Here is a 72,089-nt window from a genome sequence, read left to right as displayed (position 1 = left end):
GTTAAGTGTAAGACCATTGAGGATAATACCTGATGGGCTAATCTTGCACCTGCCCACAGTCCCTGGGTTTTTATAAGATGGCTTGGCCCGGGGACCACTTAATGTAAGTGTTGGGCCCATAGGGTCCATATGATGGACTCAAGGGCTTCATTGAGTTTTTCAGTGAATTCAGCTGGGCCTTGTATTAAAGGCTGGGCTGAACCCATGTGGCTGGTGTGTAGATCAATGCTTGGGTCCCACGCCATACAAAGAAGCCCAACTAGGCAGCAGATTGGAAAGTAATTAGACACTGAACACTAAATGGGCCAGAAGCCCATTTCGAGGTGGGCTGATATGATCACCCATCCTTGGGGCGAATCTGAGATTAATGTTAGTAAAAGGATTGGGCCTTTAGCCTTATCCACTCTTGGAGACCAAATTCAAATTAGATTTGAATCTGGTAACCTCCTGATAAGATCAGGAGTAAGCTAACTTTATCTGCAGATAGGATTAAGATTATCCCCTATCCAAATACTGATTTGGATTGGGATAACTCCTAATTAGGAGGTTTCTTAATCAAGAAGAAAGGAGGAGAAACCCTAACAAAAGAAAGAGAGAATTACAACAGATTTTGAATCAAGAAAAATCGCAAGAAAGGTTCCTGTGAATTGAGATCAGATCTCATACTCCAGAAAAAAAAGGAAAAAAGGGAGTTCATCCTTTTGGCTTTACAGTTCTCCTCCTCTTTGAACTGGACCAGACTTCTAGTCTTGCCCTGGACCTTGGAGATTGATGGGCAAAACTGGAGAGTTACACCCGACCCCTAGACTCGATTATGATACTGCACTAGGTGTCGGATCGGGCTGTCTTTGATGTACCAATCAGTGAGATCCTTAGCGGGGGTCAAAACCTGGGTATGTTGGGACAATCCCAGAATTCATCTGAGTGGGTGATCATAGTGATAGGATCAGCCCCTTTGTCGGACAAAGGTAATGATCGGGGATGCACTCTCACTGTTGGAAACCAAGACTGCCGGCAACCGATTTCAACCATTGAGATTTGTTTTGCAAAGTATATTTTATATGAGATATAAAAGTATATATATTATGGTTTCTAAAATGTTTGCAAAAGGTTTTAATTCTCGGGATCCATATAAGTGGAGAGTGCAATACTGTTCCTTACAGCCGAGGGAGAGGTCCTCTCTTGTCGGGCAGTGTATGATCATTAAGGGCTGAGAGGTTAAGTGTAAGATCATTGAGGATAATACCTGATGGGCTAATCTTGCATCTGCCCACAGTCCCTGGGTGTTACAAGGTGGCTTAGCCCAGGGACCACTTAGGGTAAGTGTTGGGCCCATAGAGCCCATTTGATGGGTTTCAGGGGGTGCGCTGTCTTAACAGTGTATTCGACCAGGCCTTGTAACGAAGGCTGGGCCGAACCCATGTGGCTGATGTGTAGATCAATGCTTGGGTCCCACGCCATACAAGGAAGCCCAACTGGGCAGCAGTTAGGAAGGTTAAGTGAGCACATAAGTTTGATGGGCCTGAAGCTCATTTCGAACTGGGCTATTAATTTATTTAATTAAAGGGGCGAATTCTGAGATGGATTAGCAGATAGGATAGGGTCTTAATCCTATCCACTCAGAGAGTCCAGATCTGAATGTGATTCAGATCTAGAAACCTCCTAATGGGATTAGGATAAAGCTAATCTAATCTGCAGATAAGATAAGGGTTTAACCTTATCACTAGAGGAGAAGGCTGATCCAAATATGATTTGGATAAGCACCTCCTAATGGGATTAGGAGCTGATCTTTTCAAGGTAACAAAAAAGAATGAGGGGGCGGCAGCCTTTAGAGAGACCAAGAAACACATCAGATCCTCTTTAGTGCTGAAATCAAGAAGAGAGAATTCTGCACCCTGCGAATACTCTCTTGCCGCCTCCCTGCCCTTGCCGCCCTGTTTGCCAGTTCGATCTCCAGCTGTGGGAGAAGTCAAGATTGGATCTTGACATCAGTTCTTTGAGAAAGGATTGAAAAGGAAGTTGTGCTCACGTTCCATCCTGTTGTTTCTTGCGAAGGACAGAGTTCTTGGGGAAGAACACTGCTGATTCTGCTCCATCCTGCACTGCGCCATCTTTAGTGGGAGCAGTCTTTGGATCCTTCCTTGGGCGTGAACACCTTCGTTGGGAGATATTACTTCTCCGTATCAGGTATTATTCTCTCCCATTCCTTTTGGTTCAGATCTGGTTCAGTTTAAGGTTCAAGATTGATCCTTGAAAATATGATTTTCTAAATAGGGAATGTGATTCCCAGTTGAAGGGAGAGAAAATTTTTTGAAATTAGCCCCTTATTCCGCAATCTTTGGGCGTCCATGGGATGGATCTCTCAACCCTTCAACAATCCATGTGAGATAGTACCTTTCAGGTAGCGAAGGATTTGCTTGACAGGTGTCCAGTGAACAATGGTGGGAGCTTTGAGAAATTGGCAGACTTTGTTTACGGAAAAACAAATGTCTGGCTGAGTTAATATCACATATTGGAGCGCACCAACAATGCTCTTGTAGAATGATGGATCAGAGAGAGGATCACCCTGTGAGGAGTGTAGTCTTGTGCTAGTAGCCATTGGGGTAGGAGTCGATTTGGCTTCATGCATTTGAGTGCGAACCAGCATATCTACAATATACTTGTGTTGTGACAAATGAAGGCCAGACGAAGAGCGAGTCAGTTCAACGCTTAAGAAGTAATGTACTGGCCCAAGATCGTACAAGGCAAACTGGGATGCTAAATCGGCTATAAGAGAGGAAATAGAAGCGGAGCTAGAGCCCATAATCAAAATCTCATCGACGTAAACAAGGAGGAGTAGATATTCATCCTTAGTGCATTGAAGAAAAAGAGAGGAATCAGCTCGTAATTCAATAAACCCCAAGACGAGAAGTTAATCACGTAGTCTAGTGGACCATGCCCATAGGGCTTGCTTAAGTCCATATAAACTTTGATTTAGCCAACAAACAAAGGAAGGATAATGGGGATCAAAGAACCCAATGGGTTGTTCCATATACACTTCATCAGTCAAGATATTCTGTAGAAAGGTGTTACTAGCATCCAATTGATGAACACCTCAGTGAGAAGAGAGTGCAAGAGAGAGCACGGTGGGGATAGCGATAGGCTACACAACGGGACTGAATGTTTCATCATAGTCCACTCATGCCTCTTGACTGTATTCCTTAGCAATAAGACACGCTTTGAAACATTCAATAGTGCCATCTAACCACCTCTTGATTTTATAGACCCAACGGTTGCCAATAATGTTCTTGTTAGGAGGGGGAGGAACCAACAACCAAGTGTTATTGGATAGTAAAGCTTTATACTTGTCTGACATTGCTAGGACCCATCGAGGGTCTTTTTGGGCTTGAGAATAATAGTTTGGTTCTGTCTTAGTGAGTGTGCTAGTATGTAATGCATAGCGTGGATTTGATTTAAGAACCCCACGCTTGGACCGAGTCTCCATAGGATGAGTGGAGAGCATAGTAGGAGAATTCCTAAGAGAGGGAGTAGCAACTATAGTAGGAGGTGGTTTAGGCGGATGAACGAGAGGTGCAATCTTAGAGGAGGGTGGAGCTGCAACCAGCGGCAAAGGAATGCTGATAAAGGTGGGCCAAAGTGGTGTGGGCCCAAGAATTAAGGGCACAATGAGTGGAGATGATGTGTTCCTTAGTAGAAGCAGTAGCAAACGGAAAGTGCCCTTCATTGAAGATAACATTATGAGAGATATATAATCGGCCTGTTGGTAAGTGAAGGCATTTATAGCCTTTATGATGAAGACTATAGCTCATAAAAACACATTCAGCATAACGATATTCCAACTTAGAATACGTGTACGGTCTTAGGTATGGATAACATGAGCAGCCAAAGACCTTGAATAAAGTTTAATCAGGAGGTGTGCTAGATAATTTTAACCAAAGAGAAGCCATAGAAAGAGTTGGAGTAGGTAGTCTATTTATGAGGAAGACAACAACTTCAAAGGCATCATACCACCTGCTTTGAGGGATAGAAACTGTAGCCATGAGAGTTAATCCTGTTTCTACTATGATACAGTGTCAACATTCAATAGCACCATTTTGTTGGTGCGTATGTGGACATGAACGTCGGTGGAAGATCCCCATAGAATGAAAAAGCATCAATAAGAGGCTTATATTTTGTGCCTTCATCAGTTTGAATAACTTTGATTTTGCAATCTAATAAATTTTCAATTTGATTTTTGAAAGATAGAAATAAGGATGGTGCCTGAGATTTAGCAGTCATAGGAAAAATTCAAATAAATTTACTAAAGGCATCCACAAAAGATAAATAATATTTGAATCCTTAACTGAAGTGGTAGGGGCAGGACCCAAAGCACAAGAAACTATTAATCCCAATGGATTTGTAACAATTGAATTATTGGAAAAGAAAGGAAGAGAATGTGCTTTCCCTCTAGGACATGCCGTACAAAAGAAAAAGGATTTATTAAAAATAGGTAAACCATATTTATAAATAATATGAGAAGTAATTTTATGATTATGATGACCCAATCGCAAATGCCAAATATCATTGGAGGTACATTCTCCAATCAAGGCAGTAAGACTATTGGAAACAGATTGCACCTTGCATAAATCATCTTTAATTGGTCATTTGAAGAGATTCTTCCCCGTCATCCAATCCTTTACAAGAAAACGAGAGGCATCACACTACAGGAAAGTGATGATTTAATGGCATTTTTCTTAGTGGCATTTATATAAGCGCTACTATATGTTATTTTTAATGGCATTTTTAATAAATGCCATTATATCCATATCAAAAATGCCATTATATACAATTTTAAGTTCCAATTAGTAAAATGCCGTTAAAAATATATTAAAATTACCGCTAAAAATATGGTTTTTAAGTGGCATTTATTTTGATTTTTGTGTATTTTTTTTTTGGTAAACATTTGGGGAGGGTGTTGGAAACATGAATTTTAAGAGATAGATGGAAACCCCTATCTGAAGATCCTATATGTCTTTCTAGTCCAATCCTAGAAAAATGCCACCAATCGAAAGGCGTAGCAGAGGAGGACTTCTCTTCCCATCATCTTTGCGTCGTACCTTGTCGTAGATACCCCCTGCCATTAATCTTCAGTTCAAAGGCCAAACTGAAATGCCATTGCCATTGTCAGAAAGAAATCATCCGAGTTGATATCAGTTCAACATTCTAAAGCTCTAAGAGGTAAGCCCTTTACCACATCCTTTCTGTTTTGATTGAAGTTATGTTTATTACTTGAATAGGCAGCTTGTTAGTTGTGTTAATTTTGGTTTTAAATTTTAGTACACAATTTTTTAAATGAAGAACCCTTTTTTTTTCTTTGTTTTACTTTTATTGGTAATGAGCGATTAATTTCTTCATATCTTGAGTATTTAGATTAGGTTTATTTATTTTTTGGTAAAGGATTTTTTCGATTGATTGATTTTTTTTATTTTATTTTATTTTATTTAAGGAATGACCACCTCCTACTAACTAAAGGGCAACCACACCCAATGCTTTGTTTGGGATCCACTGTTTGTGATAACATTGAGTTTGTTTTCTTGTAAGATAAGATAAAATTGAATTTTATTTTCTATTTATTTTCTTTTTTCTTTTTCATAAAAAAATCTAAGAGATTGAGAATATTGGTTGTTCGATTGAAATCCAACAATGGTTGTATTTTATTGTTCCAAATAGATCCTTGATATTCATTTATCCAGCTGTGGATTTTGGGCACCAGTAGCAACTAGCTCTTTAAACTTGTATGTCAAAGATTCAACTTGTTAGTCATATAAAGTTTGCATTGTTGAATTTAGATGAAAAAAAAACACTGGCCATAGACAGAGGGTCATTTAGCTAAATGAATATAAATTGAAACAGGCTTATACTATCCACTAAAGTAGTGATTTCAACCCTAAAGAGCAGGGAGTTCTTCATTTCAACTTCAATTTGTGCTGTCTCACCTCAAGTTTTATCACATTTTGTTGTTGTTTTCTTCTGGTTTGATATTTTCGTTGCATCACTGTTCCATCATAAACTTTTACCTAGTTTGGTTTTGTTTGGAGCATGTTACACTTTATTTGATTCATTTATAGGAAAAGCGCAAAAGGAAAGTGCAAAGTTAAAGCAAATCCTAAAATCTATTTTTTTCTTGGACGTTGAGTAGTTGCTATAGGCATTGGGGAGTTATTGCATATGGTATTATTAGTGGAAACTAAAGGGTATGCTTTTATGTTCTACAAATAATTTTAACCTTTTTAAAGGGCAAAATGATCTCAACTTAGCTAAGGTTGAACCAATGAACTATTACTTTAGGTAATACTAAGGTAACATTATTTTGATGTATGTGGGTTTCATATAGAAACCCTAGAGTAGGTTTGAGGGTGGTTTCAATATAACTCAAGTCTTGGTTATTGTATGTTCTACAAACTTTAGAAAGAGCCAAATGTTTCTTGAGGGATTTAATGTCATTGAAGGAGCATATTTATGAAGCTCTACTTATCAGAACCTGCCCCATTGCCATCCCTACTTATCATTCTATCTAGAAAATGTAGGAAGTGTCCTTTTCTTGGGAAGAAGAGCACACTTTTGTCAACCATCAATTTTAATCCTTGAATTAGAGCCAACATTTCAGCCCTTAAAAGAGTAACCATATGTAAATGGGGAAGTGAAAGCAAATATATGTGAATCATACTAAAGTGCTTCAAGTATACTCAACAATTCAAGCATGTGAAAGTTTCAATTTGTTTATTTTTCTCTGAGTTGCATTACCTCTGAAGTAGTTATGGTGATGTTAAACATCTTTCATTCCTAACCATGGGAGATTGGGTCCTCTGCTTCTGTAAGGGCCCCCTTGAGGCAAGCTGATGCAGGGAGAGTAGGGGAAGAGATAAATTAGAGAATGAAGATGATCAGAACAAGGAACAAGTTGTAAGTTCTGTAACAAGCCTTTCAAATTGATAATATGGATTGTAAATAAACCAAAAGTCCCTTTACAGATCTGCGTTTTTCTTTATATAAACTAAAGAAACTTGCATCCCAAGCAGCAAACTAACAACAAAGGACAACAAAACATTAAGCTATCTAAATAACAAAAAGGCCCTCATGGAAAACAAAAATAACAAAAGACCCCTTGGTTACAATTTCCGTGAACAATAACAGTAACCCATGAGCAGTGTTGCTACAGCTTATTACCTTAAGTTTTAATAAAATCTCGAATTATTTATCAAAAAAACGTTTAGTTTTTGAGATCACCTTGATTCATTGAGGCAACAGAACCCACCATGATTGATAAATTCGATTGTCCAAGGAATAGATTAATTTCCTTTTTTCTATCTTTTTTTAATCTGCAGTGGCCCCTAAATGGACCAGCTTCAAAAGAGACTTATCTCCCATGGGGCTAAGTACTGAGTAGAGAGCTCTCACCTACAGTCAACAGGTTGGAATTATTTTTGGCCTAATGGTATTGCCAGGTAACATTTTACTATTGCCAATTGACAATTCCACAAAGTACTTTGTACTTTGTGAAACATTATGGATGTTATGGATGCTATCGAACAATTGGGGATGCTCTTGGTTCAAGTGTTGCTTGGCTAACTTCATTGGTAAGTTTTTTTTTTTTTTTTTCATTGAAGTTTAGTTTTTTTACTTTTTTTAAACCTTTGATTTACTGATTTTTATTTTCTTTTTATAGGTTTTAGACATGTGATCTTTGGACAAATATGTACTAGGAAAAGTTTTTGGTTCAACAACAAAGCAAGTCTACTTTCTCTCATTTTATCACTTATTGGAGCTACTCCTTGGTTCCTTTGTTTGACTTCATTTCTGAGTCTATTACGATGCCATACACATTTTTGCCATAGTTTCTAGATGGAACCTTTACATGGTGTAGAGAACACTGATGTGGGCCCCACTGTGTTTGTAGGACAGTATGTGTAATTATTTGTTTCAGTCATGGTAGTGTTAGTTGGTGGTCAGTTTGTTATTTCAGTTATTATTTATTTCAGTTTTTTATTTGCTTTATTTGTCATGTAAGTACTAAGGGCAGCTCTGTCCTTTTCCTTATGTATTGAACATAACCTATAAATACTAAGAGAGTGGTGGTGGCAGATCATTCTGAATCTGTCCCTTTTTTCAACCTTTGTTTCTCCAGTTCTTCTCCTCTCTTTTCTTCTTTTCTCTTTCTTTTCTTCTACTTTTCCTAATCTGAAATCTATTAGGGTTCAAGGCTGATTGTAGTCTTGAACGTCTACTTGGTATCAGAGCCTATCTATCTAGGGTTTCTCATGTGAGTCTAGTCCAACCGACCACATGATAACTATCTAGGGCTAGAAGTTTATGAAGAAGTATACATTTGCTGATTCTTGGAGGTTACCAGAAGATGTTCGCAGCTGTTGAAGACTTGCAACGGCTTGCAGAGTGTTGGTAATCAGGAAGAATCAGAGAAGGCTAGGGTTCAGGCAAACTTGGAAGGTAGCGAACAACATTCTCTGGGTAAGTCTTATTTATTTTCTAGAGATTGCTATCAGTCAAGATATGTTGGACCTATCTAGAAGAAGTAGGTGAACTATTTTAGGGTTTTCTCCCAGAGGTGATCAGTTTTAGGGTTTCACATTGACCATACGACAAAACCTAACTATACGGACTGCTTGGAAAGTGTGGCTGAGCACTTATTTCAAACCTACGATTGAAACCCTAATTCTGTTCCAGCATCTCAGATTGCTCTCTAAGTTGGTTTCAGACCTATTTTTGGTTTCGAGCTCTTTTAGGGGGTGAAAACTTGTACAAACTGCTTGGTACTGTGATTGCTGATTGGTTTCAGATCAGACCTGCATTGATTCCATACTGATTTCTGATTGTGACCGATTGTCCAAGTGCTGTTTTCTGTTGTAGTGACCCTAACAGTTCGTACCTACTGATTCTTGACCAAAGATGGAGTTTAAAAATCAGAGAGAATGTAGTTTTGGAAACAACAATTATGGTAGTATATCTGAAACTGAGTTTTAGATTACAACTATGAGATTTGACGGGTCAAACTACTTAGAATGGGCTCAATCAGCCTTAATGGCTATTGGGGGAAGGGGAAAACTGGGCTACCTCTTGGGAGATGTGAAAGAACCTTCCAAGGAGGACCCAATGTATACCAAGTGGGTTCAAGAGAACTATTTGGTTATGGCATAGTTGTGTAATTCTATGCAGCCACATATCAACCGAAATTACTTGTGGGCCAAGACAGTTAAGGAGATATGGGATGTTATGAAAGAAACCTATTCCTAACCCCTTAATATTGCAAGAGCCTATGAACTGAAGTGTGAAGTGAATAGTCTTAAACAAAGAGAGAAATCAATTTCTATCTACTTCTCTACTTTGAAATCCCTGTGGCATGAGATTGATCACATAGAGACTCTTGAGTGGGAGAGTCCCAGAGATGCACAGACTCATAGAAAGTAAGTCGAGAAAAATAATGTGTTTGAATTTCTGGCTGGCCTGAATTCAGAATATGACATTGTGCGGCAATAGACACTGACCAGAGATAGTGTGACCCTTTCTCAAGCATACTCTCTAGTGCATAGTGAAGAGACCAGGCGGAAAGTCATGATGCAACATCTGCCTCTTTCCCCAGCCCTAACAGCTATTAAACCTAAGTCAGGGGGTGATCCAAAAAGGGACAAGAAGGAAGATAAATGAGACATGTTATGTGAACATTGCAAGAAACCCAAGCACACAAAAGATACTTGTTGGAAGCTGCATCCTCATTTGGTCCCAGCAAAACTGAGAAATAAGAAGGGTAATGCTCATGTGGCTATGAATATTGATTCAGCATCCTCGTCAGGCACAAAAGGCACGCCCCTAGAGACCTTAGCTGCAGTTTGGGATGCCCTAATACAGTTGAAAAAGGAAGTTGGGAGTTCAAATCAGCCATCTCAGTCACCAATGGCCCCTACCACATCTGCCTTTGCACATTCAGGTATTCGAGCCTCAGTTTACCATGCTTTAGCTCCAGGTAATACTGAACACTGTTGGGTAATAGATTCAGGTGCATCTGACCATATGACTAGCTTGCTATCATTGTTCACTACTTATCACTTGTCCTCCGGTAGAGATAGAGTATCCACTGCTGATGGCTCTCTTATTCCCATTTCTGGCAAGGGTGACATAAAGTTATCGGATACTATCTCTTTATCTTCAGTCTTGCATGTTTTTAAGCTTGATACTAACCTGCTTTCAGTCAGTAGTATTACCAAACATATGAACTGTTCAATAACCTTTTTCCTTGACCGATGTGTTTTTCAAGACTTGGAGATGAGGAAGGTGATTGGGACTGGCCGTGAGACGAATGGAATCTATCTGTTCGGAGAGAGTTCTCGTTGGGATGAGCCAGTGGATAAGAAGTCCTTTGTTTCTCAGCTTGTGAGTTCGGTTATGCTTTGGCATAACCGATTAGGTCATTTATCTTTTTGGTCCTTGAAGAGTCTGTTTCCTGCTTTATTTGAGTCTGTTGAGTTGTCAAAGTTGAGATGTGAGAGTTGTGAGCTTGCCAAACATTGTAGAACATCTTATTCTTTGAGTAATAAAATGAGTAATTATTCTTTTGATATTGTGCATACTGATGTTTGGGGCCATATCACATCCCTTCTATGGGTGGGTACAGATATTTTCTGTTGTTTGTTGATGACCATACCCGTTTTTCTTGGGTCTACCTTATGCGTTTTTGAGATGAGGTTCCTACTCTAACCCAAAACTTTCATTAGATGATTCTAACCCAGTTTGGGGCCAAGATCAAAGTTCTTAGATCTGATAATGCAAATGAATACTTTGCTAAGCCATTGACCTCTTACCTCCATCATGGAGTTATTCACCAGAGCATTTGCCCTCATACAACATAGTAGAATGGAGTTGCCGAAAGGAAGAATAGGTACATCTTGGAGGTGGCTGGAAGCATTATGTTTATGAAAGAATGGTAGGATCCATCGTATGGACGCCATAAAGATTGCGGAATGGGTGGGCGAATTTCAAAAATTTTCTTACCTTCTTCCAACTGGGAATCATATTCCCTAATTTAAGAATACAGTATTCAAGGATCCTACTTGAACCATAATCGAACAAGATCTAAACCAAAGATAAGGGAGGAATTATACCTGATCCAGAGAAGCAGTATCTTCCAAAGTTGGTGTTCACGCCCAAAGAGGACACCAAGATCCGCTCCTGTTGAAGATGACACAGCTGTATGTGGAACGGAACCAGCAGAGTGCGTCCTACACATTGAATCCTTCACAAGAATCCTCTGGAAACTCTGAGCACCAAATCTTTTCAGTTCTTTCTACAAAACTGATATCAAGAACTGGTTTTTTGATTTCTTTCCTTCAAAGATCGAATCTTGTCAGAAAAATGGTGGCGGCTGGAGAAGAACTTTTGAGATGAAGATGGCTGAAATTGCTTCTCTTCTCTCTGGAGTGTGTATGAGATACAATGTCAATTCGCAAGATGATTTCTTGCACACAAACCCTATGTTCAAATTCTGTTCTTGTTTTCTTAGGGTCTCCCATCTTTTCTTCTTGATTAAGAAACCTCTTAAGGAGGAGTTATCCCAATCCAAATCAGTATTTGGATAGGGGATGATCTTAATCCTATCTGAAGATTAAGTTAGCTCACTCCTGATCTTATCGGGAGGTTACCAGATTCAAATCTGATTTGAATTTGGTCTCCCAGAGTGGATAAGGTTAAATGTCCAATCCTTTTGCTAACTTTAATCTCAAATCCGCCCCATAAATTGGTGATTATATCAGCCCAGTTCGAAATGGGCTTTAGGCCCATTAAGTGTTCAGTGCTTAAATAGTTTCCAACCTGCTGCCTAGTTGGGCTTCTTTGTATAGCGTGGGACCCAAGCACTGATCTACACACCAGCAACATGGGTTCGGCCCAGCCTTCATTACAAGGCCTAGCCGAATTCACTGAGAAGCTCAGTGAACCCCTGAGCCCATCACATGGACCCTATGGGCCCAACACTTACATTAAGTGGTCCCTGGGCCAAGCCATCTTATAAAAACCCAGGGACTGTGGGCAGGTGCAAGATTAGCCCATCAGGTATTATACTAAATGGCCTTACACTTAACCTCTCAGCCCATAATGATCAAGCACTGCCCGACAACAGATGACCTCTCCCTCAGCTGCAAAGAACAGTGTTGCACTCTCCACTCACATGGATCCCGAGAATTAAAACCATTTGCAAACATTTCAAAACCGTACAAATATATATATATATATATATATAAATTTTGCAAAACAAAATTCCAACGATTGAAATCAACTGCCGGCAGTTTGGTTTCCATCAAAGAGAGTGCATTCCTAATCATTACCTTTGTCCGACAAAGGGGCTGATCCTGTCACTATGATCACCCACTCAGATGAATTCTCAGACTGCCCCAACATGCCCAGGTTTTGACCCCCGCTAAGGATCTCACTGATTGGCATATCAAAGACAACCCGATCCGGCACCTAGTGAAGTGTCATAATCGAGTCTAAGGGTCAGGTGTAACTTTCCAGTTTTGCCCATCTATCTCCAAGGTCCAGGGCAATACTGTAAATCTGGTCCGGTTCAAGGATTCGAGTAATCCCATACTACATTTGCCTTGGGTCTTACCTTGGTGGCCGAGACAGGCCATCCCAACACTTAGCAGCACACCAGTATCAGCCTTGGCAGAATAAATCTCCCTAGACTTATCCAATGGCTGAGAACATTTAAAACTAACACGAGTCTCAATAAGTGTCCAATTTTAGGGTCTTACACAGAATTATACCAAACAACATGAATCAAACATGCACTTTATTTATTTATGCTAAATATCAAAAGTACATCAAATCAGATTGAAGCTAAGGGCATACAAAACTGTCCAACAGTTTATTTCCAATGTATCTATTCGCTTCTGGGGTGATGCCATCTTCACGGCAGTATATCTCATTAATCGGATTCCTTCCCAGGTTCTTGATATGAAAACCCCTTTTTCCCTTCTATACCAGACGAGGAGTTGTTTACCGTTCCCTTTAAAACCTTTGGTTGTACTTGTTTCGTTCAGTTTCTCGGGCCCCATCATTCCAAGTTTGACCGTAAGGCCTCCAAATGCATTTTCCTCGGCTATGCACAAAGTCAAAAGGGTTATTGCTGCTATGATCTTGTTTCGAGGAAAAGTTTGTCTCCATGGATGTCACTTTCTTTGAGGAGACACCCTTTTATTCTAGGGTTTCTCCTCAGGGGGAGAGTAGTGAGAGTGGGGATTTGTGCCTTTTTCTTCAAGGGGAGCGCAGTAGGAGTGGGGCTGTTCCTTTACCTATTCCATTGGGTGATGAAGGCTGTAATGGTGAGGGTGGTTAGAGGGATCAGGAGTTGAGAGTCTATCACAGGCGATGTAGGCAGGTTGATCCCAATCATCGGTAGTCCAGGCCAGCTCCAGTTCCTTCTATGGCTCCAAATCTAGGTATTACAATCCCAGAGCCCACTGAGACACCTTCTGTTAGACAGTTTTGTATGCCTTTAGCTTCAATCAAAATGATGTACTTTATGAGTTTATTGTAAATGAATAAAAGTGCATATTTGATTCATGTTCCCTTGGTATGTTTCTGTGTAATACCCTTAAACTGGACACTTAATGAGACTCGTGATAGTTTAGAATGTTCACAGCCAGTGGGCGGTCTGGGGAGATTTATCCTGATAAGGCTGTCACTATGGTGCCACCAAGTCGGTTGGGGTGGCCTGTCTCACCTGCTAGGGTGAGACCCTAGGCACGTACAGTGTAAGATAAATTGAATCTTTGAACTAAACCAGATTTCTAGTATTGCCTTGGACCTTGGAGATTAATGGGCAAAACTAGAATGTTACACCCGACCCCTAGACTCGATTATGATACTGCACTAGGTGTCTGATTGGGTTGTCTTTGATGTACCAATTAGTGAGATCCTTAGTGGGGGTCAAAACCTGGGTATGTTGGGACAGTCTAAGAATTCATCTGAGTGGGTAATCATAGTGACAGGATCAGCCCCTTTGTCAGACAAAGGTAATGATCGGGGATGCACTCTCACTGATGGAAACCAAGACTATCGGTAGCCGATTTCAACCGTTGAGATTTACTTTGCAAAGTATATTTTATATGAGATATAAAAGTATATATATTATGATTTCTAAAATTTTTGCAAGAATGTTTTAATTCTCGGGATCCATATAAGTAGAGAGTGCAACACTGTTCCTTGCAGCTGTATGATCATTATGGGCTAAGAGGCTATGTGTAAGACCATTGAGGGTAATACTTGATGGGATAATCTTGCATCTGCCCACAGTCCCTGGGTGTATTTACTGTGAAGCATAATGCTGATGGCTCCATTGAAAGGTACAAAGCCCGACTAGTTGCAAAGGGGTTCACCCAGACTTATGGTATAGACTACTTGGAGACCTTTGCCCCAATAGCCAAGATGACCACCATCCGAGTTTTGTTATCCCTTGCAGCAAGTCATTCTTGGCCCCTGTTCCAGATGGGTGTTAAAAATGCTTTTCTGAACGGAGACTTACAGGAAGAGGTCTACATGCGGTTTGCCTCCTGGATTCTATGATACAGAGACAGGTAAGACGGTTTGCCGACTGAACAAGGAATTGTATGATTTGAAGCAATCACCTAGAGCCTGGTTTGATAGATTCAGACTAGCCCTTGGAAAAATCGGTTATGTACTGGCCCAGTCAGATCATACACTGTTCATTAAGAGGGTGGACTCCTCTCTGACCCTGCTTGCTATGTATGTGGATGATATTGTAGTGACATGAAATAATAGTAGGGAGATTGAGTCCCTTAAACAGCTCCTTCATCAAGAGTTTGAGGTGAAAGATCTTGGTACACTACAGTACTTTTTGGGTATTGAGTTTGTTAGATCTAAACAAGGGATCTTTATCTCTCAGAAAAAATATGTTCTAGATCTGTTGGCGGAAACTGGAAAGTTAGGTGTTAAGCCTGCTGATACACCCATTGAACAGAATCACAAGATTAGTACAGAGGGCGGGGAGCCTTTTGAAGACAAAGTTATGTTTCAACGGTTGGTTGGAAAGCTCCTATTATCTTTGCCTCACTTGGCCAGCATAAGAACCAGTACATGCATTCCCCTAGAACTACTCATCTTCTTGTGGCAGGGAGAATATTAGCATACTTGAAGAGATGCCCGGGTAGAGGTATACTGTTCAAGAACAATAATCATATGAAGGTGGAGGTCTATACAGATGTCGATTGGGCTAGGAGTGCTGATGACAGGAGGTTTACCTCTGGATATTGTACCCTTGTGGGAGGTATCCTTGTCTCTTGGAGGAGTAAGAAGCAGAATGTTGTTTCCCGCTCTAGTGCTGAAGCTTAGTACAGGTCAATGGCTAACGGAGTGGCTGAAATTTTGAAGAGTTGGGTATTGATTATGAGAAGCCCTTGATGTTGTATTGTGATAATCAGGCAGCTATTAATATAGCCCACAATCCGGTGCAGCATGACAAAACTAAACACATTGAAGTTGATCGACATTTTGTGCGAGAGAGAGTCTCATCACAAGAAGTGTCTCCAGTATATCACATCCAACATGCAGCTCGCAGATATCCTTGGCAAGGCAATACCAAGGAAGAAGTTAGAGGCAGACCTATCCAAGTTGGGAATGATAAATATCTATTCCCAACTTGAGGGGCAGGGTAGAGAACACTGATGTGGGCCCTACATCTGTGGTCATAGGACAGTATGTGTAATTATTTGTTTCAGTCATGGTAGTGTCAGTTGGTGGTCAGTTTGTCATTTCAGTTTTTTATTTGCTTTATTTGTCATGTAAGTACTAAGGGCAGATCTGTCCTTTTCCCTATATACTGAACATAACCTATAAATACTAAGAGAGTGGCGGCGGCAGATCATTCTGAATCTGTCCCTTCTTTCAACCTTTGTTTCTCCAGTTCTTCTCCTCTCTTTTCTTCCTTTCTCTTTCTTTTCTTCTACTGTTCCTAATCTGAAATCTATTAGGGTTCAAGGCTGATCACCTACTGACACTACCATGACTAAAACAAATAATTACACATACTGTCCTACGAACACAGTGGGGACCACAGCTGTGGGGCCCACATCAGTGTTCTCTACACATGGTTCTGCCAAAAGGCTTAGTCTTTTATCTATTTCACCTGTATGATAATTGAATTCGCATTAGGTAATGGCCTCTTTCATAAATTTCTGATCACAAGAATAAAATCATCTCTTCTGCCATCTACAACAAGAAACAATCTCTTGGCCTTTTTGCCCAAGCATATGTTCTACAAGATCAGTCTCCTCTTATTAATATCACTCTATTGTCGTGGAAGAAGTAAAGAATGGGTCCGTTTGGTTCGCGATTGGAATTGGAATCAGAATGGGAATCCCTTGAAATTGGAATCGGAATGGTCTATTCCCCCTATCTGTTTGGTTCAGACAGAAATCGGAATTGAATTCCGATTGATGTTGTTTGGTTCGTTAAGAAGCTGGTATCGGAACCAGCCTGATTAGAATTCTTCAAAGCTTTTACTGAATAGAAATTTGGCAATTACTAAAACTGCACCAGGTTCCTGATTAGTATCCTAGAAACCCCTAAGAATAGAAAGAAAATAGAAAATCATCAAATAGTAATTAACTTAATCACTTTACCTAACACTTGCCTAAACAAATAGGGAATTATTAATTGTAGACCTAAAAAATAGAAAACTTACCATTGGTTTGAAAACATAAAAAAATATAAATTATGGATTTAGAAACTGTTGTCAGCTTCCAAATCTGGATGCTGCCATTGGTTCATCCTGCTCCTCACATATGTTTTAGTAGCTTTGGGATGCTCAAATCTCTCCAGAAATTTATTCTGTATACTCTATTGCTATAGAAGACTGAACCACGTTACTGAATCATCCAAATGGAAAAAGAAGAAAAGAAAAGGAGAACTGTAGCATCAATATATATATATATATATATATATATATATATATATATATCCAGCATATTTATTTTATTTATTTATTTATTATTTTTTTTTGGGGGGCGGGGGGGGGAGGGCTCTTTGGAGTCAGTATAACTGTATAAGGAATGTTCAATGGGTTATGATTGAATGTTTCTTCCACTCAAAATATTTCTCTAGCATGTGGACTTAAGATTATGGGTCATAGCTTCTTCTGTGTTTCACTTTATATTTTACTTTGCGACCTGTTCCTGAGTTGTTCTCATATATGGTTATTTTGTATGCAGGCCCTTTAAAGCTATGTAACTATCTTATACAATGCTTAGTTCCTTACACATATTGTTGTCCATGACCTCCTAGTTCATCCCAATCAACGTCCCCATACTTGATAATTAATTAACCAACCATTAAATCAATTATCAATTTGGTTCATGACTAGTCTACAATTCTCTTTCTCTCTCTCTTTCTGAATAGGGCAGGATTGTGTTTTCAGAACAAAGAGGCTTAAAATCCTATTCATCACATAGCTTTCCAAGGCTTGTAATCTTTTCATCTTAAAACAATGAAGGAGGTATTTAGTTATTTACTATGGAGATGGAAGAAGGAAACTTGACAGTGGTTACTGCAAAGAGGTGTTCATGAACTTAGAGCTTTTCAGAATGGTTCTAGAAATAGTTTTAGCTTTAGTCACATCTATCTTGAATATGCCCAACCCAGGCAAGACTGGGTTGTAACTAATTGAACCTAATTATTTGAATAAAATATATCCACATCTTTATTTTTTAGTAAAATACAACAAAGCAAACTAGCAGCCTAGCAGCCGGTCCTGGGCCTTACCAATCTAAACAAGATTTCCCAACCTTGAACCAAGGCCAAAAGTTCAGCTTTAGAAGAATTTCCCTATCCCACAGGGCCTGAAAAGCTTAGTATGATACTGCCCTCATGGGCCAAATGACAATCTACCTCCATAACTAGCATTTGCATGCAAGTTAGTCTAGGAAGTTTGCAAGGCAGAAAAGCAGCTTACTTATATGGCCCACAATTTAATGTTTGTAATATAAACAGGAAAGAAAATATTAAAGTAAACTTAGATGAGAATAAAGCCATGTGTGTTAATCATGGGCCAAACCTGTTTATATTCATAGCCAGTAACACAGGTTTGTCTTAAAATGTCAATAATCTACAATATCATGCATGCAGTCATCTCACAGAAGATACCATAGTTATGTATGTACAGGAAAAACAATCATCTGATGACCCGAAATTTTAAACATTCTGAGAAATGCAATTACCGGTCCAGAGAATATCCATGTCCAAGTTGTTAGTTTATACCCTTCCCCAAGAGAAAAGTTTTTCTCTCTGTAACAAGTTTGTGCCTTCTTTCACAAGAGATCTGCACTACCTTTTTTTTTCTAGAAAGTCCAAAAGAAGTAAATCTCTATTGGTCCCATTGGTGTTGATTCAGTAGCAGCCCCATTACTACTTTATTAGTAGTAAATACCTCTGTTATAGCAAATGCATGGTTGGAAGTTACTATACTGGGGTCTTATAGATGTAGATTGGATATGGATCTAACCTTTGGGTCCTATATAAATCAAATGCTTATATCAACTCTCATAGCTGGTTTATATAATGGGTTGCAAATTCTAGTGGAGTAGTTCTTTTCTGAAAAGTTTATTTTGAGAAGTATATGTATTTATTTATATTTAAAGCAGTAATGAATTCTCATCTCCCGGCTTTACTTCTACTGTTATTACTGCATGGGCGTTGCTTTTACTAGTGTGTGTTTCCATATAACACAAGACATCAAGGGATAGCTTCAACAAAATTCTGATTTTACTAGTGTGGGATGCTATTAATATCCATTGGAAATTCAACAAAAAAAAAGAGTTAAAACCTAGGACAATAATCAGCATTCCAATCAAGTAAGCATATGGCACCATATCCATTTATCAGTATCCCAAACTGAGATGATTTAATCACAGAAATCAAGAAAGCTAACCATCTAGAAATCTGCTGCTTTTCCTAGGGAACTCCATCCAAACCCATGCTAATAAAAACTAGTAATGCTTCAGTAGAATAAAAAAAACATGGAAAAAAACTAAAAACAAACCCAAAGCAAACTTCAGCGGGTTGTACCCAAAATTGTTGGTCAAATGACATCAAAACAGAATTGTTTTACATGTGTACCCAAATAAGACATAAAATAAAAAACAAACATCGTTATTTAACAAAATATCATCTTTATTAGATATAGGAAAGAACCATAACAGTTTGAATGGTTCTTGAACAAACTAGCTAATACTACATTAGTACCTATGGTAAGGTATCCTAGGCCTAGGTCCACACCTTCTGCCTACAACTTCAAATATATTATGTTACTCATATATAATATTTTATAAATGTTATGGGTTAGGCCAGGTCTAGTATTGGGCTCAGGTGCAGCCCACAAATTTTTCAGGCCTGATGCAAGCCTAAAAATTATCACCCAAGTTAAAATGAAGCCCTTCTGGGTATTGGTTCACAGTCTTGAGAGTTCAACTGTCAGGTCACTTTCAGTCTTCAAAACAGTAATATGGGCTCAGTAACCATCCATCTTGAAGGATTGAGGCATGGTGGGCTTTTGGCATGTTGGTCAAGCACATAAGAAATGGTATCAGAGCCTACCAAGTTCGAACCATAGTAAGGGCTACCTGGGAGAAGGGTTACCTAGAGCGGAGTGAAAGCTTTCACATAAAGGGCTACCTACTGCTAGACTGAGAGCTGCCCAGGCAATGCAAAGTTGCTAACTACAAAGCATCTTGTTTACACTAAAGTTTTCTGTTAAATGTAAATGGGTTTTTGAAAAGAAAATGGGTAGAGCAGAAATAGAATTTAGAAAGAATAAGCATCATGTTTGCACTAAAGTTTTCTATTGGATGTGAATGAGTTTTTGAAAAGAAAATGGGTAGAGCAGAAACAGAATTTATTAGAAAGAGTAAGTGCAGGTGCGTTGAACAAGAAAGTATGGAAGCTAAGAGAGAAATTAAAGAGGTTCTTTTGGGGGGATAGTTGGAACTTGGAAGAAAAGAAAGAGCTATCTAGCTAGCTAAACCAGATTGGAACAGTGTTTTTTTTTTCCAATTCGTAGCTGTTTGTAGTGCTTCTGAATATAATATATCTAAGAGAGAAATTAAAGAGGTTCTTTTGGGGGGATAGTTGGAACTTGGAAGAAATGAAAGAGCTATCTAGCTAGCTAAACCAGATTGGAACAGTGTTTTCTTTTTCCAATTCGTAGCTGTTTGTAGTGCTTCTGAATATAATATATCTAAGAGAGAAATTAAAGAGGTTCTTTTGGGGGGATAGTTGGAACTTGGAAGAAAAGAAATTAAAGAGAGAAATTAAACCAGATTGGAACAGTGTTTTTTTTTTTCCAATTCGTAGCTGTTTGTAGTGCTTCTGAATATAATATATTTCTGAATTTTATATATTTTCTAGGCTCTTGTGTAAAATTTAAAGTTTCATTTAGTTTGTACCGGATTAGGTTCAGTCCAGTCCATTTGCATTTCAATTGGATCGGATTGGATCTAGTTTGTATGGGGTTTGGACCGGATTTGGTTCTGTTTTTAAATGGATCAATGGTGGACTGGATCAGATTGGACCAAATCCAGTCCAATTGACACCCCTACTCTCTAAAGCAAGTGAGAACTGTTAAAGAAACAACCATAAACTTGTATGCTGTTCTAGAAAAAACAAATAGTGAAAGCACACAAAATAGTCCATTTGTAACAAAGATATAATATCTGTTATGTAAGATCTCTCTATTTATCTATCTCAGCCATCTATTATTAGATCCAAAGACATAATATTATATCTAGTTTTTATTAACAAGATGTATTTGTTTTTTCAGGAAATAATTGTTAACATGGAGGGTGTTTAAGATGTATACTTTGGATTTTGATGAAGACTTCAGGACATCATCGAGCGAAATGATTTTTTCGTTATATTTTTTGGACTCTATTATGGATCTATGACCTGAAAGTAACAATTGTATATATAAACATTTTATGATAAATTTGTTTTATATGAAGATGGTTTATTTGGCTAAATTTCATAATTATTTGATTTTTTAATTAAATATATAATATGCATTTTATTTAAAGGGCATGACGAAATTAATATTTATTGATATAGGTCCATTTACCATTATATAATAAGCAACATCTTTTTTGTTGCTTCATTTTTATTATTTTTTAGCATGGATGTATGAATATGTTTAGACATCTTTTTCTTGCAAAATTGGCTTACAGACGAGATTTTAGTGATCCGAGGCACATGTAAAATGTTATGTAAATCAAAAGATATAGAGGAAGTACGATAGTAGAAGAGTCAATGTGAGAGATGGGTAAATGCATACCATTACCAACAGTAATTTCTTTAGAACCATTATGTGGATTGTGCAAGGATAAGTTATTGAGATCTGCAGTGAGGTGATTCGTAGCCCTAGAATCTGGGTACCAGGCTGGGTTATGAGAAGAACCAGTAGAAGAGGCAGGAGAGCAACGTTGGCATTCTTTTGGGGGAACTTCTTGGCACCTAGAAGCTCTAGATATTTCTTGCAAGTGGAAGCAGTGTGTCCTCTTGTCCACAAATCTGACAAACAACAGAATTATCCTTACCATTGGGTCGTTTAGAATCATTGTTAGGATGTTTCTTACTATCAGAGGAAGGAGGCAATTGATTTGAGTAAGAACGTTGTTGTGAGTATGTAGAGGTATCCCTCTTTTTACTTGCAATATTAGAAGGAAAATCAATAGAGATAGCATGTTGAGCTAATAGCTTTTCAAATGTAGGAAGCAGACTTTGCACATATGGCATGGTCAAATCATCCAATCGAGCAGTGACTATGAGGATATTGATCATGTCCATCTTCCTCCCATCTAGAGTTTGGTAAGGGTCAATTAATCTGGAGATTGAATCCCAAAGGTAAATCCACCTACAAGGAGGCTTGCATCATGTCCAATGGGATGGGGGAGTAGAAATATGGTGATCATGAGGATATTGATCACATATTCAGAAAATGTACAAGTGACCTAAACTATTGTAATCTCTCCTTTCTTGACTGGTGGAGAAGCCTTCAAGAAGATAGAAATGAAAAAGCTTTTAAAAGTAAAGATTCTCCTCCCCCTATTATTATTGATAGAGCTCTAAGGGTATTTAAAATAATCCTCCATTCATGTAAAAATTTTTAGTAACTTAAATTCCTTAAAATCTTGGAAACATATTTTCTGAAAGCTCCCTTCAATTGGTACCATCAAAATTAATTTTGATGCTTCCGAAAAGGAGGACTGGGGCTATACCATTGCCTACATTGCCAAGGGTCATCTTGGCAGTGTTTGATGAAGTATGGGCGGCTTGGGAAGCCTACAGTATTGCTCAATTTTAGATCAGTCCCAATCTGTATTGAAGGGGACTCTCTCCTTGTTTTCTCATGCCTAAAGATAGAAGAAGGTTCGCGTTCCTTGGAAGCTGAAGACCATCATCACCGAATGCTCAAAGATTGCAGAAAGTTTAGAGTGTGACATCTCCTACTTTCACTTTTTTAGGGAAGAAAACCAAGCAACATATTGGTCTTTTGTTTATTTGTTTTTGTAATGCTTGGGGCAGAGCTACCTTTCAAACTTTAGGCGTACTTTAAGTAATCGTTATGTACTTAGGGGTAGTTTAAGTAATTAAGTCATTCCGTTATTCTATATTAAAGTGCAAAACCTTATATTTTGTATGTATTTGCACTGCACATATTTTATATATATATATATATATATATATATATATATATATATTACAGCAGTGCAAATTTATTTGCATTGCAACCAAACACAACTTAATAATACAAAATAGAAAAATAATATAAACACTACAAATCAAACTAGTCCTTAATGATACAATATATATATATATATATATATATATATATATAACAATGTAAATGATTTGACTGTAAATTCTGACCTATTTTTGTTTCAAATTTTAGTTTACTTTCTTTGATTGCAATACAAATGAAGTAAATTAAGACATGGAGCAAAATAAAATAAAACCCAAAAGAAAATTAAATTAGAATTTGCATTTTTTCATTTGCACTCCCATGCATTTGTATTGGTGCAAATAAATTTAAACTACAACCAAACACACCCTTAAGGACTAGTTTGTTTTGCAGTGATGCAAAAATATGCTACCATAACTGTAAATGATTTGAGTGCAAATTTCAGATGTTGCGTTATTTTATTTGATTGCAGCCTGAAGCAGAATAAGTAAAACCTAAAATAAAATAAAATTGAACCAGAATTTGCATTCTTCTCATTGGCACTCTTAGTGCAAAATTGCAATGCAACCAAACAAAGCCTAACTTGATTTTACATCCCAAATTCGTAACATTCCTATCCACTATCCACTCTGATAAGTTCTGGTCACCGTGATTTCCTCTCTCTCTCTCTCATATGTGACATCGTCTCTGTTGATTTTCAACAATGGCATTTGTTTAATTTGGATCCTCAGTTAGAAACCCTTTTTTTTCTTCTCTGTCCATGGCTGCGGTGCTTGAATCGATTCCTGCTCCACACTCCTCACACCCTCGAACGGCGGTCTCAAGACGAGGCAGACCGTTTGTTTGGACACATACCGGAACATCTCCAGTGCGGTTCTTGTCAGCTACCAGCCCGAACACTGCGAGCCGACGCCGTGGAATCTTCTGCGAAGCTGAAAATGTTCCTTCAAGAGGTTACATATTTAATCTCTCTTTTTCCCTGTCTCGTTTTTCTGACCTCCGTGTTTCCATTACAGTTCTATTGATGATTTGCATGTTCTCTTATATAATTCTCCTCTCGACTACACATAAGTTTTGTAACCGGACACTGCCTTTGTTCGGGCAGGCATTCTAAGGCCTATCACAATAACCAGTAGCTTATTTCGTTGCCATCTTAGACGAAATGGCTCCATAATTCCATTGTGATCTTTTCCGTTGCATCTGATAGAAAAATTTTTCCGTTCAAGTTGCAGTAAAAGGGTTGAAAATGTACCCTCCAAATCTGTAGCAATATAATATGAACCAAAAAAAATGCAGCAATATAATTGATCCTTTTTCTTTCTCTGTTCCTTTTTGTGGGTGGGATATTAACTAGTACACTGGAGTTATCAAAAGTTCAAAATAGAAACTAGAGGGTGTTCTTAAAGGCGGCTACCCTTTTCCAACGAGGTTTCCATTACCAAGCACCGACTTTCATAGGATTTCTGGACTAATTGTACATACTGTGGTAGGGTCTACTATCGGTCAATTACATTCCTATATTCATGGATAATACACAATTTAAGTTGTATATTCGAGGTTGTTATTGCCACTAGCTACTGAGCTTGCTTAGTGCAATTACAGAATAGCATACAATATGTGGGTGCCAATCTTAGTTCAACAATTACAAAATTCAGCAAATAGCCTTGAGTTAGGCAACAACAAAGTCCCATTTAATGAAAATTCTGTCATTTTCTCTAACTATTTTTGTATGTTATCTCCCTGTCTCTGTTTCTTTCTATGGTTGGCTTGTGTTGAATGAAGGCAACTTGAACGCACTTCTTATGCTGCAAGCATTCGCGTCAGATACAGATTCTAATCTTATAAATGAAAGATATTGATGAAAAATGTGCCAGAAATGTGAATTGATAAAAAAAAAAAGAAAAAAAAAAAAACAGATAGGTGTAGTGTCACTTTGTTGTCAGATTTCCTGGGATTTTCATATTCAACAATATGTTTCCATTTTTAAGTTGCACAGGTAAAACTCAATAGGAAGATCACTTGAAAAGATGAAGCCCTACCAAATAGATAAATAAATAAAAGAAAAGATAAAGGATATCATAGTCCATAGGTGCTTACATTATGAACTTAATGCCCAAGCACTTATTTGCCTTGCCTTTCAAGTCAATGAGCCACTTGTCCACTGAGCATGGACAAAAATCACAAGAACTTGATGGTCCTACATATGGTAAATGGATTTTTCTGGTTGCTTTTCCATTATGGTTCATCTAAAATCCAGAAAGTCAAATTCAAGTACTTTCCCGCTGCTGTGAATCTCTAAAGCATCCAGTCTAAGAGATTGCCTACCTGTTGCAGAGTCAGAACTCAGGATTGATGGGAACTTGGGAATGTTCATTATGTATCACATAAGATGTGGGCAGTATCATTGTACAAATATTTAGGGGGCCATTACTTGGTGTAATAGTACAATCTCAGACTGATAAGTATGAGAACATGAGTTTGAGTCTACAAGCAGCTATTTTTATGCCAAAATAAAAAGAAAAAAAAAAAAAAAAAAGAAGGCAAGGTTTGTTTGCAGTCTACCCTCCCAAGACCCTGGATGGCTGGGACCAACATTGGGTAATGGACTAATGACCTTTTTACCATTGCAAAAATATTTCTTAGTTGTCAGTCCAATGATCCAATCATATCCATGTTGCTCCACAGATGTTCTTGTATTACTTTTTCCTATTTTCTCTCCAGCACGGTTGCACCATTTTTCAAGATGCACTTGTCAGTTATTGAACTACATCTTTTTCTTGTATTTTCTCTTGCATTGTTTTCCATTATGCATTTAGCACATTGTATTTGATCATTAGATTACCTTTCTTTAGTCTATTTGATGTGGTTTCTAAATAATGCCCCTCCTGATACAACCAGACTAAAGCTTTTGCAGTTCCAAGGAGGAATGTGATGACTTTGATGCTTTCAAGTTTTATCTTCTCACAAGTTGGCTTTCATGACAGTTCACTGGCTCAACCTTCTATTGGCTTTAGGGAATATATAGATACTTTTGATGGTTATACGTTTAAGTATCCTCAGAACTGGATTCAAGTCCGAGGTGCTGGAGCAGACATATTTTTCAGGGACCCTTTTGTTCTGGATGAGAATATTTCGGTGGAAGTTTCCTCTCCTTCATCTTCCAAGTACAAAAGCGTTGAGGATTTGGGTCCTCCTCAAAAAGCAGGAGAGAAAGTACTTAAACAGTATTTGACAGAGTTTATGTCTACTAGACTTGGCGTACGGCGTGAATCAAACATTCTTTCTACATCATCAAGAGTTGCAGATGATGGAAAGATCTATTATCAAGTTGAGGTTAGGATGGATTAAAAAAAAATACGAAAAAAATGCTTAGGCTCAGTTTGGGAAGAGTGTAAATACAAGTATTTTCAGTGCAAAACCTTGTATACAGTATTTCTAAACCTTGTATTTGCACTGTTCATTTGCACCAAAGCTCAGTTTGGGAAGAGTGCTGCAAGACCTTGTATACAGTATTTCTAAACCTTGTATTTGCACTCATCCTAAACTGAGCCTTGATTGCATACCTTATAGAAATAGTACTACTAAGAACTAAACATTAGGTTGTCCTATCATGATAGCTCTTGCACTGTGAGGTCCCAAGTGATCTTGGACAATACTGTCGAGTCTTGTAATTGAATGATTTGGCTTCATCACATTCTTTCTATCAGATGACAGATGGAAAGAATGAATACATGCATCTTTTTTTTTTTGGGAAATTGGCAGAAGCATAAATCTTCATCATGCAATTCATATCAAATCCAGGATATTTGATTAAAAGTTGCACCTTTGACATTGTATGCAGATAAATATAAAGTCATATGCAAACAACAATGAATTAGCTGTTATGCCACAGGAACGAATAGTACGTTTGGAATGGAACAGGCGTTACCTTTCAGTTCTTGGAGTTGAAAACAACCGACTGTATGAACTGAGACTGCAAACACCTGAAAATGTTTTCTTGGAGGAGGAAAACGATCTGCGCCAGGTCATGGATTCCTTCAGAGTAGTTAAGGTGGCAGCTTGACCATTTAATTGCCATGAGACATCCCTACGCTCTGGTATTTGAGTTCTCTCTGTTCCCCCCCATTCTTTGGTTAGTGTGATTAGGAATTAGACATGTATTATCACTGGTACTTAAATATTCCATTCACTGCATTTAGACATTTTCATCTTTTCATTTCACTTTCTAAGTACTTTATAATAAAAAATAGGCAATTATATGCATAATTCTTATATAGGAAGAAAATAGAAAGGAGTTGTAGTAATTAGTAAACAGTGAGTCTATGCAATTTTTTGTATCCTTTGCCTTACAAACATGGTAGGACGCATGAAAAGCCATAATAAAATACAAAGTTGGATGTGCTTTCTGCGTTGGTCCACGTTTTTTGTATAACAAAGAAAACAAACAAGTGCAGAATTATTTGAAAGAAAAGAGAGTGGCCTCAGTTATGCTCATGTAATCTTTGTTGCTCAGCAGGGGAGTTTTTGTTGCTGCTCAGCCCGGGTCTTGTGAAAACCAACAGCCCAACTGAAGCAGAGAGGGAAGCTGTTTTACAGGGTTTAGTGGTTTACTGCTGGCTAATTCTCTTGCTTTGGATCAGTTGATCGTTGAATCTAATTGCCAAGAGTTGGCGAATTGTCTCTCTGACTCAAATTACAATCCACCTTTGGATTTTTTATTCTCTGTTTGGGAAGTTGTGAAACGTGCTGTTCTTTTGGATGTGTCTTTTATATGTGCAAACCGCTGTTGTAATAGGGCTGCACCTGTGGTTGCTCAGATGAGCTTCTTCTGTTAAAAGAGATTGGTTGGTTGGGTTCTCCTCCTGTTTGGCTGGGTGTCTCATAATCGAGATTGGGAATCTTTTTTGTATCCTGGTTCTAGGTATGCTTTAGCTCAGTTTGTTATAGTTTGTATTGTTTGGGCCTTGAGCCTTTCTTTTCCTTTGAATGAAATCTTCTTTAAAAATAAGATATTTTCGTGTTAGAAACTTCTAATGGAGGAAGACCGATGCTGCTAAGGACCTAAGGTGGGTAACTGGGTATATGATGTGTGTGTGTGTGTGAGAGAGAGAAAGAGAGAGAGAGAGAGGATCCACCGATCCGGGGATATATGATAAGAGTGGGAAGGTCATTTGATCGGAGAAATTTTGGCTGATGACCGTAATACTAGTCCTGTGCCCCCAAATTTGTAGAGTTTTCCAAATGGATCCGATTCGAATATGAATCCATCCTATTCTTTTAAGTCAGATCCGGGCATTTATAAATTATAATAGCTATTAGTTGGATCTGATCATAATTAAAAATATGATCCGTTTATTTAATCAGATTGAATTTGAATATCGTTTGATTCGATCTTGATCAGATCCCATTCTGTATACATATATTAAATACTATTTTTTTTGGTATATAATTATATATAAAATACGAGCTTTTCGTTAAATTTCGTTACAACTGGATGTTAATTATAGATTTATTATGTATGTCAATTCTATACAAGTTTGGGTTCAACTATGATACCTGAAGAATTTCACACCAATCAATCGGTATCGGGAAAGCGATAAACAATCGAGGGGCTTGAATGGTCAAAGCTCTTCCAAGTTTACTAATATTATAATTTATTTAAATATCTAGATAATATAGACGAATTGAATTTGAATCTATGTTTTATATCAAATCGAATTTGGATTTTATATTTTATTGGATGGGATTCAGATATCCATATCTAAACTCAATTTGATCCAATTTATGAAAGATCTTCCACCATCATACCTTTCCGACATCATAGATTTTTTCTACATGTTTATCCATATTAATAATTGATTTAAATATCTAGATAATATAAATGAATTAAATTTGAATCTATGCTTTGTGGGATATCAAATCGAATTTGGATTTTATATTTTATTGGATTGGAGTCAGATATCCCTATCTGAATTCAATTTGATCCAATTTATCAACAAAAAAAAAAAAGAAAAATCAATTTGATCCATTTCTAGCCCCAAACTAAAGAAACTATATTGAAAAGATTAGCAGATAGAGTTTTAGGAACATTTTAGGGTTTAATTGAGACTGCTAAATAGATGCTGAAACCTGGAAGCAAAATGCTGGAAACATTCAAAACTTGAAAATAGTTCAAAATAGAGGAAAAATAGTTATTGCAATGCCTATGTTTCATCATTCAAGAATCAAAATCATAGTTGCAAAAATGCAATGGTACTTCTCTTTTTATAAGTTGGAATCATTTGAACAAGCCACTATCAGCCCTTAATTTTAACAGTTATGAAATGTCATAGGTACTCTATACTTTGGGGGTAGTGACGGCCTGAATTTTAAGGACAACACATTATTACCCTGTACTTTTTGACACATAGTTCAATCAAATCTATAGGAAAGGAAGAGTAGTTTTGGAATTTTAAAATGTTTAGTACAAGATAACTGATGGAATGTTAATGGTTAGACTTAGAATGTATAATTTGAAAATTTCAAGATGCTGCATTGTCACATTTGAACGTTCAAGCCTTGACACTATCCCCAAGGTACAGGATACCTATCTAGAATTTAACTTGAAGGACCTGTCGACCAGGTTTACAGTTTTTTTTTTTTTTTTTTTTTAAGTTTTGGGCCCCATGGTAAAGTTATTTTTCCTGGATATCACTTATCCATGTAAGTGATACTCATCTTCCTGGTGGATTGGGTAAACTTTTCCACTAGGTGAAAGTTTATAAAACTTAATGGGACAAGTTTGTTCATTTTAACATTAACTTTTTATGAATAAAAAAAGTCATTATATATAACTTATCAGGGAATTAAAAGAACATGGATAAATAAACTTACCGATAAGTACTTTCTAAGAAACATTTACTTGGATAAATACATTTACCCGAATGACATTCTAAAAAAACGAGCAAAGCCTAAAAGAGGTATTATAAACTTTCCCACAACTTTTGTGTTTTTCTCCTATTTTCTATCAATCCATGCATAGCCTTAGCCTTAGTGACCTGTTGCACGTTAACTAGAACTAGAGGTATTATAAACGAGTTCGACTATGGATTTTATGAGTAAAGGCACGATATCTTAAAAACTTATAAGTGGTAATCAGTTAATGGAACTGTTGATAATAACAGAAAAGAAATGTGAAGGGCCCATTTGGGACCTCGTAAGATGGCCCATTATGGCTAAAGAGGGGTAACCGACATCTATAAATAGCCCATGAAACAATGAGAAAGGGCATCGAGCTCTCTCTCTCTCTCTCTCTCTCTCAGACTCCTGTGGTTAGCAAGCTCTCATCAATTCTGGTATCAGAGCTTGAGGTTTCGTCCAGAGAAGTGGTTGTCCATGCCGCAGACAAGGTCAGTGTCAGTAGAAGAGAGAATGGATAGAATTGAGGTCGATCTACACAAGTTCTCCGGCGACCTGCGAGAGATCAAGGAAGCGACCTCAGCAGTGATGTCACAATGCGAGAAGCTGAATGCATCGCCGAACAGCAAAGAAAACGGTCCCGAGAGCTCCAGCCAAGACAGTTCTCACCGGTTCGGCGGAAATAATCACCACCAGGTCAGAGTAGATTTCCGGCTTTCAGTGGAGAAGATCCTCTTTCTTGGATCTACAGAGAAGAGCGATGCTTTGATATCCAGGAGATCGCGAGCCATCAGAGAGTAGCGAGCGCTCCAGTGTACTTAGAAGGAGAGGCGATCGGTTCCAGTGGTACAAACGATCGCATCCTCAGATGATGTGGAAAGAGTTTTGGGAAGCCCTCTGTATCTGTTTTGGACCTTCCTCTTTCGAAAACTTTGACGAAGCTTTGTCGAAGCTGCGATAAGAAGGCACGGTACGGGAATACTAGGTTGCATTTGAGCGACTGGCAATGGATGTTTCATTGGCGGTCTCCAAGACGAAATACGAGTAGAGGTGAAGGCCATGCAACCTAGCACCATGTCCGCGGCTGTTGGACTGGCTAGACTCCACGAGGACAGGATAAATAGCTTGAGGAAAACAAACCGAGGCGCAGGACCGATCTTGAAGACTCCACTCAATCGTCCTCAAGGTTAGACCGCCAAGGAAACGACAGTACCAACTCAAACAATTCCTCTGAAGAAGCTCTCATGGTCAGAAATGTAGGCTCGTAGGGATCGAGGCCTCTGCTACAATTGCGACGAGAAATTCTCCTTCGACATAAGTGTAAGCGACATCAGGTGTTCCCCTTACAAATCGACCCTGAGGGAGACCTCGAAGATGACTGGGCCGACGGGAGAGCCGGCCATTTCATTACAATCTCTGACGGGGACACATTCAGCCCAGACCATGCGGGTGATGGGCCGGCTTATGGGCCGACGGGATGCAGTATTAATCGACAGTAGTGGGACTCTGAATTTCATTACCGCTGTGCTGACTAAGCAGTTGGGGTTAGCAATCGAACCGACCGTCCCGTTCTCCGTCCATGTAGCTGATGGTAACTGAATACGGTGTGATGGAATATGCGAAGGGCTCAGGTTACAGATGCAAGGGTGTGAATTCTGAGTGGATTTGTACCCGCTGGAATTCTGTGGGGCTGGGATTCAATGGTTAAAAGAGCTGAGGCCAGTAACATGTGATTGGGCCCATTTCACGATGGATTTCCAGAGCCAAGGCAAACGGTGTCACAAGGTTGGAAACCAGAGCCGATACAACAGCAGAGGTTAAACCTTATTCTGAAGTCAGGAACTGGTGTGAAGGGAGTTATTTTAACAAGCTTGGGCGTGAGTCAGCCAGGCCCAACTTGTCCGGGAGTGACAGTGAACACATGTCTGAAACACAGGAAACCAAACTGCATTTACTACTTACCGGTTACTCAGATGTTTTTCAGGAACTCTCTGGCTTGCCGCCGGTATGGGTGGCAATTTTTCACCCAACCTGCTGAACCTGTTTAATCCACCCAGAATCTAATCCGCACAATCTGTCCATTTACTTGGTGGGTTGTGACATCAACCCATCACTCGATCCACCCATTTAAATGGGTTGGGTTGGGTAGTGGATAACTGTTGGATTAACAATTACAAATATAAATATTAATTCCTTAGCTTTTTTTTTTTTATTTTCTTTATTTGAATTAAATAATTTATAATTAATGCATTAATCTTTTATTAATTATTGACCAAATTTAGTTTTGTCTTGAATCAACACACTTCACCTAACATAAATCCAAATCAATTTCACCCAAGTCCGGATAAGTTCAACACACCTAATCCAACATACCGATCTGGGTCAACTCGAATTTGAAATAGACCTCAAACGGGATGGCTTGGTATCGCTTGCTTTGCCCGGTTTGGATAATCCGGTCCAACCATTATTAACACAGCACGACCCGACCTGACACAAGGTGATCTGGGTCGACCCAAATCTGAAATAGGTCGGACCGAGTGAAGTCCATACCCTAACGAACCAAATCCGGCATGGGTCAACAATGCTAATTGACCTAGATCCTTTGGAGCCTCTGACCTGGGACCGATTTGAATCCGTATCAGTCCGGTCCGACCGAAGTGAACCGGTTCAGCTGGATTTGGACCGACCGTGCTGAATTGGTCCAATCTAATGTGGTCCCGATTGGTCCGAACCGGTTCAATCGGGACCTGATTCGACCGGACTGGTCCAGATCTTAACGGTTCAACCACTCTTGATGTGATTAGTTCAAAGACAATCCAATTAGATAGTTTAAGTTGGTCTGACCGGTTTGAACCTAAGTGATTCGTCAAATCTGAAGCCCAAACATAATTAAATGGCTTTACTGCTTGTGTAAAAATAATGCATGTAATGTAATTTGAACCTTCATCACTTATGTAAATAACAACTGACCAACTTATTTATTAGGATAAAATTAGTTTTTTGTTTTAAGTACATAAATATAAGATTAATGGGTTTGGACAGGTTGGATTGGATTAAAACGGGATTGGGTTGAACCGAACCTATTTAATTTTACATAATTGGATCATTAACGGGTTGGCGAGTAATGGGTTGGATTGAAACTCAACCCAACCCAATTGCCACCACTAGCCGCCGGTGGGGTTACATGATACAGCTTAGTAGCAGCCCGTATTCAGCACCTGACCTCTTGGTTAAGAAGAAAGTTGGCACATGGCGTTTTTGCATTGACTACCGTGCCCTAAATAAAATTACAGTCCGAGATTAGTTTCCAATTCCCGTAATTGATGAACTGTTGGATGAGCTTGGTATGGCTAAAATTTTCTCCAAATTAGATTTACGGGAAGGGTACCATTAGATTAGAGTACATGCTCAAGACGTCTATAAGACGGCATTTAAGACGCACGAGGGCAGTATGTATTTTTTGTGATGCCTTTCGGCCTTACTAATGCTCCATCTACTTCGTATTTGTGGCGTTGTATTCTGATGTTTTTTTATAACATTTTAGTCTACAGCACGGACCGGGAGTCTCACATGCAGCATTTAAGCTACACCTTTGACATTCTTAGGGCCAATCAGTTGTATGCTAAAAAGTCGAAATGTGATTTTTGACAGACGCAAATTCACTATTTGGGACACATTGTCACTGCAGGCACAGTCAGATCTGATCCAGACAAGATAAATTGTATGTTGCAGTGGCCCAAGCCCACAACTGTAGGGGTTTTTTTGGGTCTTACTAGATATTACCGGCGGTTCATTAAGGGGTACGGCACTACGACAGCTCCACTAACAAACTTGCTCAGAAGAATGCATTGCAGTGGTCGGAAGAAGCAGAGAATGCCTTCACGACACTAAAGGTGGCCCTTAGGACACCGCCCATCTTGTCCCTGCCAGATTTTTCAAAACCGTTTGTAGTGGAATCGGATGCATCAGGAAAGGGCGTAGGGGCGGTACTGTTGCAAGACGAAAAGCCCGTTGCCTATTTCAGCAAGGTTCTATCACCATTGGCCCAGGGGAAATCCACGTTTCAAAAGGAGTTAATGGCGGTTGTGTTGACTGTGCAGAAATGGAGGGGGTACTTGCTGGGTCGAGCTTTCACTATTCTCTCCGACCAAAAAAGCTTACGATATCTAATAGAACAACCGGTTCTGAATGAGATACGACAGAAGTGGCTATATAAGTTGTTAGGCTTTGACTTCACAATAGAACACAAAGCAGGTCCGTCCAATCTGGTTGCGGATGATTTGTCAAGGCAACATGAGTGCTGTCAGATGGTAGCTTCTAGGCTCACTTATCCATTTATGAGTCAACTGAGGGAGGAAGCCTCCAATGATACTTGTCTCACTGAGATCAGAAACCAGATCCGGAATGGAAAACAAGTCCCACCCGGTTTCTCCCTTTGTAATGAAACTCTGATGTACAAGGGCAGAATGGTGCTGCCAGGTAACTCAACCCACATTCCGGCCTTCTTAGAGCTTTTTCACGCTTCACCAGTGGGTGGACATTCTGACATCATACGAATATATCGTACGGTATCATCTCGATTTTATTGGGTGGGGATGATGAGACAGATTCGAGAGTATGTTGCCATAAGTGCAATATGTCAAGGGCATAAATATGACAATCAGTCCCCGGCTGGGCTGTTACAGACTATACCGCTCCCGGAACAAGTTTGGGATGAGGTAACCATGGATTTCATTACTGGTCTACCTCCTTCCGGCGGAAAGACAGTCATTGTTGTTTTTGTGGATCGGCTGTCCAAGTATGCGCATTTTGCACCACTTTCCCATCCATACATTGCAGGACAATTGGCCAAATTTTTTGTCTAGGAGGTCTCCCGTTTACATGGCACACCCAAGGCAATTATCTCTGATCGGGACTCAGCTTTCATGAGCCATTTCTGGGGTGAATACTTCCGGGTGCAAGGAACGAAACTCCATCATTCCACCAGCTATCATCCACAGTCCGATGGACAGACAGAGATGGTGAATCGTTCCCTTGAGACCTACCTTCGGTGCTTTACTAGTGATTACCCTGGGAAGTGGACCAAGTGGCTGCCGTGGGCGGAATACTGGTATAAAACCTCTTTTCATGTTTCAATTGGCATGTCACCTTTTCATGCCCTGTATGGAAGAGAAACCACCCTCTCTACTACCTACGAGAAGGGATCCACAGCTGTGGCTGAAGTAGATGCACATCTAGCAAACAGAGATGTCGTCGTTAAGGACTTAAAGGCCAACTTGCTAAAGGCACAACAAATGAAGGCCTACTATGATAAGAAACATCGAGATGTTCAGTTCGAGGTAGGAGACTGGATTTATTTGAAGCTGAGGCCCTACAGGCAGAGTAGCTTGGCCAAAAGGTCCTCTCAAAAGTTAGCTCCCAGATTTTATGGTCCATTTCGTATTGTAACCAAGGTGGGGAAGGTGTCTTATAAGTTAGACCTCCCTAGCTCTTCCAAGATACACCCCACATTTCATGTATCCCTATTGAAGAAACACTTAGGGCCAGTACCTTGGGTTTCAACTTGCTTACCAGAATTTTCTGAGGGGGTTCTACAGCCAGAGATGGATCATATTGTTGACTTCAGGTGGGTACGAGATGGCAATAAGACAGTTCAGCAAGCCTTGGTGGTATAGAAACACCTCCCACCGGAAAACGCCACATGGGAAGACTACTGTCAGCTGCAGCAACGCTACCCGGCCTTAACCTTGAGGACAAGGTTGTTATAAAGGGGGGAGGAGTTGATGGAACTGTTGATAATAACAGAAATGTGAATGACCCATTTAAGCCCATTAAACTAGTGTATAACCGGGGACCTCGCAAGATGGCCCATTATAGCTAAAGAGGGGTAACCGACTTCTAAAAATACCCCATGAAATAATGAGAAAGGCATCGAGCCATTTCAGAGTCTCTCTCTTCCTCTCTATTTTCTGATTTCGGGAGGCAGAGTCTCCCTAGAAGAAGACTCCTGTTGAGCAGGCTCTCATCATCAATCAATCAAACAAGTATAGCATGCAATACACACCCGTGAGAATCCTATTGTATACCAATTCAACGATTGACAAATTTGCGCTGCCATTGAGTGATTTGTGTGTTTCTTCTACACTTTACACCAATTCTTCCAAGATTCTAAGTATGTGTCCGAAAAAAGTATCAGAAAGATGAGCAAGATGCACATGCATATGCCAAGGAAATTTATACAAATCTCACAAACATATTAAACTATTAATAACTCTACACCTAAAGCTCAAATTATATACATAATGTATAAGACAATTTCTATGTACAAACATAAAAAAGCATATCTTAATAGTTAATGCGAAGTATGAACTATCAAAATGCTTTGTGAAACATTGAAATAGTAAAGGACTAAAATGAAAGTAATAACTGTGGTTTAAAAGTTGTCATTCTATTTTAATACACTATTTAATAGGAGTTAAATAAATAAATACAAGTTAACGATTCAATAGGAATCAGATTTGAGATTGCCATTTGCATCTTTAAACCTACTACAGTGATAGGATCCAATTAATAGATACAAAAACAGGAATGAAATCTAGTATCAAATTCCTCGCTACGAAAAACAGGAATAAGATACAGGAAAAGAAGTAATCATTTACATAACCATTCTACTTCTTGCATTACATTTCCTTTTCTTCATTGTACAAATTGGAAATCTCAAATAAATGATCCAAAAACATCTATAACTAATTGTGAGCATGGAAAAACAGTTTGTTATGTATGTTTGCTTTGCAATTTCATTAAAAAATGGGCAAGAGCAGAAAAAAAAAAAAAATTGCACCCAGATCAGGTGCCACCTCCCTTCCTCATTATCTCAACTATGCAGCAATTACATTTTATTTCCATTTTTTTTTTCATTTTCCATATAAACAACTTACACGACACTAAATGCTGACTGTAATGTTGATGAAACATGAGAGGCAATAGTCCGAGAGGCAAATGCTTGAATCTGCTTCTTGGCATCTAAAGAAACACAAGGATTAAAAGCATTAAGAAACAAAATAATGCATCTGAGTTGAAAATTAGCAGTAGGAACTAAGAATACTACAAGAAAGAATAAGAACATTTGCAATCTCAACCACACAGGCACCCCATCTTAAGTTTTTAAACCTAGCAATAAGCAATGTATTAATTAATTTTAGTGATATCACTGAAGAGACTTCACGCTCAAACTTGGTTTTAGTTGGACCATTGCAGAGGATCACATGCTCAAGATATTAACTTATGGGCTTATTTTAAGCATTTAACCAGTAACTAACCCCATAAACAAAAGACTATTGTTAATGATGCCACTGGCTTTGGTTCATTGCACAAAACTTCAAGCTGGTGTTCAGGGTTCAGACCCTGTGGTATTCCAGTGGTTGAATTAGAATTTTTCCAATGCTAGTGTTCAGGTTGCCAATCCTCTGGTATCCCATTGGTTGAATTAGACTTTTATTGCCAACCATGATGAGTTCACATGGTTAATACAAAAGGAATAGGCATTGTTTTGCACGCCTCCAAAATGTCCTACAGATGCTAGACCTAGATGAATTTCTCAGGTAACCCCCCTTATCTATATAACCATCATTTAACATAAGAGAAATTTTAAGCCTTTTATGGTAACAACTTTTGAGCTCTAATGTCGTCATAATAGATACCTTTTTGGGGCCCTTAAATAGATCGTACAATATGTTCCCACACTCCAGAGTCAACAAAGTAACAAACCACTTCTTTATTCACAACAGAGTTTCTTTTCTTCTGTGATCAGGTTTTCTGGACATTTTCAGTGTTCAATAGTGTTTTCTGGAGTCCAGAAAACAACTTTCAAGGTATGGCAGTTGAAGTGCTATGTTACCCAGATACAGCAAGGATGCAGCTGGGTACATCATTGGATACAAATTTTGCACTAAGAAATTGAAGTATCCAGCACAATACGACATAATTGTATTGGTATTCGGGTATCATGGTTGAAGGGCCTAGTAAACATGGCAAAACACTCTGATGAATGATCCCTAGTTTTTCAGTGATCTGTCTTGAAGTTGAAAGAAACTCTCACATTTCCTATAAACAAGGTGAATCCTGATGCTTTGTTGTAAAGAAGAGCGGTTGGGACAATTTGCTCCTGGTTGTTGGTTCAAGAACAATTCAGTAAAGTTCTCTACCACTCCTTTTTAAATTTTGAGCCTCTATTTTGGCATCATATATTAGACATACAAAGTTTTCTTATTACAAGCTTCCAAAGAGCCTTGTTTATGTGGATTCTGGTGTACACAATATCCTTTTGCCTTTTCAAATGCAATTAATATATTTTTTTTTCAGTAAACTGCAAATAACATATCACTGTCTCCAAAAAAATGATCTTATGATATCTTGGGCTACTTTCAGGTGCAGTAGCAGACTAGCAGTCATCAATTTAATATGCTTCAGAAGAATTTGTCTTGTACGTAAAAAAAATCGAATAACTCCATTTGGCCTAAACTTTTGTGAATTAATTAATTTACATCTAGATCACCAATTATAAATACAATGAGTAATCAAGTAAGCAGTTGGAAACATAAAATGGTACCACCACAATTAAAACTAAAATACCCAGTTCAGATGAAAAACTGGTCCAAATTTGCAGAGTTAATATAGATTATAATACCCAATTTTCATTATTTAACCTGTAATGGTACTCAATTATAAAAGCAATGAGTAATCAAGCAAGCAGTTGGAAACGTAGAATGGCACTGCCACAGTTAAAACTAAATGCCCAATTCAGATGGAGAAATAATCCAAATGTGCAAATAACCAATGTAGACTATAATACTTAATTTTCATTCTTTAACCCATAGTGGTACTCAGAAATCAGAAGATGATACAAATGCATTTGTTGATGCATGGACCCTACACGCTAATTGCTCCTTGAAAATAAAGTTCTAACAAAGAAATCTACACATCTGCCTTGTGGACCAGGGTCATCTGCTGCAGCGCAGACATCAAAGAACACTTCTCACAAAATTTCCCATACCAAAATCAACCTCCTTGTACAGATTACAGATAGCAGGGTTGTTGCTGACTGTATCCTAGAAAGGAGGAATCACTAAAAGTTTGGAAACTTCATCGGTTTAATTTTTGGCAATTTGCCATGGATCTATCATTTTGCAGGAGTAATACAAATTGGAATATCTTGGAGGGAAATGGATTTTGTGAAAATACAATTATTGCCTTTTTTCTATATATTGAAGGAAAGGATCTTAGGCATTTGCTGCAAATATCTTAGTTGATGAGAGCAAGGTGGTCAATCAAGTTCTATATGCTCTCTACCATTTTTAATCTAGTTAGGCACTAGAAGGATGTCAGATTTTAGGGTTTTGCACAAAGATGGGATAAACTAATCTATCAACCATACTAGAAAAGTTAACTTTGGCCAACTAGGCAATTTAATAATTTCCCAGGTAACAATTCAAAACAGTACATATACGTTGGCTAATGAAAGGATTAAAACAAAAAATTGCATACCTTTGCGGCATTTAGTGAAGCCAACAATATTTGCAATGCTGAGGCTCAAACAAACTCCTACAACTAGGAGATAATCTGGTTCAAACCTTATGATTGAAAATATTCCAAGGAAGATCCAAGCAACTGCCTGTGCATAAGAAGATTGCTCTAATAGATCTATCAAAATAAGTACATAAATAAATAAAAAGATAGTTCTAACAGAAGAAACTTTATATCTACAAGAGAAGCACTCAAGTATTTGAAGTTTTATGGTCATTCAATGCATTCACTAGTTCATTTTTTTAAATTACTAGGGTATATCATGAATACAGACCGTGCAACCATTTGCACATAAAGGAAAGTGTTACCCAAGCTGGTAAAAAGTAATATGACCATCTAAGTACTGCACATATACCTTGGTCAGGATGACATCTCATTGAACTGGATCCTAAGATCAACAAATTCACCAGAAAATGGCCAAAGCCAGAAGTGGAGTTGCTAGAGCTTCTTTCTTCTTTTTTATTTCTTTTGAAGGAAACCTTGCCAACCCCGTGGAGTTGCCAAAGACAGAAGTGGCCTAAGTCTCTGCTACGAACAGCAGGAAACCTTACCAACCCACTGGTTGGCACTTTGCCTAGAGCTTCTTTTCATTGGGGGATGAGAATACTAGGGTTGCCATTGTATTCAGCTGATATTACCTTGGTCAACTCCTGAGGAGCTGCCTTATGTTTCATTTTTTCTTGCTTTTTATTTGTGGTCTTCCTTTCAACATCAAAGTCAGAAGGTTATCTGTACATTATGCTTATTTATATTAATAAAGCACTTTGATCATTGCTACTTATAAAAAAAAGCAATATCCATATGCTGGAGCACTTGTCCATGCAAAGTAAGCATAGAAGTTCACCCCCCTCCACACCTCTCTCTCTCTCTCTCCCTTTGGCGCATGCACAAACACCTATGGATATAAAAAATTCACAATCATACCAGTTCCCCAAGCCACCACTACTGCGCAGTTACACAAATCTTCAGGAAACTCCAGCCACAGACCTTAGAAACCATAAAAGACTAGAACCAAAAAGCTTAACTTCTCAGTGATTCTTCAAATCTAATGGTATATAAATTCAAATGTACCATGTTAGAAATTTTATCTGATAGTACATCTGTGGTGTATTAACTTACCGCAAGGTAAAGGGTCCACCAGAAAAGCCATGAATCTTTCTTATTCATTCGAGCCAATGACTGTACATAAAACAACAATAAATACAGAACATAAGATGGAGGTAAAATTATAGTCTAAAATTTGTAGTAGGGATTTATTGTACAGAAAAATATATTGTATATATGCATACTAACCTCTTGGTCAAGGCATTCAAATTTCCAGACACTTTCACCCTGATCATCTATTTCATTCCACCACCTCAGACCAACTAATATCCGTCCACTGACATTTTTCACTACCCAAAAATCAAGAGCAGCAAGAAGCACTGTAACCACAAAAATGACGACAAAGCTACTAAAGAATAGGGCAGAAAGAATGTAGAACGCCAAAGCTGCAGCCTGTCAAAATCCAAAAAATAGTTAATCACATAACAACATGAGGTTACGCAAGAGAAAGGAAAAAAAAAAAAACCTTGTCAAAAAACAACATACCTTGAAGAAAACATGAAAGAAGCATGTCTTTGGATTGGCATAATTTTCCGCAGGCTGCATTACGAAGGAAAACCATATGACTTAAGAAATAGATAATAAATGTAAGCAAAGCCATTCAAAACTGAACTAGATTAGGGCCAATTAGGACATCCGACTTGGACTTCTCCATGGCCTAAAGCCGAGTAAGAAAAAATTTTTGTCCAAATGTGCTTTCTTATTGGGGAGGGATATAAAATAAAAATTGCTTAGGCAATAACATCAATTGATAATTTGCAGGTCATAGCTTGGAAAGTTGGTTTTTTGAACCTCGATTTCGATAAATTCAAACGGATACATCAGGCCAACCTTGTCTGATATATATAGGAATCAGGCGACCCTACAGATGAACAGATCTATGTAAATGATGATAGAGAGATAACTTACAGTCTAGGAATGAAGAAAACAAAATCTAGCAAGTGCTCTGATGCAATGTAAGAATTCACACATGATGACGTTTACACAAAAATGCATCCAAGAAAAGAATACAAAAACCAATTCTTTGATGAACAGGCTTATAAACTGTGATAAAAATGAAATTTATGTGAATTCTATAGCAAAAGGAGACGCTGGTGAGAAATCTTGTTGTATGATTTACCGGATTTAGATCCATAACAAGAGATGTAAATGCTTTCTATTGAAATCTCCCGGGGATCTCCAGATTCGTGAGAGAAGAAAAACCAGAGTAAGATCTTTCCCTCTACTTCGTTTTCTCTTTCTTCTTAGCTAAGGTTGAATTCTTCAGTTTTATTCTCGGGAGAGCGCTCTATGAGGAATTCTGATGGGAGCCATTGTAATAACGACGCGCGATTGGTGGGCGTCGGAGGCTCGCAAAAAATGGAAAAGGGAAATTTCAAGTTTCATTAAATTACCCCTAAATTTTAGAAAACTGGCAACTGTTTAGAAATTGTCTTAAATTATCCGTAAGCTTTTTAACAATTAACCAAATCTTCCCTGTGGTTAATATCCATTAATGTTCTATAACAATCCGTTCATAAAACTTGATATGTGGCATATAAATAAGTTTAAAACCCAAAATTACCCTGTTACAGTCAATTTTGCCCTTCATTGATCTTCAAATTTTCAAAATAAAACCCAAAAGATTGAAATAAGATTTTTCAAATAAATAGATACGTTAAAACCTGCAACATCAAATGGGTACGTAAAATGAAACTCAAGGTTCCAAAGAACATCCCCTGGTCACTCACACATTTCTCTGCTGTCTTTACAAACTTCTTGAAACACTCTAGTGCAATTTTTCCCTTAAGATATGGGTCAATTAACTCAAGGATTCCCTTCTTCCGGCAAAGCACGACCAATTCCACCAAGCTGACTTGTTCCTTTGGCAATGTTGGACTCAACACTGAACGAGCACACAGGATCTCGAACAGTACAATCCCAAATGAGTAAACATTTGATTTCTCAGCCAATTGCTGCCTCCTGAATGGATCCAAATATCCAAAGTTACCCTTCACAACAATGCTGACATGACTATGATCCAATGTTAGTCCTATCTTAATCTGAAACCTTAACAACCATTTCAAATCTATGAGGATGTTTGTTGCCTTCAACATCTCAGTGGATAATGGTGTGGTTGATACCAAAGTGGAGGAAGTGTAGGCCACTGGCAGCTTCAATGCAGGTCTCAAGCCTCTGCTTCCACGGCAGGGGTGGTTTACGAGTCTGTTAGAGAATAGAACCTATTCAAGGACCTTATTAGCTTAAGCTTTTAAATTCAATGGTTTTTTGAGATGGTATGAGAGAAAGCCACTTTGACCAAATGATTTATTGTTCCATTCTTGTCATCCATTATAATTAATTAAGTTTCGGCACAAAGTATGGATGGGCTTTTACTGTCCACACTTTGAATTCAATAGGTTTTGGTGTGAAGAGGCATGTTAGAGAACAAAACCTATTCAAAGACCTCATTTAACAGCTTAAACTTTGTAGAGATTCTCACGAAGAGTCCCCATGAACCATGTAAATCATGGACAAGGATCATTTCACAGTATCCAAATTCCAAACAGTGAGATAGGTGATGGTGGCGGAACTTTGAGCATCTCAATCTGTCTTGAAATTCATGGACCCCTTGCTGAGACAATCGATTGCCTTAATCTCAACAAAGGAAAGTGACGGCAAAGGTTTGAAGGAAGTGAGGGTGTATAACTTGTACAAGTTTTTGCTTGTTTTGGCAGACCCTCGAGAGGGTGAATTTGCATACTGAGAAATAGGGACCCACCTAGGTGATGCACCATCAATGCTACCAGATTACTTCCTTTTCCTCTGCCATGAGGATACAGCAAGCACTAACGAACAAAGAATACAAACTGTAGCAATACCACCGGTAACTCCTCCAGCAATGACTGAAGCCTGATTCTTCGAATTACCAGAAGAATTTCTTTTGTTTTCCAACAAAAAGAGTTGTCTTACCTTAAATGTTGGCAAGCCCAAGCAATTCCAAGTACTCCTGGAATGTTCTTCCACAATCAGATTCTCTTGAGGTTTTTAACAGACCGAATTTGTTGGGAACACTTCCAAAGAATTGGTTAGAGATGCCTTAAAGCTGAGCAGTTACCAATTTCAGATGGGATCTGACTAGTTAGAGAGGTTTGCATGTAAGTTGCAAGGGCTTTTATATTTGTTTCTTTTTTGAAAATTAAAAGAAGGGAAATTGTCTCTTAAACTCACCATAAGTTTTCAAAACATCCGAAACTCTTCATGCCATTTAGTTTTTATTTTTTAAGTTCATTGGCCAAATTATCCACGTCAACCTAAATGCAAGTTTCATGACCAAACTACCCTTGAACGGATAAGATTTCCGCTTGTTGAGAGTTTTTCATATATAAGATTTTCACTTGATGAGAGTATTTCTTGCTCTCAACGTCCAAAGGAACCTCTAATCAGGTATTTCAACTACATTTTTGCTTAATTAGGGCACTCGTTTTTCATTGAACATGGGGGTGGTGACTTGATGGTCACTAAGAATTAAATATGACTTTTACTTGGAGAATGTGCTCTTAGATTTGAATCTTGTAATTGGAAACTTAGTCAGATTTTGCACTTAGGTAATCTGCTGCTAGAATTTACTTGGAAATCTGATTCTGCACTTAGTAATCATAGAATAGCAATCAAAGTCTCGGGGGCACGGGCTCGGGCCTAAATCATTGGGCCCGACTTTTTTTCAGGCCCGATTCAACCTTTCTCAAAAAAGCCTGACTCGAGCCCGAGCACGACTTGATAGAATATATTAAATAATAAAAATATATTTTGTTTAGTAAAAAAAATATATACAATATTTTTTATTTGTTCTTCTTCTCTTTTTTTTCCAAGTAATTATGAGATATTTATAATTTTTGAGTTTTTAAGGCTTTTAATATAAATAAAACGCTTTTTTTTAATAAAAAAGAAAAGGAATTGTGTTTTCAATTTTCTGATTGGACTCGGGCTCGAGCGCAAGCTCGGGCTCAAGACTTAGGCCCGACGGTCGGGCCAGGCTCGGGTTCGGGCCTGAGTGTATTTTGTTGATACATATATGAAGCCTGGCCCAACCCAACCAATGAATAGGTCTAGTTCTGAGCACTAAACTCAATATTCTCTGATCATCAACTGCTTTACTTCCCGACATTGTCGATTCCACAAGCCCCTTAAAAACTTTTTTCGCCTTCTTTTAATTGTCATTAAAGAAGAACATGGACATGAAGATCTAATGTTATTGTTATTTTAGGAAAGATGACTTCTCATTTTCAACAAATAAGTCCATTAATGTTGAATTGTGACATGCACAAAAGAAAATGTGCCATATTAAAGTGTAAACTCCTAGGAATCCCAACAGGTTCTTTTACCAATGCATGAGTCTTTCTTCTTAATCTCTTTAGGGTTAGATCTATAATTGATTATTATTTTACATGTTATTTGATTATTAAGTCGGTCTTGGTCATAATTTTAGGCCGGTGGGCACGGGCTCTAGCCTAAAGCATTGGGCTCGTCTTTTTTTCAAGTCGGGTTTGGGCTTTCTCAAAACATCCTGTCTCTAGCCCGAGCATGACTTGATACAATATATTAAATAATAAAAATATATTTTGTTTAGTAAAAAATATATATACAATCTTTTTTCTTTGTTCTTCTTCTCTTTTTTTCCCATGTAATAATGAGATATTTTGAGTTTTGAAGGCTTTTAATATAAATAAAACACTTTTTATTGAATAAAAAAGAAAAGGAATTGTGTTTTCAAGTTTCTGATTGGGCTCGGGCTAGAGACTTAGGCCCAATGGTCGGGCAAGGCTCGGGTTCGAGCCTGAGTGTATTTTGTTGATACATATACAAAGCCCGGCCCACCCAACTAATGAATAGGTCTGGTTCTGAGCACTAAACCCAATATTATCTAATCATCAAGTGCTTACTACCTAACCTTGTCGATTCCACATACCCATTAAAAACTTTTTTCGCCTTCTTTTAATTGTCATTGTAGAAGAGCATGGACATGAAGATCTAATGTATTATTATTTTAGGAAAGATAACTTTTCGTATGTCAGCAAATAAGTCCATTATTGTTGAAATGTGACATACACAAAAGAAAATGTCCCATGCTAAAGTCTAAACTCCAAGGAAGCCAAGCAGATTCTTTTACAAATGCATGAGCCTTTCTCCTTAATCTCTTTAAGGTTAGATCTGTAATTGATTGTTATTTTACTTGTTATTTGATTATTAAGTCGGTCTTGGTCATAATTTTAGGCCCGTGGGCTTGGGCTCAGGCCTAAAGCATTGGGCCCGACTTTTTTTCACGCAGGGTTTGGGCTTTCTCAAAAAGCCGGACTCGAGCCCGAGCACGACCTGATACAATATATTAAATAATAAAAGTATATTTTGTTTAATAAAAAATATATATACAATATTTTTTCTTTGTTTGTTCTTCACTTTTTTTCAAATAATAGTGAGATATTTGTTATTTTTGAGTTTTGAAGGTTTTTAATATAAATAAAAACTTTTTTATTAAATAAAAACTTTTTTATTAAATAAAAAAGAAAAAGAATTATGTTTTCAAATTTCTGATTGGGCTCGGGCTCAAGACTTAGGCACGATGGTCGGGCAAGGGTCGGGTTCGTGCCTGAGTGTATTTCGTTGATACATATACCAAGTCCGGCCCGACCCAACCAATGAATAGGTCTAGTTCTAAGCAATAAACACAATATTCTCTGATCATCAACTGTTACTACCCAACCTTGTCGATTCCACATGCCCATTAAAAACTTTTTTCGCATTGTTTTAATTGTCATTGAAGAAGAAGATGGACATGAAGATAGAATGTTATTTTTATTTTAGGAAAGATGATTTCTCGTTCTTCAACAAATAAGTCCATTAATGCTGAAATGTGACATGCAAAAAAGAAAATGTGCCATACTAAATTCTAAACTCCAAGGAATCCAAGCAAATTCTTTTACAAATGCATGAGCCTTTCTCCTTAATCGCTTTAGGGTTAGATCTGTAATTGATTATTATTTTACTTGTTATTTAATTATTAAGTCGGTTTTGGTCATAATTTTAGGCCTGTGGGCTCGGGTTTAGGCCTAAAGCATTGGGCCCGAATTTTTTTAAGGCCGGGTTTGGGCTTTCTCAAAAAAGCCTGACTCGAGCCCGATCACGACTTGATTCAATATATTAAATAATAAAAGTATATTTTGTTTAGGAAAAAATATATATACAATATTTTTTCTTTGTTTGTTCTTCACTTTTTTTAAGTAATAGTGAGATATTTATTATTTTTGAGTTTTGAAGGTTTTTATTGCAAATAATACTTTTTTATTGAATAAAACAGAAAAAGAATTGTGTTTTCAAAATTCTGATTGGGCTCGGGCTTAAGACTTAGGCCCGATGGTCGGGACAGGCTCGGGTTCGGGCCTGAGTGTATTTTGTTGATACATATACAAAGCCCGACCTGACCCAACCAATGAACAGGTCTAGTTTCGAGCACTAAACTCAATATTCTCTGATCACCAGCTACTTATTACCCTACCATGTCGATTCCACGGGCCCATTAAAAATTTCTTTCGCCATCTTTTAATTCTTGTTAAAGAAGAGCATGGACATGAAGATCTAATGTTATTGATATTTTAGGAAAGATGACTTCTCGTGTTTCAACAAATAAGTCCATTAAGGTTGAAATGTGATTTGCACAAAATAAAAAGTGACATACTAAATACTAAACTCCAAGGAATCCAAGCAAATTCTTTTACAAATGCATGAGTCTTTCTCCTTAATCTCTTTAGGGTTAGATCTGTAATTGATTATTATTTTACATGTTATTTGATTATTAAGTCAGTATTGGTCATAATTTAAGGCACGGGGGCTTGGGCTCGGGCCTAAAGCATTGGGCTCGACTTTTTTTCAGGCAGGATTCAACCTTTCTCAAAAAAGCTTGACTCGAGCCCGAGCATGACTTGATACATTATATTAAATAATAAAAATATATTTTGTCTAGTAAAAAATATATATACAATGTTTTTTCTTTGTTCTTCTTTTTTTAACCCATGTAATAATGAGATATTTATTGTTTTTGAGTTTTGACGGCTTTTAATATAAATAAAAAACTTTTTTATTGAATAAAAAAAGAAAAAGAATTGTATTTTCAAATTTCTGATTGGGCTCGGGCTTGGGCCCAAGCTCGGGCTTAAGAATTAGGCCTGAAGGTCGGGCCAGGCTCGGGTTCTCTGATCATCAACTACTTTATTACCCAACCTTGTCGATTCCACATGCCCATTAAAAATTGTTTTCGCCTTCTTTTATTTGTCATTGAAGTAGAGCATGGACATGAAGATCTAAAGTTATTGTTATTTTAAGAAAGATGACATCTCGTGCTTCAACAAATAAGTCCATTATTGTTATTTTCACGGCTTTTAATATAAATAAAACGCTTTTTTATTGAATAAAAAAGAAAAGGAATTGTTTTTTCAAATTTCTGATTAGTCTCGGGCTCGGGCTCAAGACTTAGGCCTGATGGTTGGACCAGGCTCGGGTTCGGGCCTAAGTGTATTTTGTTGATACATATACAAAGCCCGGCCTGACCCAACCAATGAATAGGTCTAGTTCTGAGTACTAAACTCAATATTCTCTGATCATCAACTGCTTTACTTCGTAACCTTGTCGATTCCACATGCCCAATAAAATCTTTTTTGCCTTCTTTTAATTGTCATTAAATAAGAGCATGGACATGAAGATCTAATGTTATTGTTATTTTAGGAAAGATGACTTCTCGTTTTTCAACAAATAAGTCCATTAATGTTGAAATGTGACATATAAAATCCAAGGAATCCCTTCGGGTCCTTTTACAAATGCATGAGTCTTTCTCCTTAATCTCTTCAGGGTTAGATCTGTAATTGATTATTATTTTACATGTTATTTGATTATTAAGTCGGTCTTGGTCATAATTTTAGGCATGTGGGCTCGGGCTCAGGCTTAAGGCATTGGGCATGACTTTTTTTCAGGCCTGGTTTGGGTTTTCTCAAAAAAGCCTGTCTCTAGCCCGAGCACGACTTGATACAATATATTAAAAAATAAAAAGATATTTTGTTTAGTAAAAAGTATATACACAATATTTTTTCTTTGTTCTTTTTCTTTTTTTCCAAGTACTAATGATATATTTATTATTTTTTAGTTTTAAAGCTTTTAATATAAATAAAACACTTTTTTATTGAATAAAAAAGAAAAGGAATTGTGTTTTCAATTTTCTGATTGGGCTCGGGCTAGAGACTTAGGCCCGATGGTCGGGTTAGGCTCGGGTTCGGGCCTGAGTGTATTTTGTTGATACATATACAAAGCCCGGCCCGACCCAACCAATGAATAGGTCTGGTTCTGAGTACTAAACTCAATATTCTCTGATCATCAACTGCTTTACTACCCAACCTTGTCGATTCCACATGCCCATTAAAAACTTTTTTCGCCTTCTTTTAATTGTCATTGAAGAAGAGCGTGGACATGAAGATCTAATGTTATTGCTATTTTAGGAAAGATGATTTCTCGTGTTTCAACAAATAAGTCCATTAATGTTGAAATGTGACATGCACAAAAGAAAATGTGCCATGCCAAAGTCTAAACTCCAAGGAATCTATGCGGATTCTTTTTCAAATGCATGAGTCTTTCTCCTTAATCTCTTTAGGGTTAGATCTGTAATTGATTATTATTTTACTTGTTATTTGTTTATTAAGTCGGTCTTGGTCAGAATTTTAGGCATGTGGGCTCGGGCTTAGGCTTAAGGCATTGGGCCCGACTTTTTTTCAAGCTGGTTTGGGCTTTCTCAAAAAAGCCTCACTCGAGCCCGAGTACGATTTGAAACAATATATTAAATAATAAAAATATATTTTTTTAGTAAAAAATATATACAATATTTTTTCTTTGTTCTTCTTCTTTTTTTTACCGAAGTAATAATGAGATATTTATTATTTTTTAGTTTTGACGGCTTTTAATATATACAAAACACTTTTTTATTGAATAAAAAAGAAAAAGAATTGTGTTTTCAAATTTCTGATTGGGCTCGGGCTCGGGTCTAGGCTCGGGCTCACGACTTAGGCTTGATGGTCGGGCTAGGCTCGGGTTCGGGCCTGGGTGTATTGTGTTGATACATATACAAAGCCCGACCCAATCCAACCAGTGAATAGGTCTGGTTCTGAGCACTAAACTCAATATTCTGTGATCATCAACTGCTTTATTACCGAACCTTGTCGATTCCACATGCCCATTAAAATCTTTTTTCACCTTTATTTAATTGTCATTGAAGAAGAGCATGGACATGATGATCTAATGTTATTGCTCTTTTAGGAAAGATGACTTCTCGTTTTTCAACAAATAAGTCCATTAATGTTGAAATGTGACATGCACAAAAGAAATTGTGCCATACTAAAGTGTAAACTCCGAGGAATCTAAGCAGGTTCTTTTACAAATGCACGAGTCTTTCTCCTTAATCTCTTTAGGGTTAGATCTATAATTGATTATTATTTTACTTGTTATTTGTTTATTAAGTCGGTCTTGGTCAGAATTTTAGCCCGTGGGCTCGAGCTTAGGCTTAAGGCATTGGGCCCGACTTTTTTTCAGGCCGGGTTTGGGCTTTCTCAAAAAAGCCTCACTCGAGCCCGAGTACGATTTGATACAATATAGTAAATAATAAAAATATATTTTTTTAGTAAAAAATATATATACAATATTTTCTCTTTGTTCTTCTTCTTTTTTTAACCAAAGTAAGAATGAGATATTTATTATTTTTGAGTTTTGATGGCTTTTAATATATACAAAACACTTTTTTATTGAATAAAAAAGAAAAAGAATTGTGTTTTCAAATTTCTGATTGGGCTCGGGCTCGGGCGTAGGTTCGGGCTCAAGACTTAGGCCTGATGGTCGGGCTAGGCTCGGGTTCGGGCATGAGTGTATTTTGTTGATATATATACAAAGCACGGCCCGATCCAACCAGTGAGTAGGTCTGGTTCTGAGCACTAAACTCAATATTCTTTGATCATCAACTGCTTTACTTCCGAACCTTGTCCATTCCACATGCCCATTAAAAACTTTTTTCGCCTTCTTTTAATTGTCATTGAAGAAGAGCATGGAAATGATGATCTAATGTTATTGTTATTTTAGGAAAGATGACTTCTTGTGCTTCAACAAATAAGTTCATTAATGTTGAATTGTGACATGCACAAAAGAAATTGTGCCATACTAAAGTGTAAACTACGAGGAATCCCAGTAGGTTCTTTTACAAATGCATGAGTCTTTCTCCTTAATCTCTTTAGGGTTAGATCTGTAATTGATTATTATTTTACATTTATTTGATTATTAAGTCGGTCTTGGTCATAATTTTAGGCCCGTGGGCTCGAGCTCAGGCCTAAGGCATTGGGCCCGACTTTTTTCAGGTCGGGTTTGGGCTTTCTCAAAAAGCCTGACTCGAGCCCGAGTACGACTTGATACAATATATTAAATAATTAAAATATATTTTGTTTAGTAAAAAATATATATATAATATTTTTTTCTTTGTTCTTCTTCTTTTTTTTTTCCAAGTAAGAATGAGATATTTATTATTTTTGAGTTTTGACGGATTTTTATATAAATAAAACATTTTTTTATTGAATAAAAAAGAAAAAGAATTGTGTTTTCAAATTGCTTATTGGGCTCGGGCTCGGTCGCAGGTTCGGGCTCAAGACTTAGGCCTAATGGTCGGGCTAGGCGCGGGTTCGGACCTGAGTGTATTTTGTTGCTACACATACAAAGCACGGCCCGACCCAACCAATGAGTTGGTATGGTTCTGAGTACTAAACTCAATATTCTCTAATCGTCAACTGTTTTATTACCCAACCTTGTCGATTCCACATGCCCATTAAATACTTTTTTCGCCTTTTTTAATTGTCATTGAAGAAGAGCATGGACATGAAGATCTAATGTTATTGTTATTTTAGGAAAGATGACTTCTTGTGCTCAACAAATAAGTCCATTAATGTTGAAATGTGACATGTACAAAAGAAAATGTGCCATACTAAAGTCTAAACTACACGGATTCCAAGCAGATTCTTCTACAAATGCATGAATCTTTCTCCTTAATCTCTTTAGGGTTAGATCTGTAATTGATTTCTATTTTACATGTTATTTGATTATTAAGTCGGTCTTGGTCATAATTTTAGGCCCGTGGGCTCGAGCTCAGGCCTAAAGCCTAACTTGTTCAGGCCCGACTTTTTTCAGGTCGGGTTTGGGCTTTCTCAAAAAGACTGACTCGAGCCCGAGTACGACTTGATACAACATATTAAATAATAAAAATATATGTTGTTTAGTAAAAAATATTTATACAATATTTTTTTTTTGTTCTTCTTCTCTTTTTTTTCCAAGTAATAATGAGATATTTATTATTTTTGAGTTTTGACGGCTTTTTATATATATAAAACATTTTTTTATTGAATAAAAAAGAAAAAGATTTGTGTTTTCAAATTTCTGATTGGGCTCGTGCTCGGGCCCAGGCTCGGGCTCAAGACTTAGTCCTGATGGTTGGGTTAGGCGCGGGTTCGGGCCTGAGTGTATTTTGTTGCTACATATATAAAGCCCGGCCCGACCCAACCAATGAATTGCTAGTTCTGAGTACTAAACTCAATATTCTCTAATCGTCAACTGCTTTACTTCCCAACCTTGTCGATTCCACATGCCCATTAAAAACTTTTTTCGCCTTTTTTAATTGTGATTGAAGAAGAGCATGGACATGATGATATAATGTTATTGTTATTTTAGGAAAGATGACTTCTCGTGCTCAACAAATAAGTCCATTAATGTTGAATTGTGACAAGCACAAAAGAAAATGTGCCATACTAAAGTGTAAACTCCACGGAATCCCAGCAGATTCTTTGACAAATGCATGAGTCTTTCTCCTTAATCTCTTTAGGGTTAGATCTGTAATTGATTTCTTTTTTACATGTTATTTGATTATTAAGTCGGTCTTGGTCATAATTTTAGGCCCGTGGGCTCGGGCACAGGCTTAAGGCATTGGGCCCGACTTTTTTCAGGTCGGGTTTGGGCTTTCTCAAAAATGACTGACTCGAGCCTTAGCACGACTTGATACAATATATTAAATAATAAAAATATATGTTGTTTAGTAAAAATTATTTATTCAATATTTTTTCTTTGTTCTTCTTCTCTTTTTTTTCCAAGTAATAATGAGATATTTATTATTTTTGAGTTTTGACGGCTTTTAATATATATAAAACACTTTTTTATTGAATAAAAAAGAAAAAGATTTGTGGTTTCAAATTTCTGGCTAGGCTCGGTCTCGGGCCGAGGCTCTGGCTCAAGACTTAGTCCTGATGGTTTTGCTAGGCTCGGGTTTGGGCCTGAGTGTATTTTGTTGATACATATACAAAGCACGGCCCGACCCAACCAATGAATAGGTCTGGTTCTGAGCACTAAACTCAATATTCTCTGATCATCAATTGCTTTACTTCCCAACCTTGTCGTTTTCACATGCCCATTAAAAACTTTTTTTTCCTTCTTTTAATTGTGATTGAAGAAGAGCATGGACATGATGATCTAATGCTATTGTTATTTTAGGAAAGATGACATCTCGTGTTTCAACAAAAAAGTCCCTTAATGTTGAAATGTGACATGCAGAAAAGAAAATGTGCCATACTAAAGTGTAAACTCCAAGGAATCCAAGCAGATTCTTTTACAAATGCATGAGTCTTTCTCCTTAATCTCTTTAGGGTTAGATCTGTAATTGATTATTTTTTTGCTTGTTATTTGATTATTAAGTCAGTCTTGGTCATAATTTTAGGCACGTGGGCTCGGGCTCAGGCTAAAGGCATTGGGCCCGACTTTTTTCAGGTCGGGTTTGGGCTTTCTCAAAAAAGACTGACTCGAGCCTGAGTACGACTTGATACAATACATTAAATAATAAAAATATATTTTGTTTAGTAAAAATTATATATTCAATATTTTTTCTTTGTTCTTCTTCTTCTTTTTTCCAACTAATAATGAGATATTTATTATTTTTGAGTTTTGACGGCTTTTAATATAAATAAAACACTTTTTATTGAATAAAAAAGAAAAAGAATTGTGGTTTCAAATTTCTGACTGGGCTTGGGCTCGGGCCGAGGCTCGGTCTCAAGACTTAGGCCTGATGGGTGGGCTAGGCTCGGGTTTGGGCCTGAGTGTATTTTGTTGATACATATACAAAGCACGGCCCGACCCAACCAATGAATAGGTCCAGTTCTGAGCACTAAACTCAATATTCTCTGATCATCAACTGCTTTATTTCCCAACTTTGTCGTTTTCGCATGCCCATTAAAAACTTTTTTTTTCCTTCCTTTAATTGTCATTGAAGAAGAGCATGGACATGAAGATCTAATGCTATTGTTATTTTAGGAAAGATGACATCTCGTGCTTCAACAAAAAAGTCCCTTAATGTTGAAATGTGACATGCAGAAAAGAAAATGTTCCATACTAAAGTCTAAACTCCAAGGAATCCAAGCAGATTCTTTTACAAATGCATGAGTCTTTCTCCTTAATCTCTTTAGGGTTAGATCTGTAATTGATTATTATTTTGCTTGTTATTTGATTATTAAGTCAGTCTTGGTCATAATTTTAGGCACGTGGGCTCGAGCTCAAGCCAAAAGCATTGGGCCCGACTTTTTTTCAAGCCAGGTTTGGGCTTTCTCAAAAAAGCCTAACTCGAGCCCGAGTACGACTTGATACAATACATTAAATAATAAAAATATATTTTGTTTAGTAAAAAATATATATACAATATTTTTTCTTTGTTCTTCTTCTCTTTTTTTTTCAACGTAATAATGAGATATTTATAATTTTTGAGTTTTGACGGCTTTTAATATAAATAAAACACTTTTTATTGAATAAAAAAGAAAAAGAATTGTGTTTTCAAATTTCTGATTGGGCTTGGGCTCGGCCCAAGGCTCGGTCTCAAGACTTAAGCCTGAAGGGTGGGCCAGGCTCGGGTTCGGGCCTGAGTGTATTTTGTTGATACATATACAAAGCCCGGCCCGACCCAACCAATTAATAGGTCCAGTTCTGAGCACTAAACTCAATATTCTCTGATCATCAACTACTTTATTTCCCAACTTTGTCAATTCCGCATGCCCATTAAAAACTTTTTTTGCCTTATTTTAATTGTCATTAAAGAAGAGCATAGACATGAAGATCTAATGTTATTGTTATTTTAGGAAAGATGATTTCTTGTTCTTCAACAAATAAATCCATTAATGTTGAATTGTGACATGCACAAAAGAAAATGTGCCATACTAAAGTGTAAATCCAAAGAATCCCAATAGGTTCTTTTACAAATGCATGTGTCTTTCTCCTTAATCTCTTTAGGGTTAGATCTATAATTGATTATTATTTTACATGTTATTTGATTATTAAGTCGGTTTGGGTCATAATTTTAGGCCCGTGGGCTTGGGCTTAGCCTTAAAGCATTGGGCTTTACTTTTTTTCAAGTCGAGTTTGGGCTTTCTCAAAACATCCTATCTCGAGCCCGAGCACGACTTGATACAATAGAATAAATAATAAAAATGTATTTTGTTTAGTAAAAAATATATATACAATATTTTTTCTTTGTTCTTCTTCTCTTTTTTTCCCAGTACTAATGAGATATTTATTATTTTTCAGTTTTGAAGGATTTTAATATGAATAAAACACTTTTTATTGAATAAAAAAGAAAAGGAATTGTGTTTTCAAATTTTGGATTGGGATCGAGCTAGAGACTTAGGCCTGATGGTCGGGCCAGGCTCGGGTTCGGGTCTGAGTATATTTTGTTGATACATATACAAAGCCCGACCCGACCGAACCAATGAACAGGTCTAGTTTCGAGAACTAAACTCAATATTCACTGATCACCAGCGGCTTTATGACCCAACATTGTCGATTCCACATGCCCATTATAAATTTTTTTGCCTCTTTTAATTGTCATTAAAGAAGAGCATGGACATGAAGATCTAATGTTATTGTTATTTTAGGAAAGATGACTTCTCGTGCTTCAACAAATAAGTCCATTAATGTTGAAATGCGACATGCACAAAGAAAATGTGCCAGACTAAAGTCTAAACTCCAAGGAATCCAAACAAATTCTTTTACAAATGCATGAGTCTTTATCCTTAATCTCTTTAGGGTTAGATCTGTAATTGATTATTATTTTACAAGTTATTTGATTATTAAGTCGGTCTTGGTCATAATTTTAGGTTCAGGGGCACGGACTCGGGCCTAAAGCATTGGGCTCGACTTTTTTTCAGGCCGGATTCAAACTTTCTCAAAAAAGCCTGACTCGAGCCCGAGCACGACTTGATACAATATATTAAATAATAAAAATATATTTTGTTTAGTAAAAAATATATATACAATATTTTTTCTTTGTTCTTCTTCTCTTTTTTTCCAAGTAATAATGAGATATTTATTATTTTTGAGTTTTGAAGGCTTTTAATATAAATAAAACCCTTTTTTTAAAATAAAAAAGAAAAGGAATAGTCTTTTCAAATTTCTGATTAGGCTCGGGCTCGAGCCTAGGCTCGGGCTCAGGACTTAGGCTCGATGGTCGGGCCAGGCTCGGGCTCAGGACTTAGGCCCGATGGTCGGGCCAGGCTCGGGTTCAGGCTTGAGTGTATTTTGTTGATACATATACAAAGCCCGACCCGACCCAACCAATGAATAGGTCTAGTTCTGAGCACTAAACTCAATATTCTCCGAGCATCAACTGTTTTATCACCCAACCTTGTCGATTCCACATGCCCATTAAAAACTTTTTTTGCCTTCTTTTAATTGTCATTGAAGAAGACCATGGACATGAAGATTTAATGTTATTATTCTTTTTGGAAAGAAGATTTCTCGTGTTTCAACAAATAAGTCCATTAATGTTGAAATGTGACATGCACAAAAGAAAATGTGCCATTCTAAAGTTTAAACTCCAAGGACTCCAAGCAGATTCTTTTACAAATGCATGAGCCTTTCTCCTTAATCTCTTCAGAGCTAGATCTGTAATTGATTATTATTTTACTTGTTATTTGATTATTCAGTCGGTCTTGGTCATAATTTTAGGCCCGTGGGCTCGAGTTCAGGCCTAAAGCATTCGGCCCGACTTTTATTCAGGTCAGGTTTGGGCTTTGTCAAAAAAGCCTGACTCAAGCCCGAGTACGACTTGATACAATATATTAAATAATAAAAATATATTTTGTTTAGTAAAAATATATATATACAATATTTTTTATGTGTTATTCTTCTCTTTTTTTCAGGCCTAAAGCATTGGGCCCGACTTATTAAGTCGGTCTTGGTCATAATTTTAGGCCCGTGGGCTGGAGCTCAGGCCTAAAGCATTGGGCCCGACTTTTTTTCAGGTCAGGTTTGGGCTTTGTCAAAAAAGCCTGACTCAAGCCCGAGTATGACTTGATACAATATATTAAATATTAAAAATATATTTTGTTTAGTAAAAAATATATATACAATATTTTTTGTTTGTTATTCTTCTCTTTTTTTTCCAAGTAATAATGAGATATTTATTATTTATGAGTTTTGATGGCTTTTAATATAAATAAAACACTTTTGTATTGAATAAAAAAGAAAAAGAATTGTGTTTTCAAATTTCTGATTGGGCTCGGGCTCGGGCCCAGGTTCGGGCTCAAGACTTATGCCTGATGGTTGGGCCAGGCTCGGGTTCGGGACTGAGTGTATTTTGTTGATACATATACAAAGCCCGGCCCGACCCAACCAATGAATAGGTCTAGTTCTAAGCACTAAACTCAATTTTCTCTGATCATTAGCTGCTTTACAACCCAACCTTGTCGATTCCACATGCCCATTAAAAACTTTTTTCGCCTTCTTTTAATTGTCATTGAAGAAGAGCATAGAAATGAAGATCTAATGTTATTGTTATTTTAAGAAATTTGAATTCTCGTGCTTCAACAAATAAGTCTATTAATGTTGAAATGTGACATGCAGAAAAGAAAATGTGCCATACTAAAGTATAAACTCCAAGGAATCCAAACAAATTCTTTTACAAATGCATGAGTCTTTCTCCTTAATCTCTTTAGGGTCAGATCTGTAATTGATTATTATTTTACATGTTATTTGATTATTAAGTAAGTCTTGGTCATAATTTAGGCTCGGGGGCTCAGGCTCGGGCCTAAAGCATTGAGCCCGACATTTTTTCAGGCCGGATTCAACCTTTCTAAAAAAAGCTTGACTCGAGCCGGAGCACGACTTGATACAATATATTAAATAATAAAAATATATTTTCTATTTTTGAGTTTTGAAGGCTTTAAATATAAATAAAACCCTTTTATTGAATAAAAAAGAAAAAGGATTTGTGTTTTCAAATTTCTGATTGGGCTCGGGCTCGAGCCTAGGCTCGGGCTCAAGACTTAGGCCCGATGGTCGGGCCAGGCTCGGGTTCCGCCCTGAGTGTATTTTGTTGATACATATACATAGCCTGGCCCGACCCAAACAATGAATAGTCTAGTTCTCAGCACTAAACTCAATATTCTCTGATCATCAACTGCTTTACTACCTAACCTTGTCGATTCCACATGCCGATTAAAAACTTTTTTTGCCTTCTTTTAGTTGTCATTGAATAAAAGCATGGACATGAAGATCTAATGTTATTGTTATTTTAGGAAAGATGAATTATCGTGCTTCAACAAATAAGTCTATTAATGTTGAAATGTGACGTGCACAAAAGAAAATGTGCCATACTAAAGTCTAAATTCCAAGGAATCCTAGCAGATTCTTTTAGGAATGCATGAGTCTTTCTCCCTAATCTCTTTAGGGTTAGATCTTTAATTGATTATTATTTTATTTGTTATTTGATTATTAAGTCAGTCTTGGTCATAATTTTAGGCCCGTGGGCTCGGGCTCAGGTTTAAGGCATTGGGCCCGACTTTTTTTCAGACTGGGTTTGGGCTTTCTCAAAAAAGCCTGACTCGAGCCCGAACACGACTTGATACAATATATTAAATAATAAAAATATATTTTGTTTGGTAAAAAATATATATACAATATTTTTTCTTTGCTCTTCTTATTTTTTTCCCAAGTAATAATGAGATATTTATTCTTTTTAAGTTTTGACGGATTTTAATATACATAAAACACTTTTGTATTGAATAAAAAAGAAAAAGAATTGTGTTTTCAAATTTCGGATTGGGCTCGGGCTCGTCCAGGCTCAGCCTCAAGACTTATGCTTGATGGTAGGGCCAGGTTCGGGTTCGGGCCTGAGTGTATTTTGTTGATACATATACAAAGCCCGGCCCGACCCAACCATTGAATAGGTCTAGTTCTGAGCACTAAATTCAATATTCTCTGATCATCAACTGTTTTACTACCCAACCTTGTCGATTCCACATGCCCATTAAAAACTTTTTTCGTCTTTTTTAATTGTCATTCAATTAGAGCATGGACATGAAGATCTAATGTTATTGTTATTTTAGGAAAGATGACTTTTCTTGCTTCAACAAATAAGTCCATTATTGTTGAAATGTCACATACTAAACTCTAAACTCCAAGGAATCCAAGCAGATTCTTTTACAAATGCATGTGTATTTCTCCTTAATCTCTTTAGGGTTAGATCTGTAATTGATTATTATTTTACTTGTTATTTGATTATTAAGTCAGTCTTGGTCATAATTATAGGCCCGTGGAGTCGAGCTCAGGCCTAAAGCATTGGGTCCAACTTTTTTTTTGGTCGGGTTTGGGCTTTCTCAAAAAAGCCTGACTCGAGCCCGAGTATGACTTGATAGAATATATTAAATAATAAAAATACATTTTGTTTAGTAAAAAATTTATATACAATATTTTTTTTCTTTGTTTTTCTTCTTTTTTTTCCCTAGTAATAATGAGATATTTATTATTTTTGAGTTTTGACAGCTTTTAATATAAATAAAACACTTTTTTTATTGAATAAAAAGAAAAGGAATTGTGTTTTCAAATTTCTGATTGGGCTCGGGCTCAAGACTTAGGCCTGATGGTTAGGTTCGGCTCGGGTTCGGGCCTGTGTGCATTTTGTTGATACATATACAAAGCTCGGCCCGACCCAACCAATGAATAGGTCTAGTTCTAAGCACTAAACTCAATATTATCTGATCATCAAGTGCGTACTACCTAACCTTGTCGATTCCACATGCCCATTAAAAACTTTTGTCGCCTTCTTTTAATTGTCATTAAAGAAGAGCATGGACATGAAGGTCTAATGTTTTTGTTATTTTAGGAAAGATGACTTCTCGTTCTTCAACTAATAAGTCCATTAATGTTGAATTGTGACATGCACAAAAGAAAATGTGCCATACTAAAGTCTAAACTCCAAGGAATCCCCGCAGGTTCTTTTACAAATGCATTAGTCTTTCTCCTTAATCTCTTTAGGGTTAGATCTGTAATTGATTTTTATTTTACATGTTATTTGATTATTAAGTCGGTTTTGTTCATAATTTTAGGCCCGTGGGCTCGAGCTCAGTCCTAAAGCATTGGGCTCGACTTTTTTCTAGTCGGGTTTGGGCTTTCTCAAAACATCCTGTCTCGAGCCCGAGCACGACTTGATACAATATATTAAGTAATAAAAATAAATTGTTTAGTAAAATATATATATACAATATTTTTTCTTTGTTCTTCTTCTCTTTTTTTTTCCCAAGTAATAATGAGATATTTATTATTTTTGCGTTTTGAAGGCTTTTAATATAAATAAAATACTTTTTTATTGAATAAGAAAGAAAAAAAAAAGTGTTTTCAAATTTCTTATCGGGCTCGGGCTCGGACCCAGGCTTGGGCTCAAGACTTAGGCCTGATGGCTAGGCCAGGCTCAGGTTCAGGCCTAAGTGTATTTTGTTGATACATATTCAAAGCCCGGCCCGACCCAACCAATGAATAGGTCTAGTTCTGAGCACTAAACTCAATATTCTCTGATCATCATCTGCTTTACTACCCAACCTTGTCGATTCCACGTGCCCATTAAAATCTTTTTTTGCCTTCATTTAATTGTCATTAAACAAGAGCATGGACATGAAGATCTAATGTTATTGTTGTTTTAGGAAAGATGACTTCTCGTGCTTCAACAAATAAGTCCATTAATGTTGAAATGTGGCATGCACAAAAGAAAATGTGCCATACTAAAGTCTAAACTTCAAGGAATCCAAGCAAATTCTTTTATAAATGCATGAGCCTTTTTTCTTAATCTCTTTAGGGTTAGATCTGTAATTGATTATTATTTTACATTTTATTTGATTATTAAGTCGGTCTTGGTCATAATTTTAGGCCCGTGGGCTCAGGCTCAGGCCTAAAGCATTGGGCCCGACTTTTTTTCAGGCTGGGTTCGGGCTTTCTCAAAAAAGCCTGGCTCAAGCCCGAGCACGACTTGATACAATATATTAAATAATAAAAATATATTTTGTTTAGTAAAAATATATATATACAATATTTTTTCTTTGTTCTTCTTTTTTTCCATGTAATAATGAGATTTTATTAATTTTGAGTTTTGAAGGCTTTTAGTATAAATAAAACACTTTTTTATTGAATAAAAAAGAAAAAGAATTGTGTTTTCAAATTTTTGACTGGGCTCGGGGTCAAGATTTAGGCCCGATGGTCGGGCCAGGCTCGAGTTAGGCCTGAGTGTATTTTGTTGATACATATACAAAGCCTGGCCTAACCCAACCCATGAACAGGTCTAGTTCTGAGCAATAAACTCAATATTCTCTATCATCGGTTGCTTTACTACCCAACCTTGTCGATTCCACATGCCCATTAAAAACTTTTTTTGCCATTTTTTAATTGTCATAAAGAAAAGAATGGACATGAAGATCTAATGTTATTGCTATTTTAGGAAAGATGACTTCTCGTGCTTCAATAAATAAGTCCATTAATGTTGAAACGTGACATGCACAAAAGAAAATGTGCCATACTAATGTCTAAACTCCAAGGAATCAAGGAAAATTCTTTTACAAATGCATGAGTCTTTCTCCTTAATCTCTTTAGGGTTAGATCTGTAATTGATTATTATTTTACATGTTATTTGACAAGTATAGTGTTGTTATTTTTAGGAAGACACCAAGTGTTCATTCTTCAAGTGGTTTGACCAATATGCGAAGGATATACAAGAAAATAAGATTTCACATGTAATGCAAGATGATGGTTCAACAATAGATTTATTTCGAAGGGATATACTAAATGAGATGAGAATGGAATATGCATATTTTATATATGAGATGCAATTGGAAGAAGTCAAGATTAAAAATATGAAAACCTTGCTTCTAGTGGCAATAGTTTTTTATTTGTTTTGAGTATTATGTTGCTCCTATAAACAGTTTTATAGGATGCTAGGTATGAATATGATGCCGATGAAACTTCTATTGTGGTTACATTACAAGAATACTATCGTCTTCTTTTGTCTTTATGCATTGGTCAAAAGTTGATGTATCAAGGAGGTTTCCTAAATATTGATATGGTGGATTATTTGTGTGAAAGTTACCAATTTTTAACCAGTAGCCACATTTGAATCTACCATACAAAATGCGTGCACATAGATCATTTTGGAATTTGCCAAAATGCATTGTCATTTATGATTAGTTTCAGTAATATTTTAAGAGTGATTACCCTTCAATACTCCCCCTACATTAATCGTTCCTAACATTAGGAATGCATCAACGGGTTGGGAATTAGTTTAGCATCCTTTTCATGTGAATTATTCAAGGCATGGTCCTCCAAAAAGAAAATCCCAAAAGAAAGCAATCTAAAAACACTTCCCAAACATTTTAGCCTATTTAGCATCCTTTATAGGGTTGCAAACTGATCTGGCTAGTTTATTAACCAATAGTCCTAATTCTAGTGCGACCATGGTTTCAGGCTGGTTCTTCATCCACCAATTGTAACCATTTTCATAGTCTCTTAAGTCTTAAAATTAGTCATAGTTCTGCTTCACAATCTCCAAATCCATTGAAGAAGTGGCCCATTGTTCTGGGGAACACATTGCAAATAAGCTTCTAGTACCAAACGATTACATAGAAATACAAAGTACTTCATTGGTTTATAGATTTTGGTACTTGATTTATTACAAAGTCATTAATTGTTTCAGTACTTGAGATGCCCAGCCATGTACGAAGATTATGCAAATTCCCTATACCCACATATCTCCCATTGTACATGCTTAGGGGATTCTTCAAAGTCTTAAACAAAGAGCAATAACTATTAATGACTTATTTTGTTCATCTCTTTATGCAAATATTGATAAACACATATATATGGGTTTTATACCATCTGGACATCAAGAATGCATTCTTGAATGGTGATCTTGAAGAGGAAGTGTACATGATTCAACCTCTTGGTTTTCTAGCCCAAGGCAATGAATAGAAAATGTGCAAGTTGAAGAAGTCCTTATACGGGCTGAAACAATCACCAAGAGCTTGGTTCAACAGATTTCATGTGGCAGTTTAGCAGAAAAGATATAGGCAATGTCAATCAGATCACACACTGTTTGTGAAAAAAGGAGAAGGTAAAATTGACGCAAACTGCATAGGCCTCTAAAAAAGGGAATAAATAATGCAAGGTTGGGTTGGTTGAGGACACAGTTAAAGGGCAATATAGGACGGAGTTATGTAATGTTAGACCACTAACACTAACCCATCAGATGTAATTAGGATCCAAGCCTCCACAAACTATGATGGAGGATCATCAAATAGTATATGGCCCGGCCCAATTATTGAACGATGTGGACTTTGATTTGTGGCATTTTGAGGATTAATGATGAACCGTGAAAATAACCTGGGCTTACGGGTTATCCCTAATAACAAAATAAATAAAGGTGGAAATTATAGTAGAGACAAAAGGCATATATTGATGTAGAATGTAATAACCTGGGCTTATGGGTATCTTTTTTGCATCTAAGTTGGGTTGTTTAAATATTGATGTAGAATGTAATAACCTATCTGTTGCTTTTTTGTTAAATCAAAAGCTGGGATGTCCTTTGATGTTTGGTTTGTTATCCACAACATTCTCTCTTTTAGTAATAGTTTGGATCTTAAATTTAAGTTTGTCCATCATGGTGGCAACAATGTAGCCTATATTGCTGCTAAGAAAAGTTTTAGTGAGTCAGGTGAGGTGCTTAGTTGGCCTTCTTTTTATGCAAATTTCCTATACCCACATGTCTCCCATTGTACATGCTTAAGGGATTCCTCAAAGTCTTAAACAAAGAGCAATAACTATTAATGACTTTTTTTGTTCATCTCTTTATGCAAATATTGATAAACACCTTACATATATATATATAACCACCTACGGTCTAATTTGACAAGTAATGAAAAATGTAGGGAGAGAGAGAGAGAGGCATTGTATATCAATTGCTAACATGGGATAATGTTCTTGTAAATCTCTTTAATCAATCACTTCTGTTGAATCCGCCTTTAATTAGTTTCATACATGCCCAAACAAAACAGATGCTTTCAATAATTAAAATGAAAAAAAATCAAGCAAAACAGGTAATCACTTATGTAAAGCATTGGACACCAAACACAGTAAGTATCCTTTCTTTTTTCATTTAAAAAAAAAAAAAAAAACTTGGTAAAGCATTTTAAATGGTGTAGTGCATTTTCACAACATTTTAAATGGTAAACCACTCCAAGTCCTGATGATCCTCCTCAACAAACTTTGCGGTTGCATTGCCTTCAACATTGTACCTATCTATCCATCCAATTGAGAACAAGAAAGTAAAACCCCAAATTCATCATTGTAAGTTGAATGTGATTCTTTATGTTCATCCAACTAAAAAAATGAATAAAAAGATTATTATTGTGAACACAATTAGTAACTTGAAATTTGAATCATGTGGCATCATAGAAATACATAATATGATGAAGAAAAATATGGGAAACATAATCTCACATGGATGATTTTCCAAAACTAATCTGATTTATAGACCACATTGCTTAGTATTCAAAATGCAAACCAAAATACAAAAGCTACATGCTGAAGGAATTGAATGATTACTAATTGGTAGTTTTTCTTTTATAGCAAAACAAACATCTTTAAAAGGAAATTGGAAATACAAGAGATGGTGATAAGAAATCACTCAAAAGAGAAAGAAATATTTGCAATAACAATAACCCAACTTCCAACCAAATCAAATCAAAACTAAACATTATCACCACGGAAGACTTGAACCCCCATCATTTGAATCAAAAGTTAAGAAAAGGATTATCTAGTTATATGCTCATAGTCAAACCATTTAACCCCATAACCTAGTAGACATTCTGGTTTTGTGTTTAGTCCAAGTCTTTATCCTCATATACATTAGACAAAGAAACCCTCTACAATTCCATGACTATGAGAGAAAGCTCATGGCTGGCTCAAAGTAATGGAACCGCCACCCATTTTTAAAAGAAATGGGCCCTCATTTTTAGATCTGAAAAATCAATTTACTCGCTTTGATAGTGACTCCTTTCTCCGTAGGAATGACATCAAATCAAGAAACTCTAAATACAAAAGGATTGGAAGAGGGAAGGTATTAGGCACTCATCTTTCCAAACTTCTATAGCAGTTGAATACGGGAGTTATTTAGGCTCAATTTCTAACAAAACACCAATACAAAGGGTTGTTCAGAGCTCTAGAAATCAGGAAAAAATGCTCCCAACTTGACCCATAATTGACTTTAGGTAATGTTATTGGGTCTTAGGTATTGATTTCCCTAAGACCCTTGCCTCTCTACCTCTTTTTCTCAATCTGGATGAAATCGAGAATACAAATTTTCCATGGTTTTTGAACATCAACCTAAAGCTAAGCTCAAAATAGAGATTTATGAATTTAAACTTAGAAAAAATGATGAAATGAGAGACTTACCTCTCATGTACAACCTTGATGGGAGTTTTTCGACAGTAGGAACAAGTTCAAAGAAGCTTGAATATGATACTAGGATGGATGGTGTGCTTTTTTGTTTCAAATCTTGTAGCTGAAAACAGAGTGGCGAATTTGAAGTTTATGGACCTCAACCTAGAGCTAAGCTCAGAGCATTGATTTATAAATTTAAAGTTAGAAAAAATGATGGAATGAGAGACTTACCTCTCATGTACAACCTTGATGGAAGTTTTCCGACAGTGGGAACAAGTTCAAATAAGCTTGAATATGATACTAGGATGGATGGTGTGCTTTTTTGTTTCAAATCTTGTAGCTGAAAACAGAGTGGCGGATTTGAAGTTTGATCTTCAAGTACTTTGGAATTTCAAATAAAATGGAGACATTATAAACGTTAGGAAAATGCTCTTTTTCTCATTTTATTCTCTTTTATATTTCTCTATTTCTAGTTTTCTCTCTTCCCCTCCCTTGAGCTCGAGTTGGATCGGTATTTATAGAGAAAGGAAGGGGGAATGTTCTGAAATTTATTCATTCACAAGGCTTGGGCTTCAAGAAAGTTTTTACAAGAGAATGGGCAAGGATTTTTCAAAGAAAATGGTTATTAGTCAACTTTTCCTCTTTAGCGAAAGGTTGTCTTTGATTTAGGTGTGGTTTTCACGGATTTTGTGCATTCAATGGGAGCTTGGGGCATGCCTATCATGACAGTCTCGTATTTGGGGCAATTGATAGCAAAAAATGTAAATTTAATGAACTTTTAAATGTGGTTTTGCTTTTTCTTAGTTTTAAGTGGGGGTATCTTTAGGTTTTAGGGCTTTTTGGGTCTATTAGACTCAATTTTATTACATCAGGTGTTTGAATAGGTCAAGAAGGGATCTAACATTAACCATCTCCCTTTTGAGGTTTCAAGTTAGGATAGATGAGGTGGTGATTCAATATAGTGCATCAGAATGGTATCTTCCTAGTTTAATGGTCAAACAGGTGAATTAGGACATGAAATTTGACGTACTAGGGTTTTTTGAGTCTTAACACAATAGTGAGGTCTACTTGGCCTAATAGGGTCAGGATGATGGAGATCTATGACTGACAAATTCGGATCAACAAATTTGCTAAAATAGAATTTTGCTTGATGAAGGGTCAAATCGGGGAATTTGGGGATAAAATTTTGTGGGTATGCATTTTTTAACGTCTTAATTCTAATAGAATTGATGGTTCTTCAATCAGGAGTGTAGATTGGCATATAGGTTTATCAATTAATGGGAGGGCTTGAAATAGAATCTCACTTAACAATTTAATAAAGGAGTTTGGCCATGAAATTTTATGTGTTGGGATTTTTTGGGTTTCCAAATATAATGGTAAGGTTTGATTGGCTAAATGAAGTTAAGAAGATAGATGATAGGCTCTAATCAATTAGATTTGCTTAAATAAGATTTAGGTTTGATGGTAGGTCAAACGAGGGAATTTTGTGATGAAATTTGGTAGGTAGGCATGGATTAAGGTGATGAGTCAAGTGATGGTTCTGATTTAAGAAAGAAATAGTTAATCTAGGTTTTCAAAATCTAGTTGTGAATGCTTTTGAGGTTGATCGTTGTAGACTTGTAGTGGGATTCACTAGTTGATGTATCCTAGTGATATTGAGGCGATGGATGCATTGGATCAGGGCCATTTAAACGGAAATTTGCATGATGAATTGTGGATGTGTGACTAATTTTCAATTTCTTAAGTCTATAGGCCATATTTGATTGGACGTCAATGTTGGTCTTGAGGTTTTCATTTGCCCTATAGAATGTGCCAAAAGATGGATTTTTTTTTTGGTTTTGTAAAGTCTTAATTTGAAATAGTTGTGATTCTGAGTTTTAGGGCTAAGAGTAGGGAACAAAGAGGTATGGTGAAGGGACCGAACAAAAATTGGGTGGTGACAATGACCATATTCACTATCCCTTCCATGGCTCCATCTCATACCCGCATTGTCTCACTACTTATTTGGTATGCTCCTTCATGAAAATCTTTTTATTTTTATTCCAACTCCTTAAAAAATCCATCCATGTGCCTCTTCTCCACCTACAAAGTTATTCACATAAGCTGAATTATTTAACTTCTAGACAATTGGACCTCATCAACTACCTCTTCTTTATCATCTTCTTCTTGTTTAATCTCACCTTCATCAGTATCTTTTCCACTACCAATTACCTTGCAACATAATCCAATGGAAAAAGCTCTAAAATCCTATGTCAAAGCAACATAGATTTACACACCAAATGGAGGCCACTTCTAATTGCACAAGGTTAATTTACCAATCAAGATACATATTTACAGTCAAGGTAGAGTTCACTACTCAAAAATTTGTAATTTGAGAAAAACCTATATCAACATTTATGGTTGAGAAAACCTCAACACTTTGTTGTATTGCTCTTCTTGTAGACGGAGACCACTCCGTGCTTGAGGGAGTGGTTGTAACTATGTACGTGGTTGGGGATGTGGTTGCAGCTATGGCTGAATAAAACCCCCATACTAAAGCACGGTTTGGGGTTGGGAACTAGACTAACCACTCTAATGACACAATGATAGGTATTTGATTTCTTAGTAATTATAATACTTATAAATCCAAAATTGGAAGAAAGAATCATTAACTAACCTCTGCGACTAAGTGCAATTGTGGTCTAAGAAAACCTTCGTACCAATGCCCCATTTGAGGTTGGGTACTAGCTTGTAGACGAAGATAACCCCCATACCAATGCATGGTTTGAGGTTGTTAGCTGAGTTGTGAACTCTGAGATTGCAATCAATATTTACATGAGATTTGAAATGGAAGACAACTTTTTTTCATATGATAGATAACACAAAATTTAATAATTACCTAAAAAATTGAATTCTTGTAGGTTGTACCATGACATCAGATTGAGTTGTTATAGCATTGTGGCCTGCCCACTCAATAACCAAATTACTTAAAGGTGTATGACCTCCTCTTGATGAATGACTTCCCCCTCTTGACGAGGCAGAACCTCCTATTGATGAAAATACCCCCACCCCTCTTCTTGGTAGGGTAGAACTTCCCCTCGATGAATGCCTACCCAAGATATTAGATGTTATATCACTTTGTCCTACTCGATTAGTACCAAAGCAACTCCTTGAGTTATGGCCATACTCTTTACAACGAGAACAACATCATCTCCTTCATCCACTACCATGATTAGTTATTGAAGGACCTTTATCTATAGTACGAAGCCATTGTACCCTTGGCCTCCCAAATTTCTTTGGGATTTTAGGTGCTTGTATTGGATCCCAACTTGATGTAGGCCAATGTTTTTCCTATAGGATTGGATGAAAAACATGACTGTAGGATCGCATATATGAGGCTTGAGTATATGAGTCATCATAGTAGTCCTCAATATTCTCCCTCTATTTCTTTATACAAGCAATTGCATGAACACATGGTAACACACTTAGATCCCATTGTTGACACATGCATGACCTTACATTAAGTTTTACCACATTGGTACTGGAATTATACCGCACTTCATATTCACTTTCATCAGAGTATAGGATATCATAAAACCTGGAAGTAGGTTATATAAGTAAATAAGCTAATACTATTGATCAAAACTAGAATAGGAATTAAGAAAATATTAATTTTATACCTGTAGTTGGAGCTCCTCCTATTTAACAATTTTTGTATGTTTCCCACGATAGTAGTATTACTGGTCATAGCTCAGTGACACCTCTCCTCAACCTTTTCCATCCATTTCCTTCTAATACTTTCAAGTAATTGGATGACTGGCATATACCTAGATGACATAATCCACATGTTAAATGACTCTGTCAAATTGTTTGTAATGTCGTTGTCCTTAGAATGAATGGAAAATGCATGCCTAGACCATATGGTCGGATCAACTTGATTGCACCATTGGTAAGCATTGGAGCTGATATCCTTTATAGATAGCATTGCACTTAAAAAATCAGGTCTTGTGTATACTCTAGCAGCTGCCCAAAAAAGGCACTTAAGTGCCTCTCCTTTGTATAGCATTTTGAAATTACTATACAAGTGCCTAAGGCAATATCCATGCTCAACACCAGGTATGATATGTTTGCATGCATTATCCAATCCCTGTAGGCACAATCCATAATAAAAAATAAATAAATAATTGAAAATATTAATAGCAAATACTATTAATGCATTCACATAATAATTTAGGTAGTTAGTTAAAGCATACCTTTTGTCAATCGGACATCAGAGTGAATCTACAACTATGATTAGGGGTGTCGATTGGACTGGATTTGGTCAAATCCGATCTAATCCAATGTGAGTCCATACAAATGGATCAGGTCCAATCCAATCCAATGAATAATTTGGACCATTTAGGACTATCCAATTTGTTCAAATTCATTTTAATTTAGATTGGCTTCAACCCAAACCCAGTCCATTGACACCTATGTTCTTATCTTATATCAATGGACCAGATATTGGCTTAATCCAACCAAATCCAATATAAATTTCGTACGGACGAACCAGCTCTAGTCCAGTCTAATAGATTTTTGGACCGGATTGGTCCAGTCTACCATGTCTTTTTGGTCTGTCCATTTTCATCCAAATTGATTTTGGACTGGATGGGGTCCAGTCCAAAACCGGTCCATTGACACCCTTAACTATGATCCACCATAATAGCATTTTGTAGCTACCCCATGAACCATGTCCAACTATGAATGTTTTCCATCTCAACTACACCAACTACTATAGGAAACAAGCCATTGCCACTATCAAGACCAATTGCAGCAAGCAAGACCCCACCAAGTTGACCCTTTAAGTGGGTTCCATCCAGTCCAATAAATTTCCTACATCTTGATAACCACCCCTTCCTCATCGCATCATAACTCACAAAAACCCGCTTGAAAACATGAGGCACTAATAATGATATCCTATCAAGATGAATTCTAGCAACGCTTCTAGGATTTGTACTCAAAATGGCCTCCCAATACTTTGGCAACTTCTGAATGATTCCTTATGTCTGCCATCAATTTGCTCCATCGCCTTTCATTTAGCTTTGTAAACCTTTTGATGCTTAATATCCATATCATATTTCTCCTTCGAATAAGAAACCGTGGCCCTAGATGACATTGTAGGATCTGCTTGTATCCTATCTCCTATCTTTCTAGCTATCCAAGAATAACTAGCTTTCTTGTTTACAGTCAACATAGGACATGTGTGCTCACCACTAGACCTGTTCACGGGCCAGGTTTCAAGCCTGACTTTACACTGTATCGGGATCGAGCTCCAAGCCAGGCCCATTCAAATTTTGACAAAAGCCAAGCCCAAGTCTGACCCATGAACATGTCTACTCACCATGTAATGTCTTTAGAATGAAGGTAATATCATCTAGTACAATTGATGCATAGATCTTCCATTGACAACCTTCTGATGCACAACTATAAATACACGTATCAGGATCTTTCTTAGCCCTTATTAGAGAAACCCACTTGAAAGCACAAACGTCTTTAATCGCCCATCTAAAAGCCTTTTTGTTGTTGAACATCATCCCAATTGCCAATTCTGGTTTCTCCCCATCCCATCGAGGAATATCATTTTTGTGTCTTTCATCATCATAACCAACTAAACTCTCATAATCAAATGTTGGCTCATAATTTGATAGATAATCAACCTCACCCTCATTAATGCCACTTTTACGACAAATGCTAAACACACACTCCTCTTCAACTAGAGTAGCACCGCATTCTGAATTAGTATCATCTTCACTCATTCCAGCTTCAAAATCAGCATCACTAGTGTTACCAAAGTCTGGGTTGCTACCACCTTCTATGGAACACACATTATCATCCATTGCAACCTATATTAAATTCATAAGAACCATGCTATCAGTGACTAAACAATAAGTCTGAGAGAATAATATAGTGGAAAATATTGTTATGGAAAAGCGTTTTAATGCCCAAAAATCAGAAAAAATGGACTTTGTGATCTAATGTACAAAGTCTGAAAAGAATAAGTTGTTTTCTATTGTACTTTATCTGGAGATAATTGGCATAGTGAAAACCATCCTTTTACTGGATCTGGATATGGATAAGTTATAGAAATTGGACAAAAAAATGGACTTTGTTTTCTGAATTCCATTACTTAGGGCCCTTTTGGGTTGGTCCTGATTCAAGGAATTGATAGGACAAGGGAGTTCCGTATTATTCATCATCTGAACTCCAATAGAGCTGATAATGTTTTCCATGTTTGGTAGCTAGTCATAGTGTTGTTTGTGCATTAGTCCAATTGGTCATAGTGTTGTTTGTCCATTCCATTAACTAATGTGATGGATTTGAAATTAGGTTCATTTGACATCTGGATAAGAAAATCCAAAACAGGTAAAATGAAAAAGGCTTGAGTTCTAATATTTCCCATGAACATTCCATCTTTTAAGCTTTCTATTCCAATCCCTTGTGCATATATTTTGGAAATTAGGTTCATTTGACATCTAGATAAGAAAATTCAAAACAGGTTTGAGATTTGTTGTTAATTTTATATGGACATTTCAGGTTTTTAAGCTTTCTATTCTAATCCATTCAAACTTAATAGATTATCCTTTTGCATGTCAGAATATACTCTTATGAAAAACCAAGTGAATCAAATCAATTCTGCTGAAACTATCTTTAAGCAAAAACCACTTATAACTATGAAAAAAAAAAAAAAACTAATACAGTTTTGATTAGTTGGGATAATGTTTCTATATATAGTTTTCCTCCTATACTGAATTTGGATAAACTTTTGCACAGTGAAAACCATCACTTACTAATGTAAAGAGAGGAAAAAGTGTTTTTTTACTGTTTTGTAACAGAGTACTTGGTCTGGAAAAGATCAATATAGTGTGGCACA

The 72,089-nt window shown here is 37.1% G+C and overlaps 3 protein-coding genes and 1 pseudogene across 13 annotated transcripts in view; 1 reads left to right on the top strand and 3 right to left on the bottom strand.

The window, feature by feature from the left end:
- Positions 1 to 23,301: 23,301 nt before the first annotated feature.
- PPD1 (Photosystem II reaction center PsbP family protein) lies at positions 23,302 to 27,797 on the top strand. Of its 9 annotated transcripts, none has more exons than XM_088941089.1 (4): positions 23,302 to 23,742; positions 25,704 to 26,122; positions 26,631 to 26,886; positions 27,306 to 27,797. In XM_088941089.1, the coding sequence occupies exons 1-3, from the start codon at positions 23,550 to 23,552 to the stop codon at positions 26,850 to 26,852; spliced, it is 834 nt and encodes a 277-aa protein (XP_088797215.1). In that variant the 5' UTR covers positions 23,302 to 23,549; the 3' UTR covers positions 26,853 to 26,886; positions 27,306 to 27,797. The 9 variants fall into 9 exon arrangements, with proteins under 9 accessions (XP_088797215.1, XP_088797216.1, XP_088797217.1 ...); XM_088941090.1 differs by having other exon boundaries at positions 23,370 to 23,742; positions 27,303 to 27,797; XM_088941091.1 differs by having other exon boundaries at positions 23,394 to 23,742; positions 25,695 to 26,122; positions 26,682 to 26,886.
- An 8,543-nt stretch (positions 27,798 to 36,340) lies between these two features.
- Positions 36,341 to 41,884, bottom strand: LOC148861169 (Golgi apparatus membrane protein-like protein ECHIDNA). Of its 2 annotated transcripts, XM_088941471.1 has the most exons (7): positions 41,493 to 41,739; positions 41,165 to 41,234; positions 40,859 to 40,912; positions 40,562 to 40,765; positions 40,388 to 40,447; positions 39,230 to 39,356; positions 36,341 to 36,709 (listed from the first exon to the last, which is right to left on the bottom strand). In XM_088941471.1, the coding sequence occupies exons 2-7, from the start codon at positions 41,192 to 41,194 to the stop codon at positions 36,621 to 36,623; spliced, it is 564 nt and encodes a 187-aa protein (XP_088797597.1). In that variant the 5' UTR covers positions 41,195 to 41,234; positions 41,493 to 41,739; the 3' UTR covers positions 36,341 to 36,620. The 2 variants fall into 2 exon arrangements, with proteins under 2 accessions (XP_088797597.1, XP_088797598.1); XM_088941472.1 differs by lacking the exon at positions 41,165 to 41,234 and having other exon boundaries at positions 41,493 to 41,884.
- A 93-nt stretch (positions 41,885 to 41,977) lies between these two features.
- LOC148861168 (receptor-like protein kinase FERONIA pseudogene) lies at positions 41,978 to 44,519 on the bottom strand (annotated as a pseudogene).
- Positions 44,520 to 63,805: 19,286 nt separating this feature from the next.
- Positions 63,806 to 72,089, bottom strand: part of LOC148861167 (uncharacterized) — an 8,851-nt gene continuing 567 nt past the window's right edge. Inside the window, exon 2 of one of the 2 annotated variants that reach the window (XR_016112221.1) lies at positions 63,806 to 64,057. Coding sequence is in view for 1 of the 2 variants with exons in the window: in XM_088982097.1 (XP_088838223.1) it covers positions 70,552 to 71,061 (510 nt within the window). In the remaining variant the exon portion in view is untranslated. Of the gene's footprint in view, positions 64,058 to 68,240; positions 71,062 to 72,089 lie in introns of those variants that run through there. The other variant, XM_088982097.1, reaches the window with a different exon arrangement.

This window comes from Nelumbo lutea, chromosome 4 (assembly GCF_056320005.1).
Source record: "Nelumbo lutea isolate HS-2025 chromosome 4, American lotus-T2T, whole genome shotgun sequence".
In the NCBI taxonomy this organism is placed as follows: domain Eukaryota; kingdom Viridiplantae; phylum Streptophyta; class Magnoliopsida; order Proteales; family Nelumbonaceae; genus Nelumbo; species Nelumbo lutea.
The sequence above is the reverse complement of the archived record's forward strand: the minus strand, read 5'-3'. Positions and strand labels throughout refer to the sequence as shown.

Coding starts and splice junctions, on each gene's coding strand:
- PPD1 (XM_088941087.1), top strand. CDS start 23,550: ATGGCTGCGGTGCTTGAATCGATTCCTGCTCCACACTCCTCACACCCT. Junction 23,743..25,694: donor TGAAAATGTTCCTTCAAGAG/GTTACATATTTA, acceptor ACCAGACTAAAG/CTTTTGCAGTTCCAAGGAGG. Junction 26,123..26,630: donor AGATCTATTATCAAGTTGAG/GTTAGGATGGAT, acceptor CATTGTATGCAG/ATAAATATAAAGTCATATGC.
- LOC148861169 (XM_088941471.1), bottom strand. CDS start 41,194: ATGTATCCGTTTGAATTTATCGAAATCGAG. Junction 40,766..40,858: donor TCTTTCATGTTTTCTTCAAG/GTATGTTGTTTT, acceptor GGATTTTGACAG/GCTGCAGCTTTGGCGTTCTA. Junction 40,448..40,561: donor TTGAATGCCTTGACCAAGAG/GTTAGTATGCAT, acceptor TTTTATGTACAG/TCATTGGCTCGAATGAATAA.